The 72089-nt window shown below is 40.3% G+C and overlaps 1 long non-coding RNA gene across 1 annotated transcript; it reads right to left on the bottom strand.

Annotated features, from left to right (window-relative positions):
- Positions 1 to 41680: 41680 nt before the first annotated feature.
- LOC140704136 (uncharacterized) lies at positions 41681 to 54372 on the bottom strand. Its single transcript, XR_012083260.2, has 2 exons — positions 54285 to 54372; positions 41681 to 52454 (listed from the first exon to the last, which is right to left on the bottom strand). It is a non-coding gene; the product is annotated as an uncharacterized LOC140704136 (long non-coding RNA).
- Between the last annotated feature and the right edge of the window lie 17717 nt (positions 54373 to 72089).

Below are 72089 nucleotides of genomic sequence, written 5' to 3'. Positions count from 1 at the left end.
GGCACTTCCCTTACGATATTTCACTGTGAAGGTAAATGGTTGTAAACTTAGGTACCACCTGGTCAACCTGGGATTCACATCCTTCATCCTGTTTAACCATTGTAATGGGGCATGGTCTGTGATGAGCGTAAAGGGTGCTCCTAACAAGTAATACCTTAAAGCCTGTATAGCCCATTTAACCGCAAAAGCCTCCTTCTCAATAGTTGAATACTTCTGCTCTCTAGGGGTAAGTTTCTTACTTAAATACATTACTGGAAATTCTACCTCGTCCTTCTCTTGTGATAACACTGCTCCCACTCCTCGGTCTGAAGCATCAGTCTGAACTATGAAAGGCCTGGAAAAATCTGGAGCATATCTACTGGGCAATTCAGCTAGTATCTGTTTCAATTCCTCAAAAGCTTCGGTCTCCTTTTCTCCCCAATGAACTATTTTTGCCTTCTTCTTTCTGGTCAAATCGCTTAGGGGAGCCGCAATATGGGCAAAGTTGGGAACGAACTGCCTGTAATAACCTGCTAGCCCTAAAAATCTCTGTACTTCCCTTTTTGTCCTGGGCACGGGCCAGGCAGTCACTTGGTCGATTTTGTCTGACACCGGTTGTATTCTACCTTGTTTTACTTGAAACCCCAAGAATTTCACCCCTCTACGCGCCACTTTGCACTTGGTCGGATTAACTTTCAGATGAGCCTCCTGCAACACCTGTAGCACCTTCTCCAGATGCTCTAAATGCTCCTCCCAGCTTTTACTATATATGAGTATGTCATCAATATAAGCTCCGGCAAAATCTTTTACGGGGGCTAACACTTTATCCATCAGTCGTTGAAACGTCGCCGCTGCCCCATGCAACCCGAAGGGCATACGCGAGAATTGGTAAAGGCCCTTAGGTGTTACAAACGCTGTCTTTTCTTTATCTTCTGGCCTCAAGGGTATCTGCCAATATCCCTTGGTCAGGTCTAATGAGGTGAGGTACTCCGCCCCTCCCAACCGTTCTAGTAAGTCATCAATTCTTGGCATCGGGTAAGCATCGAATTTGGACACTTCATTTAACCTGCGATAATCGATGCACAACCTGACACTCCCATCTGGTTTTGGTACCACTACCGGGTAACTCCTCCAAGGGCTATAAGATGGCTCAATCACGCCCAGCTGCAGCATCTCTTCTATCTCTTTATTAATAGTCTCCCTCAGGTGTCTAGGCCAGCTCCTACTTCCTGATCTGACTATGACCTGTGGTTGTGTGTTGATTGCATGTTCGACTAACGTGGTGTTACCCGGTTTTCCTGAGAAAACTTCCTTGTATCGGTGTTCTATCTCTCTCATCTGCCTCTCTTGCTCCGCAGTTAACTCTTCTCCCAAATCTAATTCTACTCCTTGACGCAAAAAATCCTTCGTTTCCGGGCCAAATTCTTCGTCCTTTACTTCCCCCCATAATGCTTCTCTCTCCTTCCACTCCTTTAACAAATTTACATGAAAGATGCCTTTCTTTTTAACTTTGTCAGGCATCCAGATCTCATAATCCACTTCTCCTATCTTTCTCAACACCTTATAAGGCCCTTGCCAAGTGGCGAATAGCTTTGATGAGGTTGCTGGCATCAATAACAAAACCTTTTGTCCCGGTTCGAATTGTCTTGCTTTAACTTTGGCGTCATATCTCCGTTTCTGCCCTTCTTGGGCCTTTCCTAAATTTTCCCTCGCCAAGGAGGCTACTAACTTCAAATGTTCTCTCATCTCTATGACATGTTTAACGTTTGTTTGTACCTCATCTCTCCCACTCTCCCATTTCTCTTTGACCAAATCTAGTATACCTCTGGGGTTCCAACCATAAGGGCTGACACCACCAGGGGTTGCCTTGTCCATCGTAGGGCGAAAAGCCATACCCCCTCCCGGTTTCCATCCCTCTTTGGACTCACGGACTCCCGCCTGACTCAACTCTTTAGGCAGAGGCAGCAAGCCGTCTTCTTTCATCAGGTTAGGAAAGTTCTTAACCAGAGTCGCGATTCTTTCCCTCTCTGCTCCTGTCTCTCTCGTTTGGGTGCCCTTTTCCTCCTTTTCTCTGTCTGTCCCCCTTTCTTCCTTCCCCTCCTTTATAACCTCATCCCATCTCCACTCGCTCGACTCCTCCCCCCAGTCTCTCGTCCTCTCCGCTAGGAACACCTCTATGGCTTTATTGACGCCCCCTTCTTCCTCATCTAGTTTTATCAATTCTCCCACAGCGCATCCTCCGCCTCCTCCTTCTGTTGACACTCGTGAGGACGGCTCACTTTAATATTCAAAAACGTTATATATGTATTTTAAGACACACTTTAAAACCTCCCCCCTTGAATTGCCTGCAGACTCCAGTCTAATCTGCAAACACTAGGGACCTGTGTTTTTGATCATCTTGCATTTGCATGCAGGGATAGTGAACTGCAATGTCCTGGCTCTGCCCAGCAAGGATGGTGAGGAATGTAGGATGTACTTTTTCCATTCCTACACATTGTGGGACTCAGTCACATAAGGACAAATACAATATTTTGAAATGACATAACAACTATGAAAACTAAATTTAAAATCTAGACAGTTAGAATCAGCTTTAAAACACAGGCCTAAACCCTACTGTTGTCCAAAGTAGAGTAGACCCACTAAACTGTTTGTCAATACTTCTATACATCTTTTTGCTTCAGTGGGACTATACTAGCTGGGCCTACCAACAGGATTATGGCTATGATCTTCCTTATTTCATCAATTCCACTACTAAATCATAGAATTGTACAGCTGGAAGGAACACAAAGGTCATCAAGTCCAAACCTCCAATGAAGCCAGAGATCCAGAACGAAAGAACTGCTACCATCTGACCTCTGCTTTAAAACCTCAAGTGAAAAAGAGTCCATCTCTTTCCAAAGCAGTGCACTCTGTTGTTGGCTACTTACTGTCAAGAAGTTCTTCCTGGTAATCAAAATTGTCATTCTTTGTAATTTCTCCTCCCCAGATAAGCTCATAAGCAATAAAAACGGTAATTTGTTTTGATTCATGATTAATTAAGGCAAATGAATCAGAAATTACAAATTTACAAAAAAATCTGATCAATTGATGAATCAATTTATGAATTCATTTTTGCCTTTAAGACCCCTAGAGACACCAAATTTGTAGGAAAGCTTTTCCTGACACCACAAGCCCTGCAAGTCATGTGAAATTTGAGTGTCAGATATCTGAGTTATATACCCACAAGGAGAGACCCCTAGGAAAGTTCTCCCCTGGCACCTAGAGACACCAACATTATAGAGAAGCTTCTACTGACTCTCATCTACAATCCCTCCAAGTTTGGTGAAGACTGAGTTTTAGACATCCAAATGGGTCCCCCCAGAGAAGTGCCCAATCTTTACCAAACTTCGTGCACATCATTTTAGAATGTAGCTTACATAGGACTGAACATATTCAATATCTTGGTTCAGTCATGAGCAAACGTACTGCTCTACCTCTCACAGGCTATCTGAAGTTTCTGTTATCCAGAGAGAATCAAATAATAACAGAGTTAGTGGCTAAGTTTTTGCTTTCAGCTATGCGAATTCACAAAACATTATAGCAAGATTTTATATTATACTGTGTATTTATTTTATGTATTTTATCTCTGTACAATTGGATATGTGACAGCACAATAAAACTTTACTTTACCAAACTTGGAGAGACTGTAGAAGAGAATCATAGGAAGTTTCTCTGTCTCTAGGTGCCTGGGGGGGAACATTCCTGAGGGGGCTATTTGTGGGTATATAACTTGAACATCTGAAACCCAATCTTCACCAAACTTGGTGAGGTTGTAGAGGAGAGTCAGAGGAAGCTTACCTGTAACTTTGGTTTCTTTTGGCGCCTGGTGAGGCCATTTTATAGCCAAACAAACTGACAAATCAAAAAATCACAAAAAATTCACTGATTCATATTTGTTGGGGACATTGACTCATATGAATACGAATCAACAAATTAACAATTTTTTGAATAACTTTGGTGATTCTTTTTTTATTATTTGTTCCCCTCTCTAAAAATAACTTTATCAGAAAAGAAGGTTGAAAGGACGAGTGGATGAAATGCCACCACAGGTACGGTCTGAAATGACAGAACCCTTCAAGGGATATTGATGCATGAAGAAAGAGATGGAAGGGTACACTTTTGATAACTGTGAGCTGGGTTACTTTCTACTTTGAAGTTCAAAAGCAGCATTAAGGAATTGAACCCAGAAACTGTATGTTTAAATATGAGCTTTTAGAAACATGATACATGGAGATGATAGCGATTATGATTATGATGTGCCAGTTTCTACCACCACCATCATCATCCAGCTGAATGTAGAAGTTTCCAGTGCAGAGTTTTCTTTTCTGTTCTCTTAAAAATTGAGGCAAGATTTTTTTTTTTAGCCTTTTCATGCCCAAATTGGGATGTCACAAACAATTTCTCTTTCTTTATTTATTACTTGCCTTGGCTGGCCTTCCCACAGCTGACTTAAGGAGAAATCCGCAGATCAATAAATAGATCCCACAATATGTAATCTGTAGAAAGAATGTAATCAAATAACTCACAAAATGACATCAGTTTCAGTAGGGCATCATACCTGCTAAGCTGGACAACAATGTAATTGGTGTTGAAGAAAAATTTGTCATACTGTGTGCACTGCAACTGTGGGAAATATTGAAGACATGCCTGCCCGGAAGCTCCTAAACCAAGTGGCCACACAGTATTTAGACACACTGCATAAGCTGGTGCTTGCTGCAGAACACAAAAATATGGAAAGGTGAGATAGATGAATGCCCTTTTAGTTAGACAACAGCCTAAAGCTATTAGGAAAACAGGTTCCCAGGAAGAAGAAGCAAGCTGGCTTGCTGTAATACTAATTTCCTTCCATGATTACATTAAATATGACAGCAGCAGCTGCATTTGCAAATAAGCAATGTGACTGAAGAGCAAATTAGAGCACAAGGGAGAGTGCAGAAGACTACAGAACAATTGTTTAGGTTCTGGACACATGCTTTTTGATAACTAGAAACTCTATCCAGTAACAGTTTTTGTGGCAAAGAATTTCTTTCTACTCTTAAATTAGAAATATGGAGGGGTGTGATTGATTTATTGATCTTTTTTGTAAGCCTTATTATATTCTCCCAAGCCAACTACACCAGAGTACAGGTTGCTGTCCTCTGAAGATGCCGGCCATAGAGACTGGTGAAACGTCAGGAAGAACAACCTTCAGAACATGGCCTAAGAGTCCGAAAAACCCAGAACAACCTTATTATATTCGCATTTTGATTTCAACGTGCATCTCTCATTTAAGAGTTTAGGCTCCAATCCATCCACACTTAGCTGGGAAAAAGCTTCGCTGAAAACAATGAGATTTACTGCTGTGCAGACATATATAGAACTGTATTGTAAACACGGGTGGCCCTTGACATAATCATGAAGATTTAGGATGTGGTGAGTCCCAAATCAGTCCCGAAGCTACTCCTGATTATAAGTGAACACCTAAAAGTAAATCTCACAGTTTTCGTTGTATCTTACTTGAAATGTATGGATATAGGGCTGCATTTTCAGCTTCAGCAACATGCACACATATTTATGAGTGAATCCTATTCCCCCTTGTTTCCCCTCACAGGATAATTTTACAGAAACAAAACATGAAATGTGCCCTTTTCCCTACTCCCTCATTTGCATAAGCAAATAGCCACCCCTTACGTGATCCCAGATATCACATCTTTTCTTCTAAGAGGAATTACACCAGACCCTTTTGGCTTCCCTTTTCTGCACTTTCATTAGTTCTACATTATGCAGTGAAGGGAACTGTGCACAGTATTCCCAGTATGTTTGCTCTAGTGTCTACCAGAAGCATCTTTCCTTGGTCTGAGTTAAGACAAAGTCTCTTAACATGTCCTGTTGGCAGTCTGATGAAAAGCTCTCTACATAATTGACAAAGTTAAGACACAGAATTCTACTCACCAACACATTTCATCCAAAAAGATATTTAAAGAAGACCTTCAAAGTTCCTCCATCCAAGCAATTTTCAAGGACAAAAGTAATGCACTTTCCAAGGGGGTCTGCAGATTTCTACATTTGGACCACAGAGGGTGGGAGGGAGACATTTTTTGAGTAATTTTAACTTTTTTCCAATAATTTCCAAGTGCCTTCTCTACTATGCTTTTGCACCACGTTAGTTTTTTGTTTCCTCCCATAAAGATGATCAAGCTCACCTCATCCTGCTACAAGTTGTTAGAGAAGATCTCAGTCTGGAGACTTTGTATAGATGTGTAGTTTGTGCCATGGTTTTATCAGTTTATTTGTTTCCTTATTTGTCCATTTCTTTTTTATTGGCATCACCCTGGCCTGTTGGTAAAATGATCCATTTTGTTTCAGAACAGCAACTAGAACAGAGGCTTGGAGATGGGCTGGGATGAGAAGAGAATCCAGAATGACTGCAGGGGAAACAAAATCTCATTGTCCCTGAGCATCCTCTAGGAAAGCAATTCTACTTATTAAAGGGATTTACTCTCAAAGAAGTGTAAATATCTGCCTAACCTCAAATTCACCACTCTGTTAGGCAATCCATGAAGGTATAGATGGATAAATACACTTTATTACATTCAAAGATCAATATTCAATAAAAATAAACCATAAATTATTTCAACAAAACGGCCAATATTGCATTGTTATCTCCCCCCAAAACATGAAGTTGCTAAAAGCTCATTTCTGCCTTTTTGTTGTTTAGTCATTAAATCATGTCTGACTCTTCGTGACCCCCATGGACCACAGCATGCTAGGCCTTGCTGTCTTCCACTGCCTCCCAGAGTTTGGTTAAATTCATGTTGGCAGCTTCGCTGACACTGTTCAACCATCTCATCCTCTGTTGTCCCCTTCTCCTCTTGCCTTCACACTTTCCCAACATCAGGGTCTTTTCCAGGGAGTCTTCTCTTCTCATGAGATGGCCAAAGTATTGGAGCCTCAGCTTCAGGATCCGTCCTTCCAGTGAGCACTCAGGGCTGATTTCCTTCAGGATGGATAGGTTTGTTCTCCTTGCAGTCCAGAGGACTCTCAAGAGTCTCCTCCAGCACCACAATTCAAAAGCATCAATTCTTCGGCAGTTAGCCTTCTTTATGGGCCAGCTTTCACTTCCATGCATTGCTACTGGAAAAACCATAGCTTTGACTATGCGGACCTTTGTTGGCAAGATGATGTCTCTGCTTTTTAATATGTTGTCGAGGTTTGTCATCGCTTTCCTCCCAAGAAGCACTCGGGGCTGCTGTCTCCATCTGCAGTGATCATGGAGCCCAAGAAAGTAAAATCTGTCACTGCCTCCATATCTTCCCCTTCAATTTCCCAGGAGATGATGGGGTCAGTGGCCATGACAGGTTTTTTGATGTTGAGCTTCAGACCATTTTTTATGCTCTCGTCTTTCACCCTCATTAAGATGTTCTTTAATTCCTCCTCACTTTCTGCCATCAGATTGGGATGATCTGCATATTGGAGGTTGTTGATATTTCTTCCGGCAATCTTAATTCTGGCTTCGGATTCCTCCAGTCCAGCCTTTCACTGTATTCTGCATATAAGCTAAATAAGCAGGGAGACAATATACATATTTCTGTCTTTAAATACATACAAATTAAAAGTTTACTAAAATCCTTCCTTCCTGAACTTTGACTGCATAAACACAACATTTTGCTACTTTAAACAGTGTACTTCAGTTCTGACTTGGAATTATTAAAAGAGTGTAAACTGCTTCTGATTGTCCAGGACATTTCCTTAAACAGAGTCCCAAAACAGATTTCCATATATGAAGCTAAAAAGGGCAAAAAAAAAAAAAAAAAAAAACAACCCAATAATATTATTCTTTCCCTCCAGAATTACAAGGACATTTGTTTTGTTGGTATGGGATTTTTAAACTTCTCTGCCTGGACTGCTGATTAAAGAGCATTTAGCCAGGCAAGAGTAAAAGGTCTATGGAGTTTTTGTGCTGAAAGTAAATAAAAAATAAATTCCTAACTTAAGCGCCAGCAATGCTCTATTGTGCCTAGACCATATTGACTCTTGACCTCTGTGAGAAGCTGTCTAAAAGCTGACATGGTTTTATCACATCCCATACAGCTAAGGCATTCCACAGAAAAAGCCATCCCCTCCAAGTTTAGCAGACAGAGCTTTCTTCCAAATTGATTGATAGTTGTCCTGAAATATTTAAGGGGTTAAGCTTATTGGGAAAGGAAATAGTTTCAGCCAAAAATTGAAGGTAATTAACCAAACCCTAATATCAACTTTCAGACATCCCACCTCCAACCACAGAGCTAAATTTGAGTCAGTGGATCCCACAGAGGATGCCCTTCAGAAATCTAGAGACTGGAGTAAAGAAATGGCAATCCACCTTACCCTAGCCATCATCTTCCATGGTTTAAAATAAAATGGGACAGGCAAAAAGGAACAGGGCCTAACAACAATCAGCACTAAATTAACTGTCATTTTAATAGTGAATCCTTCCCAGAAAAAGGCAGGACAGGACACCAAAAGCACAACTGATCTGTTTCTGAAGTGGCAATTTTCCTTCATCGTGAGAAAAAGCTGAGCACACTTGGTGCCTGTCCAATTTTGACTGAACTGCATAAACGAAGAGCTCAAAGAAAAGGAATCAATAACCCTGCATTTCATTTCTTAGATAGCGATGGCAGTTCAGAAGAGGATACAAAAAGACAAAGAAGGCATATGGGAGGAGGCAGCTAATTCCCAGTCAATCGGAAGCCAAATTAACTGTGGGGAGAAGAGTAAACAGAATGGCCTTGCAAGAGAGAGGGAAAAAAACAGACAGCAGTCTAACAATGCTCAGCATAAATCCTACTGGCAGTTTCTAGGCCCATCAGAGAAAATGGCTATATTTTGCAGCTGAGGCCTATAAGCCCATAATGCCAACAAGAGCTCAAAATCTTAAATAGATGGGTCATTTTTGTATTCACAGTAGGCAGGACAACAGTTTTCCTTTGACTTCCCAATTTCTTGTTCCTTGTCAGAATAAAATTATATACTTATCATGTGTTACCCATGATGTTTTTACCTATCAAGAATTTCAAAACTGAATGGTCTCTTAAAGTTTTCATAGAAGAAAGAGGAAGTCTGGAAAACAGTGCTCACTGAATATCTTGTAGGTAAAAGAGGTCAAACATGATGGCAGCCATCGCTGTCTGTCTTTAGACAATAGAAACGGTTTTTAAAACTGTTATGAAGATCATAGATATAAACTGAAATGCCCTACAAATGTATAGAGATCTGAATTGAGCTCTCAATGTGATGACAAAATGAGAGATTTGGAAGGGGGAAAATTCCTGTAAAGCAAGGTAGTTTAGTGGATAGAGTTTTGGACTAAGACTTGGAAAACCTGGGTTCAAATTCCAGGCTAGACAAGGAAACTCAGTGAGTTATGTAAATGGTAAACCATTCCTTGAACATCTAATATGTCTCAAAACACTTATTAGGGTTGACATAAATTGGAAATAACATGATGGCACATAAATAATGAAGTCATGATCTCTAACAAAGTTAGAAACATGGAGGGGAAATCCTACTGTAAACTTCATGTGAGTGTGATGAAGTACGTTTCCATATTTTCTCCCCCAACTTCCAATAATAGTAATAACAGCAGCAGTGACAGCATGAACATAATTGTAATTGAAATAAAATATCAAAATAAAAACATATTCAACTACAGTGGGGTCTTGACTTAAGAACGGCCTGAGTTAAGAACATTTTGACTTAAGAACCACTCTCATAGGAAAATATTGACTTGACTTACATACTTAGATTTGAGTTAAGAACTGAAAAAAACCCACATGGGAGGCAGGGAAAGTGCAAAATTTGAACTTTCAGTTAACTGTTGGCCCGTGAAAAGGGTGCCTGTCTGCTTCCTCACTCCTCCCAGCGTTTAAGAGAGTGGATTGGGAGACAGTCTTCAGACTGCCTGGTACTGTAATGCCTGGACTGTATTTTCCCTGCCTTCCCTGAACCTTTCTTGACCTAAGAAAAAAAGAAACAAAATATCCCCCTCTAGTGGTCGAAGGCGGAATAGCAGCTTCCCATTAGTTTCTATGGACGGAAAAGAGCAGATACGGATCAAATGGTTTTCAATGCATTCCTATGGGAAATGCAGATTTGACCTGAGAACTTTTTGACTTGAGAACTGCCTTCCAATACGGATTAAGTTCTCAAGTCAAGACCCCACTGTAGATCATAAAAACCTACTAAAATATGTGTTATGAGTTCACAAGGAAGAACAAGATGAGTTTTGCCTTCCACCAGATGAGTATGTCTAGACAGACAGTTGTGTCAATTGATGCTTTTTTTAAAAAGAAAAAGATACATTTTGCCATTATTACAAACCTGACTTCCCAAGGCAAACTAAGGCAAAGGGGCCTATGAGGAAAACATTAATTTTCTGGTTGGTTTATGTGAAAGAAAAGAGTGGAAGCAGTTCCATGTTTTGTTTTGTTTGTTTTTGCAAATCAGCTATTTATATCTATTTTCTATTCACCAATGGCATAACTGGTGATGCAACTGGATAAGTGTCATGTGGCTTCAAAAAAAGGCAATGCTATTCTAGGATGTATCAACAGAAGTATAATTTCCAGATCCCACGTGATACTAGTCCCCCTCTATTCAGTACTAGTTCTGGACATCACATTTTAAGTGCGAACAAATTGGAGCAAATTCAGAGGAGAGCAACAAGGATTATCAGGAGATTGGAAATCAAGTCATATGAGGAAAGACTGAAAGAACTGGCCATATTTAGCCTTGAGAAAAGAAGACTGGGGGGGGGGGAATGTGATAGCACGTTTCAAATACTAGAAAGGTCATACAGGAAGCCAGATTCAGGCTGAATATCAGGAATAATGTCTTAAGTATTAGAGCATTATGACAGTGGGACCAATTACCTTGGGAAGTGGTGAACACTCCAATGCTGGAGGCATTCAAGGGAAAATTGGACAGGCATCTGTCAGATCTGCTTCAATTTGGATTCCTGCATTGAGCAGGGGGTTGGAGTTGATGGTCTTCTAGGCCCCTTCCAACTTAGTGATTCTATGATTCTAAATAATATAGTAAATTTAGAGGTGAATAAACAGTTCATTCTGATCCAGCACCATGGATATTTTTATTTGTTTGTTTGTTTTCAGGCTTTTACCCAGCCCATTTAGATTCAACAAATCTACTCTGGGCAGCTTACAGTCCGAATATCATTTCTTAGTTGAAATATTATCTTAGAACTGCAGCAGAAATGGGCATTCATTAAAATATAGCAAGATTATATAATTATATTTTCTCCCCAGAACCGAGTGGGATTATTCCAGTTATTACTGCATACCAATAATGGGCCCTTCCTGATTCAGACTCCTCTATGGCTGATATGCTTTGCATGGACCTGGTAGAGGCTCTTTGCAGGATTCTAATCCTGAAATGAGATCCATTTCTCATTAACCCCAAAGAGTTCAGGCCTTAGGGAAAACAGGTGAAATGAGGTAAGTTAATGGTTAAACTGAGTAAGGTAGATTCATTGTCAATAGTTAGGCAAGTTGGGGAATACACTGAGGAGAAAAAGGTGCAGTTGGATTCTTGGGGACATAGAGAGGTTAAGAACTGATTGGAAAAGATAAGCATACAGAAAAAATAATCAGTGCACAGGAGGAATTTTCTTCACAGACAAAGCTTGTAGAAATAGAAGAAGTCAATTTGTAGAGGAACTAAAAACACAATTCCTGAAGTCGAGTTTGGAGGCCAGTAGAGGTACCTCACAGTTTGCAGTGGTGAGATGGTAGTCTAGCAGGCAAAGCTTTCATCCAGCTTTTAGAAAGAATCTGGCTTGAGTCCCCCTGAAGCTGGGAGGCCTGTTGATGGCAAATGTAAACCTGTTGATTATTGTGGAAAGATAACATATAACTCACGAAGGCTAATCTATTTTCTGACCCTTTACCTTTTTTCCTCTCCTGTTTTCCCTCTAACCTTGAAGCACTTTCATTATTGATACTCGAACATGAGCTTCTTCCATCTCTCTTTATGATTCCCAACTGCATATTTCATGAGTTTAAATTGAAACATGCACAACACGTCCAAACCATTTTAATGACCTTCTATACTGGATTGACTCATCATAGCAAACACGGACATTTTGTTATATTTTTGGCAGCGCACTATCTGTTTGGAAGTATAAACAGCAGGGGTGATTCTGTCTCAGGGCAAGAAACTCATGGAAGGGTCAGATTTTCCATTTAATTTCTTCGATGTTGAAGCTTGCACTGATTATGCATGCGGATTTGTTCTGCAGATGTGGGGGTCAAAGCAAGTGCAAATCCGGAGACAGTACAAGCAAAATCTGATTATAAAGGGATATGATGAAGCAGCCTGCCTTCCCTGGTCTCTAACTTTACATATTCTGAGTTGCATTTGTACAAGAAATGTCATCATAGACAACTCATCCAAGTAACCAGATGACCTGATTGGGTTTTAACATTTGCCCTACTTTGTCTGAAGTATCCTGAGCTACTGGGTATCCAATTTCTGATCTATATATTCTCTAGCCCAGTGGTTCTTAACCTTGGGTTACTCAGGTGTTTTTGAACTGCAACTCCCAGAAACCCCAGCCAGCACAGCTGGTGGTGAAGGCTTCTGGGAGTTGCAGTCCAAAAACGCCTGAGTAACCCAAGGTTAAGAACCACTGCTCTAGCCCACTGGTTCTTAACCTTGGGTTACTCAGGAGTTTTGGACTGCAGCTCCCAGAAGCCTTCACCACCAGCTGTCCTGACTGGGGTTTCTGGGAGTTGCAGTTCAAAAGCATCCGAGTAACAAAGGTTAAAAACCACTGCTCTAGCCAAGCAACTCCTACAAGTATTTTTGAGGATGGGGATCTTAGAAGCCTCTTGTTCTTTGGGAAGGGCTGCAGCTCAGTGATGTTCTAGCAGTGCTGCCTTTGAAGAGTGTCTAACAAGTTCACTTGGTGCAAAATGCTGTGAATAGGTCACTTTGCCTCACATGGAATCTGATCCATATCACCTCCAGTACTGAAAGATCAGCACTGATCATCAATAGCTCTCACAGACAAATTGCTGTCAGATCAGAAAGTACAACATTTCAACTTCTCACCTGCAGAATTTTATATATCTCAAGGAAAAATCAGAAGCCAGTGTTTGTCACAGCTGGCATTTATCCCAGAAAAGATTAAATCCAGTAAAAAGCAGATAAGCATTTCCAAATGTATCAAAATTCATCTGGATATCAAAGTAAAATAAGTAGTTTCAGAAAGTAGTTGAAAAGCTTCTAGGTAACGTGAACTTGTCTATTTCTACAAGCTTTACAAGCTTCTACAAGTTTTAGATCTACATTGCTTCTATGTTCCATATGCATAAGATGAAATCCAAAATATGCAAAACATATAGCTTTCTGAGAGGCTAACAGGCCCCTTTCAGTTAGACAGAAATTAATCTTACAGCTATGGGAAAATCATAGGCACAAATGTTTAAAAATATATGTATATTAAACTTAAGCTGCTGGCAAAAACTTTCATCAGAAAAATATCAAAAATAAGGGAACATAAGAAATACAATTTAAAAAATCAAAAGGTTTTAATTATATTCTAAAAAATGCAGGAGCTTATATCCTAAAAAGGTGTATTGAAACAGCAAAGAATACAACTCTAAAATATATCATTAAAAAGTAAGAGCATTATAGCTTTAAGCAATCTTTAGTCTTTAAGGTATATTATTGGACATGCATGAAAAACATTGTAATTGCTCGCTCAGCCAAGCCAGGTTGAATATATGGAAGAAAGTTGATGATTCCTTTACCGCTGATTCAAGATGCCTGGCATTCCTTGGTATCTGTGTTGTTAGTAACTGGTGTGTGTGGCATATGTGTTGGGTGTCTCTTGCCTCTCTATATTTATATTTCTCTCAGTAGTTTTCAATTCTCTTCAACTGTAAACAACTGAAGTTTGCCAGTGTAGTAAATTAAAAATCTCTGTAAAGAAGCAGAATATTTTATATTATATTATATTTTATATCAGATAGTTTTATCTGATATAAATATTTTATATCAGTTAATAGCCTTTATTTTGATTAAATGAGTCACTGCACCTCCAGGAATAGTAAGTTACTTGGGTACAATTTTACTGCATAGGTCTTTGCCAGATGATAGAATACACTCCCCTCAAAGTTTTAAATAGTTCTCCACTGTCTCTGTTTTCAGAAAACACACTATTATAAATAATGTCAACTTTGTTATGTTTGACAACTTACTGTTTTTAGTTTTTAGAATCATTTGTTCTTTTTATTTGTTGTATGCTGCCTTGGTAGTTCTAGCAGAGAAGTAGTATACAAGTAATGAAGCAAGCAAGTGGCACTGGATTTATATCGAAGAGTCCTAGGTCCCACTGCTGAAAAATCTGCAATCATTACCGTTCAATACAGATGACACTGAGCTATGTGCATTAATGGTTTCCCCTTTGTTCCTATCTAGTCTTAAATTAGTTAGATTGTGTGAAACAATAGATTACAGAGCAGAAGAAACAGAATACAGGAAGCAGCAGATAGCTGACACACTTGGGAATTGGGTGGAACCAAACTGCAGGTGACAAGACCAGCCGAACAAGGAATGTAATATAACAATGAAACAGAATGGTAACTCACTACCACCACCACTGCTTTCTGTCAAATTGATTTCAACTTACAGTAACCCTTTCCAGGGTTTCCTGAGTACAGAATACTGAAAAATGGTTTACCCTTCCTTTCTTCACCAAGTGTCATTAAAACAAAATGGCCACAGAAGAAGAATAGAGAATGTATACCAGTTTTTCAGGACAGAGTAAAAAAAAAAAAAAAAGTAAAGTTAAAAAAAGTATATGTGCATAAAATTTGTTTGGGCTCCACAGAGCTGAGAAATGGGCAGGCTCTTCAGCGGGGGAGAAGGCTCCACACCAGTAAATTTAAGCCATTTATTAAAATGATGTTGGATTCAGGCCAATTATTCTAGGGAGTGCTTGCTGTGGGTTTTTCGGGCTCTTTGGCCGTGTTCTGAAGGTTGTTCTTCCTAACGTTTCGCCAGTCTCTGTGGCCGGCATCTTCAGAGGACAGCACTATTCTAGGGAGATGCTTATTTGTTATTTAAATAGCACTTAATATTTCTGTGTTAATGTGTTAAATTGTTGTTTAGGGGGGTCTAAATCTAATTACTGGGCACAGCCAAAGGCGACCCATTGAATCAGCAGCTGAGTGCTAAGTTTACACGTATGCATTTCATCATTAAAAATAATCACATTTGGGTCTTTCTTTTTTCATTGGCTGTGTTTATATTTTCTTTTATAAATTGCATTTGTTTACAGAGTTGATGCATTATTGAGTGTTTTGAAGGTGAAAAGCGGGATAAGAATGACTGAAAACACAAATAAATGAAACAAGAGGTGCACCTACTCTCATGTACCATTGTCAAGACTCATCAGCACAAAGCAGCTTGCTTTGTTCTACGTAATAAGGTGAGGTGGTTTTGCTTCAGGATTGGAAAAGCTACTTTGACAAGGGATGACAGTTGAGCAAGTTGTGATCTCTTTATGAATCCCCCGAGGCGGTACAGTATAATTCTTTGAAACTATTTATTTTGAGGACATTTAACTCCAAGCAAGCAATTTAACCTCAAGTCACATCTAATGACTGTCTAACATGGATAATGTTTCAAGCACAGCTGTGGGAGTATGTTGAATGTAAATCTCTTTGGTGAATCTCCACGTTTGAGGATAAACCACTACCCAGTTAACCAGACAAAGGGATTTTTTTTTTATTATGTAGAGAGTTTAGTATAGAGGAATATGAAGTACCATGCCATTAAAAATGCAAGTGTCTCAACACCAATCCTGTTTTAGTAGTCTGGAGTTTGAGTTTATTGAGATTGTCTAATTTATGCCTCAGAGTTTATTCTGTCCTTGTTCTATACGGGATTTTGTGTGTATTTTTAAGATATATATATTTTTGTATGTGTGTATGTGTGTGTGTGTGTGTGTGTGTGCGTGTGTTCTGTGCCATTATATCAGAACTGACTTATAGCGACCCTAATAGAGTTTTCAAGCGAGATATTTAAAGAGTGGCTTTACCAGCTCCACTGCCCCAGTGAGTTTTTATAGCCAAATGGGGGTTCAAATCACGTTCTTTAGAGTCCTTGTCCATCACACTATCCACTACATCACACTGGGAATCCCATTTTTGTATGCAGCCACACCTTAACTACACTGGTACTTAAGTGCACAACATAGAAAACCAGGTCCAGGGATGGAAATGCTACTTATCCGAAAAGGGGTTTCAGGATTCTTTGATACTTCACTGCACTGCACTGTCTCCAGGAAGGAGTGCCATTTCACAACTCCACTTAGTGCACTGGACACAAATTTCCTCGGGGTCAATCTTACTTGGCAATGGTCTTCCCTGCCTTCATTAAAGCACATCTTAACTACTGCAAAGAGGTTCATGTTGTCAAATAATATTTGACAAGGAGGCAATATGGATAGTTAGTATAATACATGGCGGCTATCAAAAACTACTCATGTTAGTCTGTGCAAGCAAATCAAACCAACAAGGAGAGGGAGGGAGGGAGAGAGAGATAATGGCACCTTAAAGACTACTTGCTATATTTTAAGGTGAGCTTTTGGGGATCAAATCCTGAAGATGGGGACTTTTCCCAGAGCTTTAACCATGAAAGTTTACATTAAAATACAGCAGTTAGAGTTTTGCAGGAGGTGTACGGCATGCTGCAGCTAGACTCTGCTGCAGGGTACCAGTAGGCATCCTTCAGTCTTGAGAGACTATGGTAACGTGCTCTGTTTGGAGGTCTTGGAACAGTGTCTTGTGTGGCTGAAAAGGCCAATTCGAGAGTGACAATCTCTTCCACATTGAAGACAAGTACAATCTGTCCCCTGTCCACCTCCCTGGTTTTGCTTGTTTTGGGACTGCCTCTTTGCCTCGGCCTGCTGTACAAGTGTCTCTTCAAATTGGGAGAGGCCATGATGCACCGCCTGCCTCCAGGCTGAACGCTCAGACGTCAAGGTTTCCCATCTGTTGAGGTCCATTCCTAAGGCCTTCAGATCCCGCTTGCAGATGTCCCTGTAACGCAACTGTGGTCTCCCTCGGGGGCAGCTTCCCTGCAGTAATTCTCCATACAGGAGATCTTTTGGAATCCGACCATCAGCCATTCTCATAACGTGCCCAAGCCAACGTAGAGGGTGCTGTTTCAATAATGTATACATGCTGAAGATTCCAGCTCGTTCTACGACTATTCTATTTGGAACTTTGTCCTGCCAGGTGATACCAAAAATGCGTCGGAGGCAACGCATATGAAAGGTGTTCAGCTTCCTCTCCTGTCGTGCGCAAAGGGTCCAGGACTCGCTGCAGTATAGGAGTGTGCTCAGGACACAGGCTCTATAGACCTGGATTTTGGTGTATGCCGTCAACTTCTTATTAAGCCATACTCTCTTTGTGAGTCTAGAGAACATGGTAGCTGCTTTGCCAATGCATTTATCCAGCTCGATATCTGCAGGGTACCAAGATCATACAATCTGTTGACACAAAAAGACTTGCAGTAGTTCCAGTTGTTTTCCTGACCTGATTCAAGACATTAGATTTTTTTTTAACCTGTCAAGTCCTAAAAAGCTGGAGGCCTGGCTGTGCAAAGCACTGCTTGCCTTCTTGCGAGCCTGTCTAAGGGTTAAGAAGATCTTAGGAGTGGCCCTCCTGAGAATGGCAACATCTGTGGAAGCCTAGCCGAGGAGGGTTTCTCTGGCATTGCTCCCAGACTGTGGGGTGGATTCTCTTTAAGAGTTGTGTTTCATTTCTACTTTTTCTGTTTCTTTTACGGAATAGCACAAATATATATGTATCTTCTAACCCTGACTTAAAAGTATTTTTTTTAATTTGTTATGCCAATTTTAACCCTCCAGGGACTTAAAATGATGTTCATAATTCTGTGGTTTGATCTACTTTTAAAACCTGATGTTGGTGATTTTAAAGTTGAAGTTGTTGTTGTTGTTTTGGTTTTTTTTGTTTTTTTGTTTTATGTGTACTGCCATCTTGGGCGCTGTAGAAATGAAATACTGTAATAATAAAAACAAATGAAATAGATTTAAGAGTCGTACCGTTGTCTTTAAACATTTATCAAATGTGTATAATATATTTGAATGCATTTTCAAAGGTTAGAAAAATGACTTTAAAAAGCAATATATTACTTCTCATTAATTTTTACAACCACCACATCATTTATAGATAATGAGTAATAAGTAGTGTGTTCTGCACTTGCTAGTAGAGATGAGCACAAACCAAAAAAATGAACCAAGAAGTTCGTTAAAAATTGCTGGTTTGTTGGTTCAGGACGGTTTGGGTTCATCCAAACTGGAGAACCTAAACTGACGTGAAGTATAAACTTTTTTAGTGCTTACCCAAAACTTCCTGACTTGATCCTTTCCACTCACCCCAACCTGCCCCCTTCCCACTGCCCCGTCACCTCCCTATCTCTGACTCCTGCCACGGCTGCCACCGCCATCTTGAGAGGCAGCCCAGCAAGCCCCCACAGGCCAGGCTGCCTCTCAGCATAAAATAAAATAAAATAAATTTTAAAAAATTTAAAATATATATTTTAAAAAAATATTAAAAAGTTAGGTTTTTTAGTGGCAGCCCTGCCTGCCTCTACTCATGTGTCTGACTCCCAGCTGAAAGGCAGGGAATGAGCAGAGGTAGCTCAGCCTGTGGAAGCCAGCTAGACTGCCTCTCAGATTTTTATTTTATTTTATTTTATTTTGAGAGGCAGCCCAGAGCTACCTCTGAACATTTGACTGAATGTCAGGAAATACTTGCTAGCAGTAAGACAGTGGAATCAATTACATTGAGAAAGTGGTGAGTGCTCCAACACTGGAGGCATTGAAGAAAAACATAGGCAATCACATGGCTGATATCCTTTGATTTGTGTTCCTGCATCGAGCACAGGGTTGGACTTGATGGCCTTATAGGTCCCTTCCAACTTCACTGCTGCATTCTATGATTCTATGATTTTATGTGCCCACCTCTCTGGAGCTGACTGGAGCATTTCCACATTATTAGCATTCTAATTCTCTTTCATTTTCACTATGAAAGCTAGATTTTCCAGTATAACAAAATCCATCTGTACATTATATCATCACAGTTTATGTTGTGCCTCTGAGGAAATAGACTGTTGCTTTTAATAAACATCATGAGTGACCCATCTAGCTTATTAATGTGTGAACTATTTCTCACTATATCTTTCTTGACTCAACTTCACCTCACCCAAATCAGCTCTGTTTTGCTCACCTTGCTGGAACTGAAAGTTTTGCCTCAAAATACAATTCCCTGTTTCATGTGGCTAAGGCCATAATCTTGGACAGCAGACATACAAAGGGAAAAAAAGATTTTGCCTGCAGAAGCAAATATAGGAGGGAGGTGACAATATAGAAGCTTCCTTCAGACGTCTGAAGTGGAACCTTCCACAAAGAGCTATATCACATGATGGTTTTATTGGGAGAGTGACATGTCAACTCACAACTAATGTAGTCACATGCAGTGGTTAGGGAAAAGAAAGAAAAAGTTAATGTTTCAGAAAGCCAGAAAACTAGGAGCGAAGGCTATTGCCTTCTCAAATGGGTCCTTGATCAAGAGTGATGACTAGAACTGCATTTGTGACATGCAGTGTCACAAATAGTGCTTGTTTACGACTTGTCCACCAAGCACCCAGAATTTGCTTTCATGTCCAAGCCCAGAAAGGCAGGATGGACTGTCTCAGACCAGCAAACGTCTCTAATATTGCCCTGGTCTGGATTGTTTTATGGAGCATCTTAGCCATGTTGTACTGCTAGAGGAAAACTGGGTTCATCAATGTTTTTCTATTGCTTATACAAGTAGCTAATATGATGGGCTCATCACTGGGAGCAGAGGTCTCTTCTGATGCCGTAGAGGTCAGAATGATATTGCTACCAGTGACGTGGAGTGTTGTGCTCATAGCTGCATTCCCTACAAATATATTGCAATCGATGATGGTGCCAGCAATGAGAAGAGCTAAAGCAAGTTTTGGAAAGAATCCCCCTATTTCCCAGATGTTTAAGCAGCACCATTAAAATCTGCATCTTGGTAGGCTGGAAATTTAAACTGAAAAAAAAAAGAAATCAAACGTTTGACTGATGAGCCATGTGCATCAGTTATAAGAGAGATAGGCAATGTCCTGCCCCCATGACATTTTAGAGAGCTGTCTTTACCCTGCTTGGCTCTATAATCCTCACAAAATGAAAATGGTGGATTTTTTTTTTAAAAAAAAAAGCTATTTCCAGGTTTTACATTTCCTATTTTTTCCCCTTTTTTTCCTTTTCCTTTTTAAGGGCTGGTATAGCAGCAATGAGTCCTTAGTGAGAAACGTTGCACCTCCCAGATCCCCAAAGTTGCCCATTTCTGCTTTATAACTTTACTGGACAAAAATAACAAGCCAGATAGACTCAAATTTACAATGCAATTCTATGTATATGTTCTGAGACGTAACTTCTCCAGGACATATCCTAGGGAAGAGTGCCTAAAATAGCAGCAATGTAATTTTTCAGAGTGTGTCGCTTTTGCAGCCCTTTATAGTAGGTTTTTAATAAAGATAAATAGGTCTATGTTAACAAGTTGGTAATGATTGATTGATTAGCCCTTATCCAATAAAATAATCAGTTGATGCATTAAAAGAAAGGATTACAATTGTTAATAGCAAGTGTAGAGGCATTCAAAACCAATTATTCTAAAACGTGTTTTTTTCCTGGTTTGTTTCCTAGAACTAGAAAAAAAAGAGTGAACAGATGATCAAGCCCACCTCAGCCAGGAGAATCTGGAATTCTAACCTGTGGTTTGGTCCCTGCTGCATCAGGGTGCACTGTTGATTTGAACAAGTCTTGAATGCTAAACGAAATCAGGTTGGGTCAGATTGGGATCAAGCAAATCAGCTCACTTTGGATCTAGAGTAGATTAGACTAGGCAGTTCCACACAAGAATAGTTCTAGTCATACATCCAATACTAGGTCTTCTCTGTGAGCATAGGAAACAGACTTGCCCTACTCACGCTGCCCTATATCTCACATATGGAATGATAATCAGAAAAGGAGAGCAGCCTCACTCTCCATGGAGGGTTTCCATATGACCAAGAACTCTGGGGAGAAAAAGTCAGAGTTCCAATTGGATGCCTATGTTCCACACCTAGGGACTGCTCTTCTCTTTAAGGCTGAGCTCTCCACCTAAAGCAGCTAGGTCAGATGCAGGTAATGAGGCTGCTACCCTAGAGATGCAGTGTTCTGCTGCTCACTGGCTTAACCTTTTTATTGAACGCTTGAATAAGACTCCGATTTCCAACCTCCACTGCCTTGTGGCTATATCCACTGATGGAAAAGGCTTCAGAAGATAACCACGAGGCAAAATCCGGAACTGGAGTCCCATAGGCAGTTCGTGTTGTTTTGGCAACTCCTGCGATGTTGCTGGAACCAGTTGTATTGGCTCTTGCCTTTCCATTGGACTATTTCAGTGACGTGGAGAGGGGGGATTTGCTGCTTGGGTAACAGCCTATCCTCCATATTATTTTACCCAGGCTTCGTGCTCTGGAGAGGACACTCGCATACAGTGTCGAAATAACACAGGAAGTAGCAGTTACTGGTTACAAGTCTTTGATCGATTGGCATAGAGCATGACGCTAGGGGCTACTTCTGATGCTGGGAGAGGTCACTGCACCTCACTAGGTAGGGTGAAAGCTGACAAGCAGATCGATAACCCTGCACCATGCAATAATCAGAAGAAAACTTCTGCCCTAAAGTTGAGCACCTGGAATGTTCAAACAATGACCCCTGGGTTTGCTGACAACCTGCAGGAAATAGATGACATGCGCAAGACAGCTGTTATCAACATGGAACTGAGTAGACTGTGGATGGACATTGTTGCCCTGCAAGAGACGAGATTGCCAGACATGGTATCTGTCAAAGAAAAAAACTTCTCATTCTTCTGGCAGGGAAAACCATTGAATGAGACCAGGGAATATGGTGTTGGCTTTGCGGTCAGAAAGACTCTGCTGACATCCATTGTTCCACCTACTGTGGGGAGTGAAAGAATCCTGTCTCTGCAGCTCCATTCATCAGCAGGACTGGTCATCCTCATCAGTGCATATGCACCAACACTGTCATCCACAATATAAGTCAAAGACAAATTCTATGACGATTTGGCAGCTACTATCAAAAAAGTCCCCCAGAGTCCCCGCTGTTCATTCCCGGAGACTTTAACGCTAGAGTTGGTGTTGATCACAACTCTTGGCCCACTTGTCTAGGCCGTTTTCGCATTGGGAAGATGAATGAAAATGGCCTACGCTTGCTGGATTTTTGCTGTTATTATGGTCTTTGTGTCACCAACACATTCTTTAATACAAAGCCTCAACATAGAGTTTCCTGGAGACATCCAAGTTCAAAGCATTGGCATCAGCTCAATTTGATCCTCACTAGACATTCTAGCCTTCCTAGTATTACAATCACATGCAGTTACCAGAGTGCTGATTGTGATACTGGTGTGTAGTAGAGTAAAACTGCAAACAAAGAGATTGTATCACAAGAGAAAGGAAGGAAGACCACATATTGACATCAACATGGAGAGGAGGGCCTGCCCCCCCCAGCAAAGGGATTTAAGATCAGGGTGATTACGGGTAGAGGGAGATATGGCACTGGCACAGTGCCTACGCATGTTGGAAGAACAGTGAACAGATGTTTGAGGGCTGTTCACTGTTCTAGCACTGTGACCAACTGCCAGCCTCGAGGTAGGCAGATCAGCTGGCCCTCCACTCTACACCTAGTGTTGTTAAACGCCCGGTCTGTGTCCAATAAATCCCAGCTTATTCAAGACCTTATTCTGGAGGAGGACGCAGACCTGGCATGCATAACCGAGACTTGGATGGGTGGGGAAGGAGGTATTCCTCTAACCCAGTGGTGTCCAACCTTGGTCCTCCAGATGTTCTTGGACTTCAACTCCCAGAAATCCTGGCCAGCAGAGGTGGTGGTGAAGGCTTCTGGGAGCTGTAGTCTAAGAATATCTGGAGGGCCAAGGTTGGACACCACTGCTCTAACCCTTTCCTGCCCTCTGGGTTATGCAGTTCAGCACCAGGGTAGACTGGAGGGGTGGGGGGGAGTAGCCATGGTTCTTAACCTTGGGTTACTCAGGTGTTTTTGAACTGCAACTCCCAGAAACCCCAGCCAGCACAACTGGTGGTGAAGGCTTCTGGGAGTTGCAGTCAAAAAACACCTGGGTAACCAAGGTTAAGAATCACTGGTCTATAGAAATACCTTGGATGTTACAAGGTGCTCCTCGGTGGTGAGACTGGGTCTGGAGGACCTACATGTGCAGATTGGGGCCAGGGATGGTATTGGGATCTTGCTGGGTTACCGCGCTCTCTGCGACCCAGCCACCTCCCTACCGGAGCTCACACAACTTGTCTTGCAGCTGCCACCAGTTGATTACATCAGCATTATCTATTATTAATGATAATGGGCATGTGTCATTTTAAAAAAACCAATTGGAAATTATTTATCGTTACATGTGTTGATAGAACAAGCTATGTTGTTAACTCTTAAACAAACATTCTCCTTTATCCACTCTCAACCACCACTCTCCCGCCCAAACTCCAAAATGCTCTTCAACTCTCTAACCTCTCTGACTCTTCAACTAACTCCCCCTCCTCCTGCTGAGTCTCCTCTATCTCCTGACTCCACCCCTCCATCACTTCCATTGTTCTATGCAGATAGCATATGAATATTCATGACCTGGGCGGGTGCCACACAATCCTTGTAATTTCTTGACATATTCTACATGGAAGGAGCAAGCTTTAAAGGGTAAACCCCCCAAAAGTGCCCACAGGCTACCTGTCTGCAGTAGATTGTCTAAGTCTCTGATGGGGGTGGGATCTAAGATTTTTGCAAAAGCTGAACAGGAAGGTCACTAATTCATAGAGCCACCATAAATTGGAAGCACTTTGATGGAGCATAACAGAAACATACATGCAAGACAGAAAGGAACATGCACGCACATAGACACACGCACACACACACACACACACAGCCACGTCTGCGCACACACAAACTGTAATCTTGGATGTGACCAGTCATGATATTATTGATGGGCATTCATAATAACTTAAAAATAAAAGCAAGTAGGCCAAACAATGAAGCCCTGGCTGTTCAATGCATGTTTGTGAAAAGATAAACAGATAATATATAAACCTTAATACTGCATGTAGTCATTCCATCCTGCAAATTCATTACAAACATCTTTCATATTTTCACATTTTATGGCTTGGTATTGCGGCTGAAGATAGTTTCATTTTATTTCAAAAAACAAGCATTGTTATTCCGTCTGTAAGAGCCTCGGCACAGTGGTTAAACCGCTGTCCTGCAGCCAAAACTGTGCTCACGATCTGGGGTTCAATCCCAGGTAGCCGGCTCAAGGTTGACTCAGCCTTCTATCCTTCCAAGGTCAGTAAAGGGAGTACCCAGCTTGCTGTGGGGGGGGTAGCAATGTGTAACCTGCATAATTAACTTGTAAACCACCCAGAGAGTGCTTGATGCACTATGGGGCAGTATATAAGCAGCAGGCTTTGTTTTGGTTGATTGATTGGTTGGTTGGTTGGTTGGCTGGCTGAAAAACAAGCATCTTTTATTTTGTACATCCACATTCCATGAATTTCCCAAAGCTCCTGCTAATCTCTCAAATATTCTGGGCTAATTCCTTAGTTGTCCTGTAGTTATTTTAGGTATTCTGATGTTTGGGACATCATAGGACACTTGACTTTTCTCTGCTGAATTAAAGAACAAGAGCATTTCCTTTCAGTTCTCAAACCATCTGCTCTACCTCTGTTAGACTGGGACTACCATGCAAAACTCTTTGTTTCAAATAACTTTTTTTTAAAAAATGTATAGCTTTGGGAATACTGCTAAATGCAAACTGACACAAAGGGGAAACATGATTGTCTTCATGTCTAAACCTTCAGATTTTTTTTTCTTTACAAATCTTTTGAAGTGGAGGTAGACCAATTCAACCACCCTTCCCGGGGCTGTCACATAACTTGTCTGTTTTGATGTCAAATGGTAAATATTATGGCAGATGTTTTCACTAGGGCCTTACAAACAATTTGACTGCATCTCAGTTGTATGACTTCAAGTCCCACATCATCCATGATGAGTCAAATTGGTCCAAATTAAGTATGAAGCTGACCTGTCTTGGTCCAAGGAGATTTGGACTGATTCAGCAATTCTGATGGTAACAGAAACTAGACAATGTATGTGAGGATGGTGTAATGGGCAGGCAGGAGGAGGAGTAGATTTGAAATCTTAGATAAGAATTTCACCTGTATTTTCCTATCACTGTGTTTATAGGGAGGGAATACATGATGTCACTGAAGTTATGCATTCAGTTGTTTTTTTTAATGTAGCTTTTTGTTCATTTCATAAGAACATAAGAAGAGTCCTGCTGGATCACGCCAAGGACCCATCTAGTCCAGCTTCCTATAGCTCACAGTGGCTCCACTAGATGCCTCTGGGAACACACAAGACAACTAGAAACCTGTCTCCTGATAGCCCTCCCCTGCATCTGGCATTTTGAAATACCTTCCTTTTCTTTAGCTGTTCATAGCAGATCATTGAAAAAGATGCAGTGGGTGTTTTGGAGATTGTTAATTGTCTCCATGGTCTTTGTCACTTCATTTTCAACTCTTTTTAATTTGCAATCTAATAATGTTTTTTATCTTGCTAATTTATTTGAATATCAATCTTTTTCTTGTGCATGAATTGTAAAAGAGCTAGGTAGTAACCCATATCCTTCACACATACACTACCTGATTATGTGCCCTGGGCTGGGCAAACCCCCATAATTTGACAAATCATAATCTTCTGCTTTTTTCCTAATAATTTGTTGTAATAACTTTGAACATCAAAAAGATAGAGGGACAGTTCAGAAGGGTATGACTGGTTTCTGTAGAGCAGAAACCCAAACAAATTTAATATCCCATGACTTGATGGCAGCATTCTGAAACCAGAAAACCCCAACATGTTATATTAAACCATACAGTATTTTGATTTCTTCTGAGAGTGAATTTCAGAACCACAAGCAAATTGAAGATGTTGAAAAGTAAATCTCTTCTTTCATGATCAAGATAAATTCTCAGTATTGAAACTATTTTAGTAGCTCATGTATTTTCCAGATGAATTAAACTGTTGGTTGTGGTTAGCACAAGCAAAAGTAGGTAATGGCAGAATAAACAGAGATAGCCAAGGATGGAGCAACTTAAATTTATGTAAACCATTTCTTTTTCTCTTAAAAATCTATGGAATATGGCAATTTTGGATGATCAGCATTATCATATAAAATTATACTACTTTCTGCATTATTTCTGAAATGAAATTATTGTCAAGACCTGTCTACAGTTATGCCCTGAACATAACTTGATATATCATGATACTGTCTTCCAAGAGCCAAATAGGTTGCAACTGGCCATATGCATGTTTAAACACATTCCTAAACCCTTCAGATGTTCTTACTCATAACAGGTCTTGCTCATCATCTGTGGTAGTTCTTCTACTGAATGGGGAGAAATAGCTACAGGTCTCATTCTACAGACAGACAGATGAGCAGCGTCATATTCTTCACAGGATGTGCATTTGGAATATAAATTTGTGAATGTGAGCACTAAGCATTTCCTCCCCATAGCTCCTTGTTGCTGTTGAGGGGCAGCATATGTTGAATGGCATTGTCAGCACAACACTTTTCTCAGATCAAATATGTAGCACTCGCTGCTTTGGTAGAGTCAAATTACTGTCATTATAGCCTTTTATGCTAGATGCGTGGCTACATAAAGAGAAAAAAAGCTGTAGTGCATGTTGTCAAATTCATCTATTTACCACAGTAAGCACAAACAATTACTAGGAAGGCCTTGGTGTAATATGAAATAAAAAGGACACAATGTCCATATTCAGCAGTTGAAATCATAAAAAAGTAGCTCATGTGGACGGGGGAAATAGACAGGTACTGTGCGCCCAACAGCTCATGTTTACACATGGTCTTTGCAAATTTAAAAAGAAACCATTCCATATCTTCAACTAATAGGAATTCTGGGTAACAGAAATTTGAACCATGGGACAATGGAAAATCATGGTCTGGCCTTTGAGGTCTGGAGACTGATTAAACCAGCCCTACCATTAGGTAGAGCAAGACTATGTAATGAAATAAACAATAGTTATTTCTAAAATTTATTTACATACATTTTTATTAGGTTAATCTTACCATGTCTGGAAGGGCAATTGAGGTGCTATAGGCAATTGATGTGGTGTTACAGTCGTTGCTCCAGCTAGAGAGGGAGTCTGAACAGGATGTTGAGTCCACTGCTGGAGGTTGCTTCACTCCCAGTTTGGCAGCGAAATTCTCTGTCATCACTGCTGTCCTACTCCTGTGTTATGCCAATGGGAAATACCGTGGGAGACGGCAGATCTGCAAGGTCCTGAACCTTCTATCCAGATGATTCTTACATTTTTCCTCCAAAATACCTTAGTCCTGAAACTGGTCAATGCAGGGTGAGAGCACTGAATGGGGGGGGGGGGGAATCAAATACATTTTAGACAGAGTAAAAATAAAATTAATCTATATCCAATAAAATTGATATTTCTTTTGTTGGCGGATCCCACTACCCACACACCGCAAAAGAGATATCAATTTCTTTCCTCTCAAAATGAACCAACAAACTAACAACCAGAGAATATCAGTTGGGCTTCACTATATTATGGTTTATCTGAAAATGTCATGAGATTATTATTTTTTTGCTGCTTGTTTGTTTCGTTGGGTAAATTCTGTCTGCATTTGAGATTGTTGTAATGTCATCGGATACCCATATTGTATGTCTAGTTCTGGGTGGACTAAAAGCATGACTCTGAACTATCCTAGCCTACCATATTAGCATTAAATATTACAGTTTAAACACAATTTCCATTCTACATAGGTCAACATATTTTACCATTTGCACAGTGACTGCCGAGTATTAAAAAGTACATTCTACTACCTGATCTTTACTTTCAAAAGTGTAAAAAAAATGCTAAGTAATTTCATAGAGCTGCTTTCAAATACCAAGAGGGTGATATTGCCACAGATATTAATAACATTTGCAGAATGTACTGCCTTGTGTTTTGGCACAGCAACGTTAAAAAAAAAACCACCTTTCTTGCTTGGTTGGATGTTCTTACCTTTCTTTTTCAGCCACTCCCTTTTGACATTTCCACTTTTGGAAACAGTCTTTCAGTAAATCTTCATGCCCTTTCTTTATGGTGTGTAGCATTATAACATTTCTTCCCAGTAAATCTGGCAATAAATTTTGGAAATACTAAGAACCACTAGGAAGTGCTTGCTGATTGTATGATGATCAAACTTATTTATTTATTTATTTATTTATTTATTTATTTATTTATTTATTTATTTATTTATTTATTTATTTATTTATTTTCATCTTGCCTTTCTCTTTAAAAAGGACCCAAACAACGGCTGTTTGGAATGCAAAAGCCAATCCCAGCCTGCTATCTAAGCCTAAATTAGTAAATGCTTCCCAGATATGCAAATTAAATATATTAATTGTGTTTTGGAACTTCCAGCCATACTCCTTCACAACATGACTATGGATTTAACTGAATCAACTTGATTTTATGTATCCACCATACCTCACTGACATTGTAAATGTTACTTTCTGGAATTAAGGTTCCTTCTGACATTGTCTCCATGACAAGGAGAAATCTTCCATCTGCTCTTTCATAGTGCTCCAGTAATACTGTATCACCTGGAGCACATTCAACAATCTCATTGTCCTCTTACTTCCCAGTGTGAAACTGTGGTTCCCTTCTCTTTGGAAGAACTTACATAGGAAGAACCATAGATCTGTCAGTGCACATGGAGTGACATAAAGACAGATGCTGCAGTTGCTCCCTTACTACTAAGATAACACGAGAAATATTATCTCCTTACTTATACAGTATTGAGTCACATCTTCAGAACTGATTTTTACTAAGGGAGGGTGGAATATAAAAAATAAACAGAAAAGAAGCAAAGTCTGGTCTGGATAATTTGGAATGATAAATAAATGAAATTAAACTGCATGTGAATCTGAAAATGTGTCATGGTATTTATCCTTACTGTTTACTAAATGCAAAATTGCACGGCACATTTTTATCGTCTCTTGAGGTACCCTCTGCTAAAATTATTTCCAGGCAAACAAGTGAATCTGCAGTGTAGACTGTTCATTTTAAAGGCAGGCTACTTTTGTGAGAACAGGCTTGTCCTCATCTCTCCTCCATGGCACCCCACACTCCATCAGAGCTGGTTATGGACAGTGCCCTAGTCCCCTAGAGCTGATTGCACAAGAAGGTGTGGTGGGTTTTAGAATGGAAGACAATATGTCATTGTGAGGTGAGCAGAGCCATTCCATCAGTAGAAGACCACTGTTGGCTACAACTGACATGCTAAAGATTTATTATTGCCTTAAAAAAGAAAAATGGAGGGCAGCTCAAAACAAGGAAAACAGAGGGGGGGGAGAAAGAGGATCCCAACTACTGCCAAGAAACTGTTGAGTAAGAGAAGATTTACTCTCTGTAGGATCCATAAGCAGAATGCTGTTCCTAAAGAGAAGGCATCCCGGTCCAGATAAATTTAGAATGAATTTTCCTCAGTCCTGGCCGACAGCCCCTCTCTATTTATACATCTCAAAGCTTAACAAAAGAAATGTTAATAAAATGGTTTCCACAGTCTGATGTTTAAGCACTCTAAAGATTGGTTGTTGTGGGTTTTTTGGGCTGTTTGGTGATGTTCCTGAGGTTTTTCTTCCTCATGTTTAGTTCTAGCTTTTGTCCTCTGGAGATGCCGGCCACAGAGACTGGCAAAATGTCAGGAAGAAAAACCTCCAGAACACGGCCAAAGAGCCCGAAAAACCTGGGACAACCATCGGATCCCAGCTGTGAAAGCCTTTGAGAACACTCTAAAGATTATGTAAGCCCTGTTTTGTCTTCCTCACCACTGCTAATCTACATACCATGACATTATATTAGCATAATAGGCAGGTATGTCGCCATAAGGCTGGAAAGGCAAGTCCACAAATATTATGTCCTTTACATCATTTGAGCCCATCATTTCTTTCTGGAGTTTATATTTTTTTAAGAACAGGGTGTGTATTCTAAATGTGAGTGAAAATATCAGGAGTCAGGACCCCAAAATGACCAAAAAAAAAAAAAAAAACTTATGAACAGGTGTTTTTTTTACTGTTGATCTCTTAAGTATTCCTCTCAAAGTGCTTTATAAAGACTGCAGATAACATATTTTCAGTTCCATTTTGTACAGTCTTTATACTGTATATAAATCTGAGAAAAGATTATGTTTTTATATAATAATATTTTTATATCTCACTTTTTTTGGCTGAACTCCAAGCAGCCTGAAGAATATACATGTAAACAGTGAACATATTAAAAAGTGTCGTCATACCCACAGTCAGTTAATATGGAAACGCGCTCGCGCACACACACACCAGCCTGCTGATAGAGCTACCCTATTGTCATATGAAAATGTGTCAATGAATTAGTACTGAAGTTTGAGTTACATTTGAAACGTTTCTTTAAGAACTTTCAACAAGGTAGAACTCTGAGATATAGGTCTACCTATCCAATATATTGAGAGATGACCCATAAATGCCATTCCCAGTCTAGTGCAGTGCACAGAGTGATGGATTAGTACTCTGGAGACTGGGGTTTCAGTTCCCAGCCATGGAAACTCACGGGGGGAGTGGAACTGGTAAAACTACTCTTTAAATATCTCACTTACTTTGAAAACCCCACTAGGGTTGCTATAATTGGTTCCTACTTGAGGGCACAGAACACACACACATAAATGTCAGCAGAATATTGTTTGAGAGAACTATCATGTCGTTTTATAAACAATTTCTCATTCTGAAATACTGCAGAGACAAATGACAAATTGTTACTTCTTCTGTTCTTTTCTGCACTTTCAATTAACCTCTGCCTTTGACTGGCCCTCAGATTATTTAACCAGTCAGCAACAATCCAGATGTGGTTGTATACAAAACCTGCATTATCAGACCCCTGTATGCAATAAAGGGCTGTAAAAATCAATGGGAATTCATTTGAGGCAAATATGAGTGGAGCCAAGGGATCAGTCATTTAAAAGGCAATCCCACCACCACTAGTGAAATCCACTAGCATGTTATCAGCTGACATGAATGGAATTAGACAAGAAGAGGCCTTCAAGATCATACTACAGAACATTTGGTTTAAGTGTACAAATGGCCATCCTGCAAGCACTGCATGAGAACAAAATCAGTTCCCTATTATTCTCCCTCTCCTGCCCACCTAGCCATACACAACTAACATCAGCTGGCCTCCCAATTTTTTACAGACAGTTATTATGAGACAGGAGGACAACTGGCCCACACTGTGAGGACAAAGGTCTTATCAGCTCTTACATAGACCGATGATATCGCTTGTGCACACAAGGGGTGCTGCACAGAAGCAACAAGAGGATAGGAACCTACCTTATATGGAGTCAGACCATTGGTCCATTTAGCCAATGTTGTTGATTCCAACCGGTAGCAGCTCTTTGAGGTTAAGGCCACAATCTCTTTCTGGTCCTATGTTGGGGAGGTCAAAGATTGAAGCCAGGACCTTCTGGATCTAAATCCAGAACTCTGCCTCTGACTTATGGCCACTCCCCAGTCAGCTTTGCTTGGTGCGGGAGCAGTCACCTCACATCTGTTGCTCCTCTATGATTTCTTCATTGGAAAAGGAGGGGGGAGCTCCTTTCTTGCTTTGTTGTACCTCCCTGGCAAGTAGGGATGGGACAAACTCTGAGTCTCCATATCATTTGAGTTTTCCAAATCCCACCTGCATTTTCTTCTGATCCTTCATTTCCCTGTAAAATTATAATGTAGTTTCTCCAGAGGTACGTTGATTGCCTGTTTTATCCATTGACTAAACCATGATTACAACGTTTTTAAAAATTGTGTGCATGTTGAGTGGTTCATATTTTAAAACACTGACTTTTAGTGTGTGTACGTACTTCATTCCTCCACATTGGCCCATAAGCTTTTTAAAAAAAGGATTCCTCACACAAGGTGTCTTTCTTCTCACAAGTCTTGAAAAGTGTGAAAACATTAACTTTCCTGAAGACTGTCAAATACAACTATATTCTTCTCCACCCCTATTGGCGCTTGATAACCTCTTGATGAAAGATCGCACGTTGCCATATCACCATTTCCAAACAATCTTGGATGTATTTTTTCACACTAACTTCCTTCCTTCCTTCCTTCCTTCCTTCCTTCCTTCCTTCCTTCCTTCCTTCCTTCCTTCCTTCCTTCCTTCCTTCCTTCCTTCCTTCCTTCCTTCCTTCCTTCCTTCCTTCCTTCCTTCCTTCCTTCCTTCCTTCCTTCCTTCCTTCCTTCCTTCCTTCGCATTCCCATCTTCCCCTTTCTTTTTTTCCTTTTTGACACATGGGTTAATATTTTCATTGGGCTAAAATATTTTTCCAAGTAAAGCAGAGATTGAGAGAGCTCCCACAAACACAACTGAAGTGCAATGTCAAATTAATACTCCAGAATAACAGGACATTTCCTTCTCAGGTATCCTCCCACTTCCCTTCCCATGAAATTAACTGCCCTTAAATCAGAAAAAGAAGAAGAGAGTGGAACAAAAGCAAGTGCTGGGCAGAGCGCCATACATCTTGACAAATTATAACGACCTTTCCTCATTTGTCAGACGCAGCTGTTCAGGCACCTGGGAACCCTTTGCACTATTCCACTGAATTGGCTTTTTTCAGATAATTAAGTCAAGCTCCTTCGAAAAGGAGGAGCCAAGAGAACACAGTACAGTGTTAAAACTCCTGCTTCACAAATGCAATTGGGCTTTACAGCCTAGTAACCCTCAGCCATTACCAGAGGCATGGAAGCTTGTGGGATCAGGATAACACTCTCAGGATCAAGCCATAATAGCACAACTGTACCTTTAGGTCGAAGCGAGGAAGATAGTCTTTATCTCTGCTGTTCCGGAGGGTTTCAGCAGAAAGGGGCAGAAAGAATGCTGATTCTTTTGAGAGACTGGCCACTGTTTGGCTTATCTCTTTCCACTGTCACCTGTTAACAGTCACTCCGGTTGTCTGTAGAAATAGAGAAGAACAGAGTCTGCTCCACTAGCTATCCTGAGCAGACAGAGTGAGGCGATTCCCTGAAGCCGCATGCCAAGAGTGTGGAGAAGGACAGACAACTATTGTTACTGAATCATATTCAGGTATATACGGGAATCTTTGGTCACTCAACCATGACTAAAACTGCAATCAAAACATTAATAGAAATAGAAATGCATACACCTGCAGCGTGCATGTAAACATATAAACTAATAAACATTGTGCTAACAAGTTGAAAAATATAAATGCAAACACATACATTCACAAAATACTGGATTAAAAATGAAGTGCAATCAATTTTTAAAAATAGAAAAAAGTTCAGAAAAAAAGAAGTTTCAATTAAGATATGAATCATTGCAAAATTTGGGCAGCTATTGCAAACCTTGCTACTCTGTTCAATTATAATCCCTGCTCCTACTGCCGCCATTTGGTGTGGCTACTGCTGCATTTTCACTAGATAGTATGGGAAGAGTTGCTGGAGGGGGCTTAATTTTTCAAAAATTAATTATATTTATTTAATCTTATTTTTTAATTTACACTTGGTAAACATAAAAGAAGATGTATGTACATGTATTTCTATATAATGATATGCTCAAGCTACAGGGTTTAGGCTGAATATCAGGAACAACTTCTTAACTGGTATAGCAGTATGACAATTGAACCAATTATTATCTCAAGAGGTGGTGAGTGCTCCAATGCTGGAGGCATTCAAGAGAAAATGGACAACCGTCTGTCAGATCTGTTTGAATTTGTATTCTTGCATTGAGCAGAGGATTGGACTTGATGACTTTATAGGCCCTTTTCAAATCATCCAACTATGATTCTATGATTCCAATATAGTAATTTTAGAGGTCAGTAAAACAGTTCTTCCTAATCCGGCACCATGGACCATTTCTTAATTGTATGAATATGTGCCCCTGTCATTGGCCCAAAATAGGATATGGTTCACATTTGATGTAGAGATTTGCTGATTACACTAGGTTTTTATCTTCATTTCACTGACTTTGTAACAGATCTTCCTCATGCATTTTAGTAATAACAAGTGTATTCTTTCTTTTCCTCAAAGAAATCACATTACTCCAAGGGAATAAATTAATTGAAGCAAAACATACTTGCCAATGCCTTTGATTGTTTATATTGTTTGGATTGTAGAGTGTTAGGCTCACAACTGACAACTTTTTATATTTAACATTGCAGTAATTGCAAAGGATTTCATTCTGTTTAAATTTGGCCTAGCCCTAAAACGTCTGGTAAACTGCCAAGACACCTCTTAGTTGGGCTACATTTTGATGCTTCAGCAAAAGCAAAAGACTATTAAGGAACAAACGAACACTTTCTCAGACTAAATCTCACAGCATAGCTTTGCCAGCACTGGGATCCCTTAGACGCAAAGCTGATGCCAACAGGGCCATCTACAGGAACGGCCTACCATATATTCTCACTGTTAATGTGGGATGAGCCATTTTCCTGTTGGTAGGCAGTAGAGATCAGCTTGGCTAGATTTGTCAGTCAACTCATGCCATTGGAAGACTTCCCAGCATTGCAGAAGAGTGAAGGAATGATTTCACTCAATATTTATTTATTTATTTATTTATTTATTTATTTATTTATTTATTTATTTATTTATTTATTTATTTATACCCCTCCTATCTAGTCATTTCGACCACTCTAGGCGGCTATTTGTTTGTATCCCACCAAATTACTGCTAAAGTGTCCATGGACCACAGCCCACTTCATCAGATGCAGTAGATGAGTGGTCCCCAACCTTTTCCCAACCATGGACCGGTTGAGGGGTGGGGTCCATGCGCAGGGGGCAGGGCACCCCCTGTGCTCATGGGAGGGGCAAAGCATGCTTGTGGGTGGGCAGGGCACAGGCTCATGCATGTGTGGGGAGGCAGGACACACTCATAAGTGGGTGGGGTGTGCTCACATGCATAGGTGGGCAGGGCATGTAGCGGGTGTGCAGGATGTGCGGGTGTGTGGATGGGTGGGACACCCGTGTGCACATGCACAGGTGGGCATGTGCATGTGTGGGTGTGGGGGAGTGGAGATCTGTCTCCATGGCCTGGTCCTTCCAAGGCCATGGCCCAGTACGGACCATGGACTGGGGGTTGGAGACCCTTGCAGTAGATGATTCTTTGCACAAAGATTCCGTACAGAAGGACTGCAGTGTCTGTGAGAGATCAGTTCCAAGTCCCCACTCCCATAGATGCCAAAAACGTGGAAATATTGAATGTTATACATTGCATGGTCTCTTGCTCCCTGTAGTGGCCAGTTCTGGTAAATACTGGAAATACTTATAAATATGTAATGCTGGAATTTTTTATTTAATATTTTCAGGCAGAGGACAAATGAATTGGTGGATACTGATCCCATATATAGGGGGTCTTATGGCATTTTTCATTTTGTGAGTTGATTCTTTTAATCCCAGAATTGTCATGGTGTATTAGAAAATTATACCCATGAATACACTGGAAAAGTTTGTTTCAAGTGTGTCTGGGGAAGCAGAGATGCAAAGAGAGAGAGAGAAGGAGGGTGGGAGAGAGAGGGAGAATGGGAGAGATTGTAATTTAGTATAGTGTGATGTAGTATAATTTTAACCTGTGGCAAACAGAGTGATTTAAAAGTATTTTTCTTCTTTTAATTAAACACGTATTTCAATAAAACTATAACTTTTATTGAAATATGTTGTGGAACTTTAGCACATTAATATCTGAGCTGCCAAATATTTTTTTTACACAGCGTGAATGAGCATCCAGGCTTCAATATTTCGGCTTTCAGAATTTCATCTGAGGTGTCACAAGGCTTTCTTGCATTTTTGCTGCAACCAACTAATATGACTCCTTACCCCTCCAGGAAATTTTTGGTGAGTGGCAATCTAAGAGGAATAAGTTAATTAAAGTCTGACATAAAATCAGCTTTCCTCCCTGTACACCTTGAGAACCTTGACCTTTTGGGTTTTGCTTTTGAGGGAAATTACTATATTTAACAATTTTCTGAGAGAAGGGCTGCATTTTCTGACAGAACTGTAAGTGTGCCAATATTTTGGGCCATGACTGTATATCACAATCCAGTAGGCTTCCTGAAGCAAAATTATGTGAGTTGAAAGCATGGTTGCAATGTTTACTGATGCAGGAAAAAAAAGTCACACTGAGGCAACAGAAGGAAGTGGTAAGGTAAAGGTTCCCCCTGACAAATTGTCGAGTCATGTCTGATTCTAGCGGGCAGTGCTTATCCCCATTTTCAAGCCATAGAGTCAGCGTTTTATCTGTAAGCAGTTTCCGTGGTCACGTAGCCAGTGCGACTAGACACAGAATGTCGTTAACTTCCCACCAAGGCGGTACCTATTTATCTACTTGCCTTTTTACATGCTTTCGAACTGCTAGGTTGGCAGGAGCTGGGACAAGCAATGGGAGCTCACTCCATCATGTGGATTCGATCTTATGGCTGCTGGTCTTCCGACCTTGCAGCACACAAAGGCTTCTGCGGTTTAGCCCACAGCACCTTAACTTTGCATTCAAGGTGGTGGCCCCAGTTAGGCCCTTCCTGCATAGATTATGTGATGCTATGAAGGGTCCAACAAGAATTTGTTGAATTTTATTTGTTGTAAGCCACCCAGAGACCTTTGGGTAGAGTGGGCGGCATATAAATTAAAAAAAAAAAAAGACCCCACCACAGGAGGTGAATGTCGTTCGGAATGAAGAAAGACTTGCAAGTCTGATTATGGTTTTTTGGAAAGGTTTAACAGAACCTCCTTCTGGAGGGAGGAACTGCGATTGGGGTCTGACCTTCAAGTTCAGACTGATGCAGCAGGGTTGCAAGGCTATGGTATATTCTTTGAGGGGAGGCGGTGTGCCTGGGCTTGACCTTTAGAGTGGCACAAAGCAGGCCATTATTTTTGCAAATAATTAAAATACAAGCGATCTCTCCTTTGTTTGAAAGAGAAAGTAGACTGAAGTTCAACGGGTGCATTTTGAATATTCATTTTCAACATTTCTTTCTTTCTTTCAATATTGTTCGCATTCCTTATAGACTGAGCACTGCTGGTTGCATGCATAAAATAGTTGTGACCAGTTACATCAAATTAGTATTGGCAGGCTTGAAAGCCTCCGTTGCAGAAATCAAAGGGAGAACTCTACAGATAACCTCTAGTGCTAGATTTAATTTTTCTGAAAAGGAGACCAACATCACACTATGTTCAATCTACATTTCCTTTATTTCACAGTTGGGAAGATAAGATTTAAGAGGGGAAACAGTCAGATTAGTGGGATTTAAGACAAAAATCTGGTTTTGGCTGTTGAGTTGCAGCTTGTCATTTTGATTTATTTGACAGCAAGTTGAATTAATTATTACAGGTAGAGGACGCACGACAGGAAATCCATGAAAGGACCATTCTGGAGATAGTTAATTGCAGATTAGGGTCTGAAATATGAACTTTGATCATGGGATGAAGGGCTTTACCCCAAGAATATAAGTAGGCACTGGGTGTAAAAGAACACTACCAGAGGAGTCGGAGGAAAGCTGCTAAGGCAGATAAACTTATGCTACACTCAGGTTCAACACACTATGCAATTTTTGCTTTACATCCATTTTCATAGCACTGGTTGCAAGCAGTGATTTACAGTAGTTGATATGGGACACAATTTAGTTAGCCATTGAGTGTAATAAGGAAAAGAACTTCAGCACACATAACCATGTACCGGAAGGTGATGATAGGATCTGAAGTTGAAAACATCTGAAGGGCAAAGTTACCCAATGTAGGGAGTAGTCTGCAAGATGGTCTTGTCAATTTTGAAACCTCCAGTAGCTTAGTATATCTGAGGTATTTTGAAACCTCCTGTAGCTTAGTATATATCTGAGGTATTTTGAAACCTCCTGTAGCTTAGTATATATCTGAGGTATTTTGAAACCTCCTGTAGCTTAGTATATATCTGAGGTATTTTGCTTTTTAAAAATTCCATTAAAATTTGGTAATGAAGCTGCAGCCATCATAGTATGAATAAGGTCAATAGGCAACAGAAAGAATGGCACTAGAAATGATTAAACTGAGGCTCACATACAGTACCGTTGGATGTTGTCATACAAAGATAATAAAGCTAAGAAAATTGAAGGCAGTAGGAGAAAAGAAGGACAGAACATAAGATAGTGGACTGAACAAAGTAAACTGCATCCTCTAATTTGCAAAAAAACACGAATGTTTGGAGTTCATTGTTGTAAATCAGAAATCAGTTGATAGCACATAACAACTGGCAACATTCTGGTGTATTCCCAAATGACAACTTCACATATGGACTTTAAAAGCACCTATCTACCTAGCTAGGAAGGACTGCTGGCCCTCCATCTCCAGGAATATTTTAGTGTCTTTGAGCTGAGATTTTGCTGAATCTAACCTCTTCACAAGGTCCTGCCAACAAAATTCACATAGCAGGAATCCTTTGTCAAAAGGACTTCAGACTCCAGAAGGCTCTTCTTCACAGACTCCACAGGGTGCTGAGTACTTTGACATTTCAATTAATTTAACAGCTTGACTTTGTCTGGATCTGCTTAGAGCTTTTACCATGTTGGTAACTAAATTATACATGTGAATTTTAAACATTTTATTTTGTCATTTCCTCCCACTGACAGTTAGTGCCTAGTTTCTGAAGCACACTGATTAAAGTAGTCATAATGATATTATGGATAATAAAGAATTTTACAAGTAAGCTAAATTAATTTCAAATGGGCTTTTCTTACAGAGTACATCAGGGACAACAACACCATATCTGTTAATTGTAGTTTTCAAAGTGATAGTCATATTAGTCTGCCAAGAAAAGAAACAAAACAAAAACGAAAGACAAAAATGTAGCATCTTAAAGACTAACTGCTATATTAATGTGAGTTTTCATGGAACAAGTCCACTTCTTCACATGTAAGACTGAAACAATATGATAGTGTTTTGCAGCCTTGGATCCCTGGATGTGCTTTGACTACAATGCACAGAAATACTTGCCAGAACAGCTAGTAGTGAAGGCTTCTGGGAGTTGTAGTCCAAGAACACCTGGGGACCTAAGTCTGGGGACCACTGCTATATGATAATCATTTATACATGGTCCCATGACCAGGTGGAGATTCAGAAGGACAAAGTGACAATGGTTGGGTTCGTATAGTAGACACAAGTTACAAATTGCGTAGTCAATGCAGCTTTTCAGATTTGGTAGTCCCCTGATTAATATTCAGTCCTCATAAGTGGGTTTCTTTTTTGAAGCCCTGTTCTGTCTGAAATTGGTAAAGGAACACCAGGGTATGGATAACAACAACAGAGTTGACACAATCTCTGAAGCATTTTGCACTTGATAATGATTGATTAATCCTTGACTGATATTTAACCCTTTCAAATGATTTCCAAGCATCTGTATATATTTCATCTGAACTGTTTCCCTTTGGAGTATTGTTCTGGAATGTTTCTTTTCCATGATCATTACTTACAAATCCTTTTAAGTGTTTGGGTAGATGGAAATATTCTGAAACAGGTTTCTGTGTATTGCCATTTTTGATGCCTGGTTTATGTCAATTAATTCTTTTGTGCAAAGATTGTCCTGTTTGTCCTGTGTAGAGTACAGAGGGGTATTGTTGGCAAGGGATGTCATCGATCACAGTGGCAGAGGAACAAGTTAATGTGTCCTTTATGTTGTGTGTGGAATTGCTGGAGCCTGTAATCGTATTGCCAGAATAGATCTGGGGACAGAGCTGGCATCTGGGTTTGTAACAAGGTTTAGTCCCTATCTCTCTATCAGTGTTGTGTAGGGCATTGTGCGTCAATAATTGCTTGAAATGTGGCAGGGGTGTCTGTAAGCAAGTATAGGCCTACCACCAAGGGCTTGGTGAAATGAAGAATGAGGTATTCTTGTGAAGGATGAGTTGAAGATCATAAATGGTATGTGTGGTGGCTCTGTTGTGGACTGAAAGTGACAACTAGTATTGTTCACTTGTTTTCTCCTCTGGATCTGTCTTGCAGGAGCTTGCTTCTGGGTATTCAATATTGTCTGGTTAATTTGTTCCTCAGCTATATTCAATGAGTATCTGAGAAATACAGCTATAGATCTTTGAGTCTGAAGTATCTGTCTTGTGGGTCTGAGCAGGTGCAATTATACCTAAGGGCTTATCTACTAAGTGTTTCCAATTTTAATTTAACCCTGACTTCATTTTCTCTATAATGACTTTCTTAATAAACATTTGGGCTGAGCCAGGGCCATCCCAAACTATTTTGCTATCTGAGGCGGGGCAACAAATGCCCCCCCGCCCCTTCAAATCACTGTGCATAGAGCAAGGCCAAGTTATTCTGGTATCTGGGGGGAAAAACATCCCTCTAGCACTTCCCCCCCTTCCTGACACTGAAAATACATCAAGGTGAGTAATTAACAATTTGCTGGCCTTTCCTGACAGCCAAGACCAGCTGCCTGAAATGTCTATCTAATTCCAGAGCCCTGAGGTAATCTCCTCCTTCCCATGTTTCCAGTTTTGATTGGTTATCCATGCTAAGAAGCAGAGAAATATATTGATACGAATTGCCATATATATCTATTTTCAACACAGATAACCGAGCACTCCTCTATTTAGAAAGCAGGGGAGTTCCCCAGTAATTCTTTCCTTGGAAAAAAACAACAACACCTGGCATATCACCAAAGAGGCTCCTCCAGTCCTGTGGCATTCCAGAACTTTTTTATTAGTATTGAAGAGGAAGGGCTTTCCGGAATGTAGGAGCCAGTTACCTTTCTCCCAATTCTCTTTTCCTGAAACATCCGTGGTTAAAAGCAGGGAAGGAATATACCTTACACTGTCCATCACCCTGGCCTAAATTCCCATCGTAAGGCAAGTACTATACACGTACAGAAGGCTAGAAGGGCAATTTGTTCTTCTTTTCACCTCCATATTCAGAGTCAAGATAAATCAGCCAGAAGGGGTGAGTAGTCAGGATGGTCTCAAGAAGCTAAGGATCCATTTGTGAATGATAACTCAGACAAATAAAATGGTGAAAATCTCTCAGTCTTCATTTTGCTGCAGTTTTCCAAATCTTTCTTGCATTTTCTTCCCATTCTTGTACATCAGGTTATGAGACTTTACGGGTTTTTCATATGAACACGTGTGCACATTTGATATATGCATTTTTCCTGGCGTGTGTATTCCTTTAGGCATTTCCTCTAGCACAGGCATTTTGCTATTGACTAAAGCACATTTGTGTGCATTTTTCAATGCACATTATTGAATGTATGCTGTTTTCTGTGGACTTTATTTTCCCCATAAGTCCCTGTTAGCCTCACATATGTATGAATTTTCAAAGTGATATTTCTTGTCCTGGGTCTCAAGAGATGTGGTTAGGTGACTTGCATTGAGTCTTGCATTGAGTCTGGTGAACCCAACAACAGCAAATTCCATCCCTAGAGACAATGGGGAACAATTCTGATATCCTTTCCAGGAGTCCTGGACCAGAAAGAGAGTTTCTGGTCTCTGCATCCTTATAGGACAGCCAAATGAAACAAAGAATAATTAGCATATTTTAGGAAATGCTTTTTGTTAAAGATATAATAACTTATTAACAAAGAACACAAGTTATTGATAAGAAAGTTTGATGGGATAGAAACTATTGATAGGTAGCATTTCGTGATCATTGCAGTGGGGTTTAATAAACCTAATCACAAACTTTTCCCCATTTGGTGGTAACAACAAGATATGTAAAGATATTTATTAGAGTTCAAAACAACAACAACAACAGCAACAACAACCTAATGAACCCATTTGGCAGGAGCTAAACAAAAGCTGACAAGCGATAATCCAAATTAATTTCCTCATAAGAATCACTCACTAGTTTTAGTGTAAACTATTCAGAATCACTGTAGTCGTGACATATCTTTTCATTAACAGAGACTGGTGTTAAATGCCATTCATTAGTTTTGGTTATTAAATTAAGGCTGGCATGTATTGAAAACTGGAATTCATCTATCCAATTTACTTCGATATAAAGTTTTTTCTCTACCCAGCTATTTTTCATCTGGCTGTAATATAAAAAGCCTTTTCTAAGTCATTTATTATCATTAAAATAAATATATAGGAAACAGGCATGGTTTATTTAGTTACTGTATCACAAAGTCTTTATAATAAACTTAATTCAATAAAGTAAATCAAAAGGAAAATCCTAAGGGTATCTCCTTCTATTGAGCAACAGGTATTTCATCTTCAGACAGAGGAAACCTAATTTGTTCACTCAGAAGGCTATGTGTCCTTCATGTAGGAGAATAGAAAATAGTCTTTCGTTTCTGCAGTTTGGTTAAGGTTCCTGTGTCCAAGCAGAAACCCAGGCACTCATCTACTTTGGGGATCACATCCCAGCAACTACCAGTTCAGAGCAGTTTGATAGGATATGCTCATACCAACAATTATCCCAAGGGACCAACCAGGACTCTGACTGGCATTATGATCCACACCTCTGACAGCTCCTACCAAAAGTTCATCCACATCCAGAATTTACAGATTGACAAACCAATTCTAGAAACAGGACCTGTAACCAGGGTAAGAAGGCAGATAATACGAAAGGCTCCAGGATTCTGGACTTGTTAGCCTGTGAGTCACTGAACACAAAGATTACAATGCCCATCACAAGATAAAATTCCAAAATCCATATTAAGCCTGTTCTGATGTCAACAAAAATGTGCATTGCTTCACGGTCTCAAAAATTTTATGGGGCATGATGCTACACAAAGCAAGTAGGAAGAAGGGGAAGGGGGGAACCAGTTTCCATGATATTTGGGAAAGGAATGTATGAGAAAGAATTTACATGCCGGGCAAAAGGAGAACAAAACATAGAAATTAAAGAGAAAAACATTGTGGCACTTTTAAAACTGTGTTACTTTAATGTCAGCTTTCGTGGACAAGTCCACTTCTTCAGATATGATAGTAGGACTGCACGGCAAATATTATCAGATGAAAGGCTGTCTAGAAATATGACAAACAAACAAACAAATACTTATGCAGTTAAACATAGCCCCAAAATAGAGACTGATTATTTCCTGGGTATATTTATGCATTTATGTACTTACTTACTTAAAATATTTTTACCCCACTCAATATAAGCCGAGGATTTTTAGGCCACTACCAAACTATAAATGTTGCATCTGCTGTACTTCCCAGCTATATTTCCTTACTAACTACCCAGTGCCACCTCACAAGTCCCATCGGATATTATCATACTTATTACCATGTTGTTCCCTTTTGTTATTTATAGCCTGGAATTAATTAAGCCACCAATCATTGTCATTGTTTACTGAACAATGCTTCCTGGAAGGAGAAATGAATACCAGTATCTTAATGGTCGTTGCCAGGTGTGAAATGCCACATCATCAGCTACTTGTGCCTAAGAAACAATCAGTCTCTTTGTTTTGGTGGTGTGTTTAACTGCATAAACATTTGCCATGCAGTCTCCACTCTCATGTCTGAAGAAGTGGACTTTTCCACGAAAGCTCACATTAAAATTTAGCAGGTAGTCTTTAAGGTGCCACCACAGTTTTGTCTTTTTATTTTATTTTATATATTTTTCTTTTGTTTTGGCTCAACATGCTAGCAGAGACTAACATGGCTACCTCTTCCGAAACATTTACAGACATTCAAATCAGGTCCTTGCAAGCTTCTTTGTTCATATTGGAAGCATGCAGTGGTACTTTCAGAGTGGCAGGATGAGCCAGCAAGGTGATGTGATTGCCCAGGGGATGCCTGAATGTGCTCACAGTTCTCACATTTTTTTGAGGGGCGGGGTGTTTCCTTCTACCCTAGCAAGTACAGTGATGGGTTTCATGCCCACCTGGAATAACCCCTGGAATCCTGGGAGCAAGAAAAGCAAAAAAAAAGTTTGTGTTTCCATTTTTGAAAGTAGAGAATATAGCTGAAAACATGGAAGCATTTCTTTGGTGAAATACATCATCACAACCATCTTGATGGGAAGCAAAGAGAAATCAGGGAGCCTGGAGATCGTTTTAGATGCTGAAGTTAGTAAACAAGTCAATAGAAACTAAATTGTGTACACGCTTTCAAGATTTCTCAATCTATTCATCTGGTCAGATGTTACAAAAAGTGGGGGGAGTGGAGACAGAAATTACCATAATGTCTTGACTGAGATGGAAGAAAGGAGCCAAGGGGGATATAACTTTGATGGGACTGTGGTAAAACAAAAGAAGGGAGGAACTGATTTCTTCAAGGTGGAAGCATCCCCCCCAGAACACGTATTCATTTGATCTGAAATATCTATAAGAAGAAAGGAAGAGGAAGAGAGTAGGAAGAAAGGCAAGGCAGAAAGAAGGAAGAAGGCTGGGTGTGCTGAGGGTAGCATTTCATCTCTCCTGTTCTAAGCAGTAGCCATTTCCTGCAGACAGTTTTCAAATATGAGTAAGGGGTGCTGGTGTTAAGAGGTCATATTCTGTTAAAATGTCATATACTCTGTCTCATTCCCTCAGTTCATTCATTATTGTTTGATGTTATGCATGATGGCTCTGTAATGCTTCACTCTGCCCTTGCAACCACATGTTGAAATGGTAAACATTTTGCAGTTTTGTTTCCACAAGCTGTTGATTCAGAATACAAGGCAGCCTTAAGTAAGATAATCAATGTTCAGTACAGTACTGTGGCATGGAGTTGCTTGAGAATAATGAGCAGAAGAGGGGAAAGGATTAATGCAGAGGTTCTCAAACTTGAGACCCCGGATGTTCTTGGACTGCAACTCCCAGAAATCCTGATCAGCACAGCAAGTGGTGAAGGATCCTGGGAAGTGAAGTCCAAAAACATTTGGAGAGCCCAGTTTGAGAACCACTGGATTAATACTTTTATAGAAGAAAGGATATTATGTGGGTGGTTGATGAATGGGATAGTTATTAATGAGAGCTGTCCAAAGAAAAGTTAGCTTAGTTAAATTCAGTGTATTGAATTCTCTCAATCAAATTATATCCAAAGCAATTTATTAAAAGATTAAAAAGAGAAAAGTTCAATTTTTAAGAATATGTTCATTTTTCAAAAATACAAGTCATTAGTATCTATTTTTGTCAATGATGCCTATAATTGGTAGCTGGTCAGCTTTCAGAAATGAGGGCCAACCAAAGAAAAGTGTGAGGGTAAAAGTATAATATTCAAACATTGACCTCAGAGCACTATAAAACTTTATAACATCCCTTGGTAGTTGAAATCTGCAGTGGCCTATTATTGCCGACATTCCTCTCAGTATTATGGTACGACTAGTTTCATTATTGAAATGATTTCAGGCAACATCAGTTTGCCTAATTTTACAGGCTTTATTAGTCTACATTGCTTCTATGCACAAAAATCCAAGTGCGACTGAAAACATGTAACTTTAAAAAAAGTTATAGGCACATACAGACAATTTATATTGCTGTTGCTAACTCAGAAAACTGCAATCCTAGTAAATGACTAACATGCCAGCAAAACTTTGATAATTTGACATAATTCCTTTCACCTGCGACACTAGGGAAATACCAGGAGAGCAAATCACTGGTGACCAAATTTAATCAAACACCAATCTGCTGCATTTGTACTTCACTTAACTAGGAGTTTCATGGTTTTGGAATTTCCTTTTTCCTCTCTGTTTTATGCATTCATTTTCCTTATCATTTGTTTACATGTCCATTTTCAAGTGTTAGTTTGCTAGGAAAGAGATTCCTTTGCAAGGCAATTTCATTTTACATTGACACTGCTTCCCTTTGGTTTGCCTGGAGAGCTAACTGGTTGTTCTGCAGCACCTTTTGGCACACAGCTGTTCAAACCTCATTTTGTTAAGCACAATATACATTTTCAGGGTTGCATTTTTCATTCCTCTTAATTATTTTAACTATGTACATACATAATTTCAAACCTTGAAAAAAAGACCTGCTGTCTCGTCACCACCTTTCATGCATCTCTTGGTTTGGGAATGAAAGAAAGGAACCTAATGTTAATCTCAGTGGCTAGACATGTTTAAAACAGGATGGGTTGTCCTTGAGACACTGGGATGTCAAGCCACTGAAAAGGAAGCAATAAGAAACAGGTAATATATTAAAATTGTAAATAGTATACACAGAAGATAAAGCAGCAGCATAGGATAAAGAGAAGATGACAAACTGCAACACGAGGAGAAAGAGAGAAAGAGGAGTGAGCAATCCATGTAGGGGAAAAATGACAGACCTTAGCAGAATATCAAAGATCTCCAACCCAAAGAAAGAAATATCCAGGAGTCAAAGGAGCATTCAGTAAAGAGCTTCTCTGATTAAATATTGGAGGTCTAGAGAGTTAGCTGATGACTCACGTAAAGGTCTTAATAATTTTATTTATTTCTCTAAAAACAAGAAAGTGAAATGGTAGAATATAATCCATTGCAAATCCACATGAAAAAAATTACAATCTCCCTTTATAGCCTTTTAAAATCTAGCCAATAATAGATTTGGTTGCAGTAGATTCTGGGCATTAATTATCTTTTGTTCAAATAAGCTGGGTTTTTTTTTCTGTTATCCTGAAATCAGTGCCAATTTGTTTTAAATAAGGGTGAGAAATTAATTCCAATGAGGTTTTGTGTTGTGTTGTGCTGTGCTGTATTTTTTAAATGCATTGACATGATTTCCCCATCTCTCATGCACAACACAGGATTGGACACAGCTGGTAGCTGGAAATCCATAAATAACCAGATTTGCAAGGTATTTCATGAAAGGAAAAAATGCGTTCAACAAATTAACATACAGACATTTGGAAAATGTGCAAAAATACCCCACCAAATTTATGAAAAGCTGATAAACATACATTAGTTTGTAATGCCATTTGTCCATCCCATGAATCTGAAACTTAGTATTAGGAAAATGCCTACATTTATGAATTTATACCATGTCCCTGCCTAACCCCTGTTTTTCTTTCCCTGCATGAAAAAGTCTCAAATGTCTTCCACCTGTTGCCATACCATAAACATTTAAACATCTTCTGATACCGAAGATGAATATTCACTAAAAAATAAAAGGCATGTGAATGCCACGTTTCATCCCAGAATGAAAGGAAGATAAGAAAGCAATTAACTTGAAGAGGAGGAGAATGTTTGTTCCATTTCCCTCAGGTCACAGCATCAATTAGAAATAAAGCACCCTGCTGACATAATTTTATGCCATTTGAAGATATGATCCCTATCTTTTGAAACTCATCTGAGCAAACTGGTGTTAAAACACTGTCTCCAAATGCATCACTTTGTGCTTCGAAGAAATAATACATGTTTCTAAGATATAATAAAATATTAATGTTAGCAAATGAGCACTATTAAGACTGACGGTTCGTCCATATGAGGTGTTTTGAGGCAAATTGGAAAAGTGGTTCCATTTCTCCAAAGATCCAGAATCAGTCCCTCCAAGCTACTATTCTAGTTTTGCTTTTTCCTTGAATATAATCTGGATTCTTCTAATTTGAATATCCATATCAAAAGATATCTCCTCTCTTTCTCCTAAATAGTGGGAGGTAGACATGAGTCATTGCCACAAATAACATTACAGCTGACACCAGGGGTATTTGAATGATGCATGCCCCACAGGAACCAGACTTATTTGGAAGACACATCTGGGACCCACATATCTTGAAACAACTGGACTGCAAAAAAAGTTCCCAAGTGAAGGAAAATCCTAAATTAGAAGAAGTAGAAGAGAAGTAAAAGGAACCAAGTGAAGTTTCCCCAGACACCAGGCAGATCTTTTACACTAATCTGAATTGATGGGAAACAGAACCACCTCTCTCATGGGAGAAAATAGGTTATGTGGACAGGCCCTGAGAAGACTCACTTCAGCTCTGTTAAATGGTCATCAAATGTTTTGATTTCTCAGACTGAATGTGCAACTCTCACAATGTTGGAGACATAAAATTATTTCCTGAAAGGAGAACTAGGTAAAAGCTGGACTGGAATAGGATGGAGTGGAGATTTCTTAATAAAAACTAATGCCAAAAACAGTGGACTGCAATGGACAAACATCAGAACCTTAAAAAAAAAACCATTACTTTTTCATTCACCCTTTATTGTACAAAAACCCACTGGAAGGGAGCACAATGGCCCAAAACAGCATCTTCGAAATAGGATAATTAAACCAAATTGATGACACATGTCTGACTAGATAAGAGAGATGCAACAAGCCATAAATTATCCTCAGAAGCTGCTTTAAAGTACCTGTTCTGGAGGAGAATTGATATTCCAAAAACAGCTTGAAAATGTGACTTCAGATTATGGGAGCCCAACCAAATTAACCTTTCCTATCTGACTACAGGCAACTAATGCTACCAGCTTTCTCCAGGAACAACTTTCCAGTACCCATTTCAGGCAGAAAATCAATATTGCAAAACAAAAAAAAACCCCACTTATTACAATGACTTCCAAGTAGTCCAAATAGTAGGTGAATTTTGTTGGCACCCTAACAAAATTCACCTGTCCTGTCTGGCTGGGGCGGGGGGGCTTATGGAACCAGCCTACAAGCACTGTATTAACAATATTCTAGTATCCACTCCAGGCAGAAAAATCAATATTGGGGTTTGGGAGCCTAGAACAACAGCTTTGGGGGAGGATAGCCCAATGAAATTTACCTCTCCCACCTAATGAGAGGGGATTTAAGCAACAAACCATAAAACAAACCCAGTCATGACATTCTGGTTCCCATTCCACTCAGAAAATCCATATTGCACAAAATAGCCCTGAACAGTCACATATCAAATCAGATGAGAAGGTAAGGCTGTAACAATGAACAAAACTGAATCAGGAAGAACATCTCACTACCCATTACAGACAGAAAACCAAAATTATGCAAGACAGTGTGAGCTGGCAGTTTCGAAGCAGGACAAGCATACCAAACTTCACCAGGCCCATTGCAATAGAGGAGACAAATGCAAACAACCATGATATATCTTGAGGAACCAACATTCCAAGGGCCTGTTCTGGGTCTATGTTTCATAGTTTCAAAAAGGCTCATGAACAGTTTCCGAGCTGGGGACTGTAACCTGATCGGAGTAATGCATCAAACCACTGACCTTCCAGAAGAACCAGAACCCACACATCAAAAAAGAGATTATGGCTCAATGCTTTCTGCCAGCCTTCCTAAGCCTATCACTTTAGCTTCACCTGGAGAAGAGAAGACTGAAAGGGAGGAAGCCATTATTCTGTGCCTTCAAAGAGTGAGTTCGTTCGTTCATTCGTTCTTTCGTTCTTTCTTTCTTTGGGTAATTTTCATTGAGCTGTCCTGCCCAGAAATCATTCTGGACTGATTCTTGCGATATGGATTTTTTGCCTAGAAGAGGTATAGTAATGTGGCTCATGAGGGGTCTTTGAGTCTGCTTGCAACAGCCTCTTCTAGCCAGATAGGATAGTTGAATTTCGTTGTGTTGCCCAACTCAAAAGTCCCCGTTGTGGGCTGTTTTTTGTAATATCAGTTTTCTGTCCAGAGTGGGTATTGTTCCTCCTGGGGGCACTTGGAGCTGGTTGAATCAGTTCTCCAGTTGGAATGGAAGGGTGAATTCAGTTGAGTTGCCCAACTTGGTAATCGTTATTCCAAGCTGTTTTTTGCAATATCTTTTTTTTGGGGGGGGGCTGGAATGCATACTGTAATCTTGAGAACAATTTATGGCTTGCTGCATCTGTCTCATCTAGTTACACATGTGTCATGAATGTGGTTTGATTATCCTACTCATAAGTTCCTCTTCCAGGCCATTATGTTTCTTTCCAGCAGGTTTTTGTGTAATACAGCATTAATGAAAGAGTACAAAAAATAGTTTTGAGGTCTAAAATATTGTTCTGATGTTTATCTATTGCATCCCACTGTTTTCGGGATCAAATTTTATCAAGAAGTCCCCACTATGTTCAGTTTCAACTTTTACGTCCCCTGAAAAGTCTTTTAAATGTACAGGTGTTCACCTTATTCGTTTAATGTCATTGTTTGCTCCTATGTCTGATGATGTTCCAATACTTCTTTCTTTTCCCCTTGGCTTAGAGATTGTTTCTCCCTTCTGGACCAAGCCCACACAAGCAGAAGCTGTGTACTGAATGTGATGATAGTACAGTGCTACATAGCTAATATTATGGAGGTATAAAAAGCTCACTCGCAGAGAAAATAGGGAGAATGTCATAAAGTGATTCCTTCCACAGGGCTTTTTCAGCTCAGGAAGGGCAGGCAGCTAGGGAAGCTGCCTACAAAATATGCAACAGAATTAAGAGAAAAAAATGGAGGAAACAAAATGATGGCCTGTTTGCCATCCCAGTTTCCTTTAGGGCTACTTGCAGGGACAGTGTCAAAAACAAAGGTCCTTAGGGGAAAGAGGAACAAAGCCATGTTACAACTACTCATAACAGTGAGCCCCACCTTTGAGAAACTGTTGGACTGTTTTTCGTCCCTTTAGAGAATGTAATTGAAATTGTCCCTGCAATTTCTCTGCCCACAAATTTCAAGAGGTTGTTTGCAGACAGTGTTAAATCTTAGCATAGATTAAAATGCTGGTTTTGCTGTTAAAGTCCTGAAGATCTTTGGAAAGGATAGTGAAGACCTTCTGCTCCCATAAGAATATTATTTTCTGGATATTATTTTTATATTTTTATATTTCTGACTTTGGTTGACTCTCAGCCAGGGAAGTCCCTCTGCTTTGGAGTTCACACTACATTTGATAACCGTTAAGTACCAAGTCATTGAAGCTTCCAACATGAATTTGACCAAACTCCGGGAGGCAGTGGAAGACAGGAGGGCCTGATTTGCTCTGGTCCATGGGGTCACGAAGAGTCAGACACAATTTAACAACTAAACAACAACAAAGTACCAAGTAAAATTTACCGTGTTTTCCTGGGGCGTTGATTGTTTTTAAATTGGCTGCAGGAACTCTCAGTGATCTGACAGCTTTTAAATGGGACTTCTCAACACATCTGCTGCTACTGAAAAGTGTTGTTATCTGTTTAATAACCATCCTTTCACCAGAGAAAAACAACTTGAATTGTGGGTGAAAGTGTGATTCTGCAATGTCTCTGTTATCTCATGCTCGCCACCATTTCTGTCCCTGTTTGCAAATGTAAAGCCATAGAAACAAGGACACAACTCGTGACGTTTTGAGAGCACATGCAAGGAGAACCTAGTGTTCAAACCTGGTGTGCCATGACTATTTGCATACTGCATGGATTCATAATGTTTTATTGTAATTCCTGGGATGTTAAAGAGCAAGATAGGGTTATGTCCTTGGTGTCTTTGTGTCAGCATGCTTACCCTGTAAGAGTACGACTGTATTCACCACAACTTGGTATTAAACTTTAGAGCACAAGGGTCACATGGTTGGACAAAGAGAAAGTTACTGGGGAGTGCAGGGAGAAGACCTATTTTCTTTTCTATGGTGTTAGGAACAGTGGCGATGGAGCTAAAATAAAGAACTGAAATGCTGCTGGTTGAAATCACCCTGTAGAGATCACTTTGCTCTGAAACCATACCTTGCTGGGCAATCCTCAGAGCTGAGTCACTTGTTGTAAATTCTTTTCTGAGGCACACCCTGGTAGCTGCATGTTTCCTATAACCCTCTGCTGTGACACACTTGGAGGCTGCTAAGACTTCCACATATACTTGGTCTACAGATATTGAACTTCACTCTAGTTGGACAAAGTGTTCTCTAGTGCAGTGGTTCTTAACCTTTGTTACTCAGATGCTTTTGAACTGCAACTCCCAGAAACCCTAGTCAGCACAGCTGGTAGTGAAGGCTTCTGGGAGTTGCAGTCCAAAACTCCTGAGTAACCCAAGGTTAAGAACCAGTGGTCTAGTGCATTGTTGTTGCATGCGTTAAAGGAAGAAGAGTACTCATACATCAGAACTAGTGAGCTCAAGTAAAAACTGAATAATAGCAAACCATTAGATGTTCAACCCAATTCTGTGTACCGACCCAAGGGTTATGCGGGTATGAGAATAAACCCTTAATAATGAGAATCATCTCTCTCTCTCTCTCTCTCTCTCTCTCTCTCTCTCTCTCTCTTTTCCAGGTTAGCCACGAATGACAAAACACCATGAACCAAATGGAAAATCAAACCTGTTTGTGGTTTGGTTTGCAGTTCATACTGCTCTCATTGCTACATTATGTCACTGTCGCCACCCCACTGCCATTTTCAGAGACAGTGGCCCAGCTTCCCTTGATAGGCTGGCACAGAGACAGGAAGCCTGGCTCCTGGAAGAAAAAAAAATTGTTTCATTTTATTTCAGCAAAACAGGTTGCACAAACCAAACCATGAACTTAAGCACAAATCAGCTCATTTCATGCCTTTCCACCCAGTCTGTAGTTAGGTTCATGCCCATCTCTATTCCTCTTCTTTGTGTTAAATTTGGAATTATTAAGCCATCTTCTTATGAACAATTCTCTCTCTTTCACCTCTCCTTTTGCACTGGTGGAAAGCGTTTACAGAGCTCATTTCAGCTGACATGAGGCTGAAGGATAGCTTCTGATGGTAAAACTCAATTTTGAGTCAGATAGAGAGGACTAATTGGGTAGAACCAATTAGGATAAAAAATACACCTCATGTTCCAGTCCATTGACTGTGAGAGGACTTTCAAATATGGAGCTGAAAGAAGCTTATTTTTGCACTGGCTTTCTTTAAGATAAAGGCAGCTTGAACTAGATAAAAACCCCTTCCAGTTTTGTGGCATTGACTGATGACTGAGAACTTGATTTATTTAAAAGTTTGCAGCACCCTTAGGATTCATGCTCACTTGAATGTTCATGATGGCTTAGATGCTTCTTCTAAGTAGGTTAAAAGTCATGACTCAGAAGACTGCTCCAATGTGGAAGTTTGACAGAGAAATTCACCTCGGGAGCTAGTTGCCATTGTACTCAGCAGAAATTCACAATTACACAGTATTGAGAGTTTCTTCCTGGCTAAGGGTACAGCAGATTGGGGTTGGCAGGTGATATTTAAAATGAAGCACATGCTCACACTCTTCTGAGGATGCCTTCAGCACTTACCTGCTACGGCACAGCTCAGCCTCTTCCTAGCAGCTACAAAGTATAGCTTGATAAATGGAAACCCTAACAGAAATTATGAGTTGAATTTTCTTGGAATGGGACACATAAGAATCTAACACACACATTAGAAGTCCAGGTAAGATATTTAAAGAAGCAGCAATTAACTGTTGGCCCATGCGCTTTATTCCTATAGACATTCTCCATAGCTTACAAAGTTTGTTTTCTCTGAATTGTGCCAATTAGAAAAGAAGAGAGGTGAAGGAATGGAAATAATTGAATGATTTATACACAAACATAGTTTTCCAGTGAAAACTGTTATATCACAGACAAAGCCAGGATGCCTCTTATATTTAGGACCACCCTTGCGATTAGCCCCAGAGAGGCAGTCGCTTTTAGTGGATGAGCTCCTCGGCATCATCATCATCCATTGTCTACCTTCCACCAGAGTGAAGTGGGGGCAACACTTCTCAGCTCAGGAAAAGAAAAGAAAGAGGTGGGTGGTGGCTGTTTTGGATATGATGAGGAGAACAGTAGCAGTGCCAGTGGCACATCCCACACAGCACGGCAGAAGAAGGCGAGCATCTGTTGCCCCAAGAGGTCTCAGCCACTTTTGGTAAGCTATTTTAAAAATAAATTTGACTCTGGGGAAGGTTCCTCAAACTAAAGCATGGGGAGGTGCCACAGGGGCAACCGTGTAATACTATTGGGCCTCACTAGACCTCAGAGCCAGGCATATTTTAAATAACTGAAAAGTGGCCTAGCCAGGTAGGCCTCACAGAGAAGTGAAGGTGCTTGAGGGAGGGGAATCATATGGTAGCCAGTACTACTGCTGCTATCTTCTCTTCCTTCTATGAGTGAGTATCTGAGGAGTATTGGGTCAGCGACAGGTGCCGTTCCCCCACATACACTGTGGGCCTTATTTACTCTGCCTGGGTTGGTACGAGAGCTATGCCACCGCTATTGAGCTTTAGTTAACATACGCAGAAAAATGTTTGGTATGAAGGAAAATCTAGCCTTAAGATACCTTTCTGAACCAACCTTCAACCTGAAATGCAATCACAAGGACTGTTTTCTGCTGCTTCTGTGAACACCTCCTAGGTAGGATGCAGTGGTAGACTAAGGCAGTGGTGAAGGGATAAGTATTAAATTAGCATGTTGGTGTAAAGAGAATGGCTCTCCTAAACTGTTCTATCTGATATGCTGGAAGTATTCTAAACAGGTAAGAATCTGGAAAAACAACATACACAGATTATCTGAAGGGATACAGTTCAAATTTCTACCAGATCTGCTGATCTATACAGCAATAAGAACGGTTGTCCAAATGCTGTTTGAAACCCATTCCTTTTAAACTTGGTGTGCACTGTTGTTGTCCATAGGAGGTAGACATTAACAACCTCAGGCGTCCCATTTTTTTTCACATTTTGCCAACTGATTTCTATTAACAAAGATAAACTCAAGGTTTCGGCTCACAAGTTGTCACCTGTATATTTTCATGCATACTCAGCGCAAGAGTGAATTAGGGAGGCCAATGACTAAATCCAATCTTATCTATCCCACTTTAAAGCAAACTGCTAAAATCAATGGGACTTAAGTTGCTTGTGATTAACAGTACCATTTATTTCAAAGGATGCTCAAAGACTAGTATTGGACTTAGTGCCAAAATTGTCCTACCCGCTCAAAAAGCTTCAGATCTGTTTAAACTTGCACAGCCCAAGCCAAACAACAATGTAACTCCTCTTCTAACAGTGCCAGTTGTCTCCAGTGAATGAGATACAGGTATTGGAGTAAAGGACAAAGAAGGATGAAGGACAAAGAAGGAATAATAATAATTAAAAAGGATCAGCTGATCACATTTTTTGTGTCCTTGTGTCTCTGCATCCATGATAGCTACAGATATAGCAACTCTAGGACAACTGTCACTTATAAGGATGCCAAATCACCTGTCTGGCTAAAGCAAGGACTATATCCTGCATCCCTCTCCAAGCAAAGAACAGTGCTATCATCAGACAGGTGTATATAGACAGATTCCCACCCTCTGCTGGGTGTGGTGGTCCTTAGATAGGTCAAAGTTCTAATGTTGTCAGCTGGATTTACATAGCCCTTAGTACATCTAGACATACAAACTGTGTGGGTGGGGGTAGGTGGGTGCGTCTGTGTGGGTGCATGCACGTTTCTGTCTTGTTCATTTGGACATCTGAATCACACAGAATACAGAAATTCCTCTGATAGTCTTTCCAAACTGAGCATTTCATTGCCAATGACTTGGCACATTTTACCAGTGATGTACTAAATACAATTCCTGAGCAAGCTGCTCATTTAAACAAATGGCACTTGTCCAGAAAGAGCACTCATTTAATTGCACACTTCAGATAAAGTCTGTAAAAAGGAAAGAATTCCATTCAGGGTTGTCCAGAATTGGTTGTCTCTCCATTTTCAACATAACTGCCTTCACTTATTTGCATAGTTCCCATCATTGATAAATAAAAACTCACATATTACATTTTTAAATGAAAGCAACCCAAGATCTCAACTTTAATTTAAGTGGCAAAGACAAAGGAAACATTGTTTTATGAAATGAATTGTGCATGACCCCATACATCAAAGGGGTCACGGACCGCATGGGGAAACTTTTGAAAAAACACAACCTACAAACAGTAGGTGTCACGAAGAGTTGGACATGACTAAACGACTAAACACACACACAAACAGTATTCAAGCCCACCACAAAAATACAACAAATGTTATGGTCAGCAAAGGACAGAAGGGACCCCTCACCACTGCAGGAGTATACCAGATACCTTGCAGTTGTGGCCAGGTATATATTGGAACCACAAAATGAAGCATCCACACCAGAATCAAAGAATATGAGAGACACTGCAGACTAAAACAATCAGAAAAAAATGGCAGTAGCTGAACATGCCCTAAAACAAGCTGGACATGAAATTCTATTTCAAAATACTGAAATACTGGACAACACCAGCAATCATTACGTCAGACTGCACAGGGAAGCCATTGAAATCCACAAGCACCAGCAAAACTTCAAGAGAAAAGAGGAAAGTGTGAAGCTCAACAAAACCTGGCTCCCAGCTCTCAAAATGCAGCATGCAAAAGGTCAATGAACTCTACCCAGTCACAAGGACAGGGGATCACTACACACAAAAGACCAGCTAATGACACCCATCAAGCACAGGAACAGATAATCTCTTCTCCTTAGCACAACAATACACCCACAACAATACACACTGATCATCCATCTACAGAAAAAGACAAAGGCCTATCTCACAGCCATAAATACTGCACTCCCAAGCCAACTACACCAGAGCACAGAGTGTTGTCCTCTAAGATGCTGGCCACAGAGACTGGCGAAAAGTTAGGATGAAAAACCTTCAGAACACGGCCAAAGAGCCCGAAAAACCCACAACAACCGAATTGTACATGATTTATAAATACATATCTAAGAGACATTTACTGATAAAATTGGCACCTGTCCTTGTACAATTCACACAGCTTATTGTGTTGTGTACAGACTTAAGGTACAAACAAAAACAAAAGAAAATAAACTGCATTATTTCTTTCTAAGTATTGTCCTGAATGATATGAGATCACATTGTATCATGCAGCTTTTATTACAGACTTCCATCATGGAGCTTCAAATCAAGCCATTTCTTTTGAAGCACCTACACCAGCTAGCTTTCTAAATGTGTCTCTAGTATAAATTTAGGATTGTTAAAGCAGTTGTTCACTTGTGCTATTACCTCACCTGAAAACATTGGGCAGAGTAACTAATATTGGTTGGTGTTCAGTGACGTCAAATCAGATCCAACTCTACTCTAAGAAGGCTTTCCATATTTATTTATTTATTTATTTTATTTATTTATTCAATTTCTACCCCGCCCCTCTAGACAACGTCTACTCGGGGCGGCTTACAAACATTAAAACACATTAAAACAATGTAGAAAAATAACTAACATAATTATTATAATTAATATTATCCAAGATGGCAACATTAAGAACCAGAAAAAAGGGAAGGAACTTAGGTGACTGGGGGGAAGGCCTGTCTGAATAACCATGTTTTTAGTTGGTTTTTGAACACACCCAGCGAGGGTGCCAGCCGAATTTCAGTGGGAAGTGTGTTCCACAGCCGAGGGGCAACTGCCGAGAAGGCCCGGTTTCTTGTTTTCTCCTTCCGGGCCTCCCTCGGCGTCAGTCCCCTCAGCCGTCCCTGCTGGCTTTGTCGGGTGACTCGGGTAGATCTGGGTGGGAAGAGGCGATCTGCCAAATATTGAGGTCCCAAACCGTTTAGGGCTTTATATGTAATCATTAATACTTTGAAGTCAATGCGGAAACGAATAGGTAACCAGTGCAGCGCAGCCAGAGTGGGGGAGATGTGCTGATATTTTCTCACCCCACTAATAAGCCTGGCTGCTGCATTCTGGACCATCTGGAGTTTCCGCAAGAGCCTCAAAGGCAGCCCCACGTAGAGTGCGTTACAATGGTCTAGTCTCGAGATTACGAGCGCGTGGACTAGAGTAGTGAGGGCCCCCCGATCAAGATATGGCCGCAGCTGGGCAATCCGCCATAGATGAAAATAGGCAGAGCGGACCACGGACGCCACCTGGGTTTCCATGGTTAGCGCCGGGTCCATATGAGTGAGATATTTAAGAAGTGATTTTAATTGTGAGTTTCCATGGCTGAGCAGGTATTTGAACCCAGGTCTCCTAGTCTGTTACTCTATCCACTATACTGGGTAGCCAGTATTAGACTTGTACAAATACCATTACCTTTTCCTATGTTGTTTGCATAATATTTGGACTATCGGGTGTCAACGTACGCAGAGGAGATCCACTCCACCAGACACAAGTACTTGTCCTCTGCCCCTGCAACAAGCAAAGGGGCATCAAGGTACGAGAAGAAGCTTTTGCTCAGTGATGGAGCTCAGACTTTGCAGGTCAGAAGGTCCTGCAAGTATCACACAGCACAAGGTCAATGTGGTTAAGCAGTCCTAAACGTGAGATCATCTGAGATACTACCTCCTCTCCAAATTGGGCCCAATTGCAAAGGGCCTTTCCCCTTGATCTCACTACCACACAGCCCTGTGTGCTCACTCCCAGCTTTCCACAAACAAAATGTCCTTATTGGAGGAAAAGGGAATGTGTCAAAGAGCTATGAAACCGACATGTTTGAATTGGTGTAAGACAAATAATGATGAACTATGGGCTGCTTCCTTAGATGCCTGCAGTGGGCTGCCCTCTTCAAATAAAACATGCTAGTCTTAAAGTGTCACAAGTCTTTTGGTTTTGCAGCAATGAACTACAGACGAACATGGCTTGGTCAGTACAGTATATGTTGAGAAGTACTTCCCACTTTATGGCAACTACATTGAATGAATAAATATGGCCAGCCTGCTGGAAATGTGCCAAACAAGCCTCACGGCCACAGCACACAGCCCCACAAGGCTTTTTCTTCGGCAGAAATAGCAGTTTCAGTCAGGAATAATGGGACCTGAAGTTTTCAAGCTGTGTGATAATGAGCATTCACAAACTGACAGCTTCTCCTTCATTTCTGATCTTTTGTTTTTATCAGGGGAAAGTGGGGAAGAGAGACAGAGAAGGAAGCACAAGCTCTTTTTCAGCTGCCTTTACAGTGTGATCAGACCGCCCCCCCCCCAACAACCTGTCTAGTCAGTGTTTCTGAGACTTTCACCAAATAGGTTTTTTTGAGAGTAGTAAGTGAGGGAAGGCAGACAGTTCATAGATACATGCACGTTGAAGTGTGTAAGAATTTTAAGTAATGTGATGGCAGTGGTGTAGGAAAAGGCAGATGGTGCTTTTTGAGGACGTATTAATTTCCGTCAAAAAGCGACATACTGGGGATGTGACAAGCAGTTGTAAAATTTTCCCTTCTTTATGATTTTCAAGCTTTGCCAAGCAGAGACTGCCTGCTGAGACTGCATCACTGAAATTTACTGGCTTCCCACAGTTGTTGTTTGTTGTCTTAGTGCTGAGCAAGCCCCAGGCTGCCTAGGCCTACATTACAATGAATACCAAACATGCAACTTCAGTGGGGAAAAGGCACAACTTTATTGGGTACAACAGGACTTCTTGTCCAAGGCAGGGAGTTCAGCTCAGTCACAGGGGCTTTGTGAGTAACTTTTGCCTTAGGTGACATTTTCCGCCTAAGGTGAACATACCAACAGAGTAAGTCTAGGTCCCCATTTTTGTTGTTGGTGTTGTTGTTTAGTTGTGTCTTACTGTTTGTGACCCCATGGACCAGAACACGCCAGGCCCTCCTGTCTTCCACTCCAATTCTCTGGCCACTGCTGAGTTTTCCAAAATTGCTGGCTTATTGAGGGTAGCACCTTAACAGCCCCATATTTTAATATTTTAAATAGTTCAACTGGAATGTCATTACCTCCACTGGCCTTGTTAGCCATGCTTTCTAAGGCCCACTTGACTTCATTCTCCAGGATGTCTGGCTCAAGGTCAGCAACCACACTGTTTGGGTTGTCCGAGACATCCAAATCTTTCTGGTATAATTCTGTGTCTTCTTGTCACCTCTTCTTGATGTCTTCTGCTTCTGTTAGATCCCTACCATTTTTTTCCTTTATCATGTCCATCTTTGCACAAAAGGTTCATTTAATATCTCTAATTTTCTTGAATAGCTCTCTGGTTTTTCCCTTTCTATTATTTTTCTCTATTTCTTTGCATTGTTCATTTAAGAAGGCCCTCTTGTCTCTCCTTGCTATTCTTTGGAAGTCTGCATACAATTTTCCGTAACTTTCCCTATCTCCCTTGCATTTTGTTTCCCTTCTCTTCTCTGTTATTTGTAAGGCCTTGTTGGACAGCCACTTTGCTTTCTTGCATTTCCGTTTCTTTGGGATGGTTTTTGTGGCTACCTCCTGTACAATGTTATGAGCCTCCATCCATAGTTTTTCCAGCACTCTGTCCACCAAATCTAGTTCCTTAAATCTGTTCTTCACTTCCACTGTGTATTCATAAGAGATTTGGTTTAGATTATACCTGACCAGCCCAGTGGTTTTTCCTACTCTCTTCAGTTTAAACTCGAGTTTTGCTATAAGAAACTGATAATCAGAGCCGCAATCAGCTCCAGGTTTTTGTTTTTGCTGACTGAATAAAGCTTCTCCATCTTTGGCTGCAGAGAAGATAATCAATCTGCTTTTGGTATTGCCCATCTGGTGATTTCCATGTGTAGAGTCGCCTCTTATGTTGTTGGAAAAGAATGGTTGTGATGACCAGCTTGTTCTCTTGACAAAACTCTATTAGCCTTTGCCCTGCTTCGTTTTGATCTCCAAGGCCAAACATTCCTGTTGTTCCTTTTATCTCTTGACTCCCTACTTTAACATTCCAATCCCTATAATGAGAAGAACATCTTTCTTTGGTGTTAGTTCTAGAAGGTGTTGTAAATCTTCATAGAATTGGTCAGTTTCAGCCTCTTCAGCATTGGTGGTTGGTGCATAAACCTGGATTACTGTGAAGTTGAAAGATCTGCTTTGGATTCATATTGAAATAATTCTATCATTTTTGAAATTGTATCCCAGTACAGCTTTTCCCATTCTTTTGTTGGAGAACAAACAGTTGAGTCTTTGGTACACACCATTTTAGAATGTAGCTGATATAGGTCTGAATATATCCGTTACCTCTACTCAATAATGTATAAATGTACTAGTATACCTCCCACAGACTACCTGAAGTTTTTGCTGTCCGGAGAGAACCAATTAATAACACACTTGGTGGCTAAGTTTTTATTCACAGTTTTAAGAATTCGTAAAATGTTATATTAAGACAACTACATGACTCAAGTTTTATACTGCTGATATGTTCTAACAACTTATTCTGTATATCTTATATAATGTGTTTATTTTTGTATTTTCGGGTCTATGACCGTATAATAATAAAACAAACAAACAAACACCCTTTTGTTGACTATGAGGACTACTCCATTTCTTCTACGGGATTCTTGCTCACAATAGTAGATATTATAATCATCTGAATTACGACTTTCCATTTTAGGCAGGTGGAGTATCCACCCTTGGGCTTCCCATTCTATTTGGGATGAGGTATCCTTTAAAAACCCCTTCATGGCTTGCTGCCTTGTTGTGGCAAAGGGGCTTGAGTAATTCAGAGAAGCTATGGGCTATGTCGTGCAGGGATACCCAAGACGTTCAGGTCATAGTGGAGAGTTCTGACTAAATGTGATCCACTTGGAGCAGGAATTGGCAAGCCACTCCAGTGTCTTTGCCAAGAAAATTCCATGGACAGAACCAAAAGGCTAAAAGAGATGACTCTGGAAGATGAGCCCCTCAGGTCAGAAGGTGTCCAACATGCTACCGAGGAAGAGCGGAGGACAAGTACAAGTAGCTCCAGAGCTAATGAAGTGGTTGGGCCAAAGCCGAAAGGACGCTCAGTTGTCGCCCTTGGATAAAAACTGTTTTTAAATCTTTTTGTCCTTTTTTAAATAGATCTATATCGTATTACTGATGGCAGTAGTTCAAGCAAAGAGTATCCAGGGTGGGAGATGTCCTTTATAGTATTTTGTGCTTTTTTAAGACAGTGGGACCTGTACAGTCCTTCCAAGACGGGGAGGGGACACCCAACTATCTTCTGTGCTGTATTAATCATCCTCTGAAGAGATTTTCTCTGGGCCACTGTACAACCCGTGTACCACAGGAATATACAGTATGACAATGCACTTTCTATTGAGCATTGATAAAAGTACACCAACAGTCTCTGAGTGATATTATTCTTCCCAAGCATCCTTAGAAAGTACAATATCTGTTGAGTCTTTTTCAGTACCTCTGATGTACTTACACTTTGAGTCATGTTCTCTTCAATATGGACACCCAAAAAACCAAAAACTCTCACCCTTTCTACCCAGTCCCCACTGGTGAATAATGGTGGAATATCCATCCCCTTCTTCCTATAATCTATTACAAGCTCCTTAGTTTTTGAAGTATTTAGAAGCAAGTTATTCTCGCTACACCATTTTGTCAATCGTTCCACCTTGTCCCTATAAGCAGACTCATTCTCATCTGAGATGAGCCCCACTACTGTGGTATCACCTGTGAACTTAACGATGGTATTGCTGTTATAAGTATAAATACTGTACAATCGTATGTATAGAGGGTATAGAGCAGGGGACTCAGCGCACAGCCTTGTGGTGAACCAATACTAAGACTGAGAACCGTAGATATATACAGTATTAACCCACTCTAACCCTCTGACTGCATTCAGACAAAAAACTGTCTATCCACATACAAGTGAAATATGGAAGTCCCATGTCCCAAGAAAGATACTGTTCTGTGCAGGAATTGTAATAGTCCAGCATTTGCATTTCTTTATATGTAAAGGAATTTGCATTCTGAAATGGAAGTATATTGTGATATTTCCAAGAAATGCAATAACTTTTTCTGCCAGAAGGAGGGGAATCTCATGCAAAGAAATCTTGCTAGGGAGAGAAGAATGATTTCGATCATGCTTCTCAGTTTCTTTATGAGAGCAAGAGTTAATCATGGCATGACTGTCCCTAATTTTGACAGAGGCATACACCTTTTCCTCAGTATTTGCCCCCAAAATTGGAGAGTTACTCTCTCTCTCTCTCTCTCTCTCTCTCTCTGTGTGTGTGTGTGTGTGTGTGTGAGCGTGCGTGCGTGCGTGTGTGCATGCATGCATGCATGCATGAATGCGTATGTGTGTGTGTGTGTGTGTGTGTGTGTGTGTGTGTGTGTGTGTGTGAGAGAGAGAGTGAGAGAGAGAACAATGTTAGTCTCTGTTGTTTGGCTGTGCCATATTGAACATGCCTCTTTTCTGGTTTCAGTTATCTAATAAGCTAGGCAGCTTGAGTGTTCAGTAGCAACCAAAATGAGTATTTACTTAAGTAGTAAAGTACTTGCTGCCCCAAGAGGAGACCAGTAATGTCACCTCCTGAGCCATTCTGTTCCAAGCTCCTGGTCCTCGTGCTGCTTGCCTAAAGATGACTGGGCCCTGAAAACGGGGATGTTCTTATGGCAGAGCCAAGCAACAGAACTTAAAATTGGGTATCTGTAGATATTTTGTTTAGTTTGTTTCTGCTGTATGAGTTTACTCATCACCAACTAGCTGCTTCCTAATAGGTCTGGGAAAGAATTTTAACTTTTGTTCTTAACGCATCAGTTGAAGCTGGCATTTTTATCTTCCTCAGAGCAGAGAATGCTTCTTTCTGCATTGCTCCTTCTTTCTTCTTTGAACTCTGATAAAGGTCAACTAGGTATTGCTGCCATTGGTAAGGGCCATGCAGTGGTGTATAAATCGGAGTAGGTGGTATGCACGTGGAGCCAGGCTGTCGGCATGCCCCACAGGGGCCTCATTAGGGGACTTCAGGGGGAAATCCATCACCATGACTGGCATGTCAGCCACAACCTTGCGCTTGTTGCAGCATCTGGGAGTCTATACTGCTGACTAGGTCGCCTCTAGATCATTGCTGATGGCTTGCATTAGCACTCTCAGAAGACAGGTTACTATAGACACTTTTGTTCCTGTCCATTCTATTCCAAAATCGCCTTCAAGCTGCATTTCATTTAGCATTGGCTTGTTCCAACTCTGTCACATATTGGTTCTCATTGTTCCCTTTCAGATCTTCTGCCCCCGATGCTTGCAATCATGTCACATCACCTATTTAGTAGATGCCTGTGCCACTCGTTGAAGAAAAGTGCACACATTTGAAGCATGAGCCTTAAGAGCTAGCAGGAAGGAGAACAGCAGTTACGATTTGTCATGTGTTGTGTCTGAAACTGCCTTATTTAGCAGCGAAGGTACAATGAAGTTTCAGGAAAAAAGACACCCACAGATCCTCCAGCTAGTACACACTTACAAAAATAAACTACTTATGCACAGCCAAAGAAGAGTTATGAAGTTGAGGAGAAAATGCACAACACCCCTATTTCTCCCACATACTGGGACTGCAAAAAATGAGGGACAGATCTGCTTGAAATCCTGTTTGGATTAGAAAAGGTATGTTATCCATTCTAGCCGGGTATCATAAAAATAGCAAGTGTTGTTATTCAGCGCTGGATAATAAGAGCACTGTCAAGTGGTCTAAGTTTTGTTCATTATGTCCTTCCAGTCTCAGCACCTTCGGTCAAGTAGTGGACCATCCTTTGTTGCCATATGACAACTCATAGCTATTTTTTATTTGCCATTCCCCTTATCTGAGATGAATGACAAACTCACCCACCCCAGTGCTTTCTCTTTCAACAGCTGGGTGTTTTTTCTATCCCTTTACCCATCAAACCAGGAAGCTTTAAACCAGGCTTGTCCAACCTGCGGCCCGAGGGCCGCATGCGGCCCAGGTCAGCTCGTAATGCGGCCCAGTGCAATTTTTTATTTTTAAAGAAATTCCAAAGTTTCAAGTTATACTGCCGGTGCTTGCAGCTGGAATGTGGCCAAGGCACGTCACAACAGTAGAGGGGGAGAGAGGGAAGGAAGAAGTGGGAGGGGAGGGGACGGGGGGCTGCATGACTGTATTGCGCCATCCCCATCAATAGGTGGACCCCCTCCCACCGGAGTCGAAGCTGGCAGCCTCTGCTCTCTGAGATCGCAGCTGCCGGTAAGCGCGCTTGGAGCCGGGCTGCGGAGGACGGCTAGGGATGCCCCCCCATGCGGCCCAAACCAAATGTATGTGCGGCCCAAACCAGATTTTCATCTTCTAATGTGGCCCAGGGAAGGTGAAAGGTTGGACACCCCTGCTTTAAACCCTTCACCCACCCACCTGGTGCCCTTTCCACTGGCCTCACTATAGATTCCTTGGGATGGTTATGGAAGTCTGTCACCTAGTGGCTTTGTATGGTACTACAGAGAGAGAGAGAGAGAGAGAGAGAGAGATGATTCTCATTAATAAGGGTTTATTCTCATACCCGCATAACCCTTGGGTTGGTACACAGAATTGGGTTGAACATCTAATGGTTTGCTATTATTCAGTTTTTACTTGAGCTCACCAGAGAGAAGATAATTTAAAAATTACAGATAATCACTGGTAGCATAAGGGACCACAGGAACATCCCTGCTATGCCTGTCATTAGCAATTTAACCCAGATTTTTCCAGGGAATTGAAATACCTCTAAGTAGAGTAGAATAGAGACATGGTAATTTGGCACTTGCTCATTCTGGCTGTGTTCAGGAGCAGCACAGAGCTACAATGCACATACCCCCAAGGAATGCTGACACTCTGGGCTGGAGTCCATTTAGATGCCAAATGTATTTGTTGTTCTATTTGGCTTTCTTTTCTATTCCAAGTACAGTTGGCAAAGCGTCCACAGAATCGAAATTCACAGTTGTTTGTTTTTAAAATGGAATTTGTTTTAATTTTAAGGTATGTTGCGGAGATCTTCATAAAGAAAAGTCACACACATTTACTATTTCAAACATTTAATTGCCTCTCAAATATTGTTATAGTATAATAGAACTGCTGGATAGCTGAGTGGTTTAGGTATCTGGCTGTGGAGCCAGAAATGGGGAGTTCAGTTCCCAGCGTGCCTCCTTCAGAAGGGCTGGACTCAGTCCATAAGGTCCCTTCCAGTCTGCAGTTCTAAGATTATTATTATTATAGAAGCCGTTTCCTAAGGCCATTTGGTGAGGCAGCTGGTAAATAATTAAGAGCCCTAGAAAAGGATTACATGCCAACTGTCAAATATTGTGTTTCATAACAACACGTTCATATCTTGCCATAAGCTTATGTTCCTCAGTAGTGTCACAAAGGAGATAGTACAGATCACTTGTACATAGACTAAAATTATTCCTATGCTTGATAAAGCATTTAAACTGTAAAATGGCCTTGCCGAATTGATAAATATAATAGAGTTTCTATCATAAACTTTCAGAATTGAGGAAAGAATAGATATTGTCTTTCAGTGTGCTCTAACTTCAGATGTTTCCATTGTCACTTGTCTTTTTCAGCATGTAGATCTGAGCTAGAAAGATTTCTAATATGAAACGTATGATACTAGAAACCTAAGCTGTGCGATAGAATGTTACATTGCCTTCACTCTAATTAGCAGCACAATCCAAACTCAAAGATGCCCTGACTTCAGTAAATTTTAAATGGTCAGATATCTCAGGTCTTCTGGCACAACTAGCAGAAGCAGTACTAGATGAACAGAGATGCCTAGAAGCTGAGTTATGCCAGATCCAAACCTTTCTCATTTGAGACTCATAACTAGTATGACAGCATAAATATAGGCTAAAGTTAGGGCAATCCTAAATAACCTCAAACCTCTTGAGACTGAGGAGATTTGACTTCACAACAGCCTCAGCTGGTTTAGCGTCAGCCAACCTCAGCCACCTTGGCTGCTTAGGATTGTGGCCTAGGTCAACTGCTGTAGTCAGAAGGTAATTCGTGGGATTTCTTTCACGAGGACGCCTCAGATATGTTTTGTGTGCTACAGACCTGTTCTCACAAAGAAGGTGCCTTCATTTCATGCCCAGAAATTTACTAAAATATTTTACTTTGAGCAAATCCATTCATTCATTCATTTTATCATTCATTTGATTACACTTCTATGCCATCTTTCTGTCAATGAAGGGAATCAGTACATGTGATTAAGAAATTGCCCTAGAAAATTCCTCAGACACCACAGCTGGGAGTGCAATCACCACATGGAGGAGAAGACTGGAATCACACTCACTGGCCCAAGTCCTATGTGTTTCTGCAAAGACTTCATCTGTGATACGAGAACGCTATGTTGCATCCCAGGACTGAAACAACTCACATATTTCCTTTCAGTGCAGGTCTCACTAACCAAAGATGGACAAGGACCAGCTTAACCAACTCTAGGGCAGCTAAAGTAGTGCTAACCCCAAACGCACCACTCAAGCCTAGGCACGCTGGAAATAGTAGACATGGTCTAGAGGGGCGGGGTAAAAATCAAATCAATCAATCAATCAATCAATCAATCAATCAATCAATCAATCAATCAATCAATCAATCAATCAATCAATCAATCAATCAATCAATCAATCATTTAGTATTAACCTTACCTGGACCATTGTGTTGGCATTTGGATCTGGTGCCACTCTGCTCTTCATTCCCTCCACTCCCTTTTGGAGCTCCTCTGCCCTTGGGTCTCTGTCCGCAGGTCTCTAATATTACAGGAGAAAAAAACTTGTATCAACTGAGAAGGATTTTTGCCAGCAGAAGAGGCTTGTGTAAAGCTTAATCCCCTGGAGCTGGTAGATCATCCTATTAGATTTGTCTTGTTACTCTGTAGACTGAGACTATGGTGTCCCATAGGCATTCAGTAGTGAAGAAATCACATTGTTACAACCTCTCCCATCTATGGTAAAGTCAAACAAATAAGGAAAGCAATGCTTGTTTTGCTGTTTGTACATTTTTTCCAATTAAGCATATCATTAGGGACAATTCTTTTGTGTTTATACTTCCTCTAGCATCCATATTTCGCTTACACTTTGAACACTGGAACTCCCTCTAGGACCTTGAAAGATGAATCAGGTCACAGACAAAGCAAAATGTGCTGGATGCCTGGGGCTAGTCCCTGGTATTGGCAGCCTCTTCTTGGCACAGAATGAGCACTTTGTCTCATTCATTTATCTTTCATCCAAAAAAGAGAGAGGCAGAGATCCCTGTGGGCCTCGAGTCTGCAATAGGAAGCAACCACCGATTTTTGTTTCCCTAAAGGAAATGCAAAGCAAAGACTTAGAACAGTCGAGTGGCACAACTTTCCAGTTCAATAACCGCATTCAAACAAGGTGTAACCCCAAGATCTTGCATTAAAAATAATTGCTCAGAGCATATTGACAGTTTCAAAACGTTTGAGTGATAATGATATTAAAGATGATGGCGCTTATCCTTCTTCTCATAGCTATGTGTCATGAAAGTGATCAATGAAAAGTGATTAAGCCAAAGCCCTGACAAGTTACTTTTTGAGACTGGGTGATCGTGCTGTTTGGGGGAATCAGGTTGTAGTAAAAAAACAAAAACCCTGACATTTCTGAAGTCTGGGTCAAATCTTTACATAGGCCCTCTCTTCCTTTTTCAAAATCCTGCTGCCATCAACACTCATTCCAGAAAGCCCCTTGCCTCATTGAGGGGCATATTGAGCTCCCAGGCCTCCAGAGCATCTTGACTCTGATACATCTATTGTAAGGCTAAATATCTAAGTGACAATGATCCAATTTTCTATGCTTTTTTGTGAGCTACTTGTGCAGCTGAGGAACTCTTATTTGTGACAGACTCCATCCTTTGGTTTGAGATGGTGAACAGGAGACATGAATCCCAAGACTTTGGGCTTCCTGGGATTCATGAGACATGAATCCCAAGACCTAATAATTCCACTCTCAAGAAAGCTGTGCAAGTCAATGCAGTTTAACATCAAACTTTTCACCTATGTTATTAAGCACGCCAGTGACCCAGATATGTGCTTTTCAGCAGAGGAACAGAACTTCTTGATGATGACATGGACACAGCAGGCAGCACATGGGAGAATAAGGTTCTTCGCATAGCTTGGATCTGAGTCACATAGGACTCTAGATGTTTAGCACAATGAAGAAACAGTTCCCTGACAGATCTCTGAGGAAGGCAACAGGCTAGCAGCCACTTAGGCTGCAACTACATGGTCAAATACTGCAGGATTTGCTTCACTTATAAAATTGATTAATTTTAATTATTCTTTACTGATCACATGAGGCAAAGGCCAAATTGAATTTGTTCCCCTCCCCTCCCTGTTTTTTTTCCCTCTCTCTGCTGCTGGGGGCTTCTACTGTTTTCAAGCCAAAACAATTTAAATAGACATTTCTTATCAGATCAGTTGTTTCATTCTTGTAAAGACAGGAGGATATTTCTGCAGTGATGTTTGTCTTTCTTTTAATATACAAACAACACAGAAACAACCGAGATGAAATAAAAGATGTCCCCAAGGTGTGCACCATTTCTGTACGTGTTAAGAAGAGGTTTGGAATGCTGCCACCTCTTCTGGAACACCATACAACCCTTTCAAAACCAAGTGGCTTGAAAGTGAACCACGAAAAAATCAGCAGAGGCGAGGCCAGAGGAAGGAAAGGAAGAAGGGGGTCTGTGGGGCTAAAATGTGAATTGCATCACATCAAGTGTGGACACTGCGCTCACGAATCAATCTGCAGCTCCTGTGTGATTACTAATAGCAAATTCAAGCTTAAGTAGAGGCTGTAAATCAAATTACAACAAATTGCTGCTATAGCCTCAGCTTACGTCAAGCAGGAAACCTCCAGCATCTCCCTCTGAACCCATATTTCTGAAAAGATTAGAGCCACTATTAACAGAGGATTAATGCTCCATCCCATGGAAGTGTCCAGAAGGATAATGTGGTCAACAGCATCAAACTTCGATAAGTGACAAAAATAAAGGAGGAAAGAACAAAGGACAAAATATTGTGGCTTGAAAATGAACAAATTTGTTTCTGGGAGAGCTTTCACAGACCAAAAGCTACCTCCTTATGTTTGATTTAGTATTTGGTCAGGATGTAACTGCAAAATCCAACTCAAAACAAATTTGAATGATTTTTTCTGCAAAGCATCATGTAAATTGGTCTATCAAGTGATCTAGATACTTTCTTTTCTCACGGACCATAGAAAAGGCCTCTGACCACTAAAACATGCTAAAAAACCAACATATTATTTTGCTATATATCAGTTCTCTCAGTTATAGTAAATGGTTCTGAAAAATCAAATGCTTTGCACAAATATAACTTGAACATATAACACATGTAGAGAAATTTTTTTGCAATGAGAAAAGCATTGAAGGCAATGTTCTCTGAAGTTTCATTTACACATTATTTCTTACTGGAACAATTTTGAAAATAATTTGGCCTTTGTACTACATGTGTCTGCCCACAGATGAAGCATTACAATAGGCGAAGCATGAGCATCTAATTAAATGATGCTTATGCTCTAAGCTTCTCTGATTTCAGTGTATGAACAGATATTTGAAGATGAAGCAAATAAAATCAAAACACAGGTAATGGTAGTCCCAAGTAACTTTCAAAAGCACTACGCTGGGAAGGGTTTGGATTCAACACATCTCCAGCTGGACTAGCACAGCTCATCTTTCACCATTGGACCAGTTTGGATTACACTGTGAGACAAAAACAGCTGTGGAGTACTAGGAAATGCAGTGAAGAGAAGATGTCTGCATACCTACATATAGATGAGTAATACAATATGGATTTATGTGCACATTGTAAAGTTTAGAATTCCTTGTGCTAACACTAGAAGTAAAAAAATCCACAGAGAAGAACAGCTATAAGTTCCCCAGATAGTCGACTCTTTTTCTCACACTCAAAGTCTCAATACCACACTCTGAGACATTTGTAGAAGAAATAATAATAATGTTTCATTACTTACAATTGTGAACAGATTAACAGCAAACAAACAGACTTCCAGCAGATTAAAGAGAGGGAAAGGAATCACTCAGCAGAGAGGAAGGGCTTTCTTTGAATTCAGAGGCAGGAGAGAATGGTTAGTTTGTGCTGGACATATTGACAGTCATCCCAGCACAGAAAAGTCTTTCCCAGTCAGAAAGAGAAAGAAAAAAAACCCTCTTAACTGAGTGAGTTGACTGAAAAACACATGCCATGTGGTTTGGATGTACAGTTGGAAAAATCAAGTTACATACTGTATTATCTAGCACCATGTCATGAATAAAAATATTTGACCACTTAAATGTATTTGAACCTGGGGTGTTCAGAATGTGCCCTTAAATTAACACTGTACAAAACTTTTGTAGCCTTCATTTAGCTCTGATAAATTTATCATCATGTATAGTTCTTCTGTCATCGAAGTGACCAACATGAATTTGACCAAACTCCAGGAGGCAGTGGAAGACAGGAGGGCCTGGTGTGCTCTAGGTCCGTGGGGTCACGAAGAGTCGGACACGACTTAATGACTAAACAAGAAATAAGTCTTCTGAGATATAAAATATATTTAAAATATATTAAATATATATTTAATATTCATGAGAGTAGCTTAAATTTTTTAAAAGACTGAAAATAAAATGTTACTTTATTTGTATTACTATATGCTGTATCACTTTTGAAGACAAAAAGTTTATTTTTCAGAATGTGAAACAGCATAGTCCCAATTATAAGTCAGTCAATAAAATAAGAAATTATAAAGGGAAGAAAACATAAATTAAAATGGAAAGATATTAAATCATTAAGCACAGAGGTAAAGATAGATGAAGCCTTATGGACAAGAAGAGGAATGGACCAAACAGTTATAATGAGGGTCAATAATAACATTAACATTCATAATTATATTCATAAAAATGTACAAAGCAAAGCAGGTGACAAATCACACAATTTCCAGTGTCTATATACAAACTGCAGGAGTATGGGAAACAAACAAGAAGAACTGGAAATCTTTGATCAGGATGGTAAATATGACTTTGAATAACAAAAACTTGGTGGGATGACTCCCATGATAGGAATACAGCAATTGAAGTATATAAATTGTTCAAAAAGAATAGAAAGAGAGGTGGAATTGCAGTATATGTCCAAAATATACATCCCTGCACAGAAATACAGGAGAAGATTGGCTGTCCCATTGAGGTGGGAGGCAGCAAAAAAGGCCAGTGTGGTTTCACAAAAAAGCTCAGAGAGAACGTGAAAATATAAAAGGGGCACATATAGGAAAGAAGGCCAGGCAAAAAAGGAAAGGTATAGACAAGTCGCAAGGAACTGCAGGGATGGCATTAAGAAGGCAAAGGCTGAGAATCAGCTGAGGCTAGCTAGAGACACTAAAAGCAACAAAAAGGCATTCTTCAGGCATGTGCATAGCAAAAGACAAAGGGAAAAATGGCTCA

The sequence above is a fragment of the Pogona vitticeps genome, chromosome 2 (assembly GCF_051106095.1).
Source record: "Pogona vitticeps strain Pit_001003342236 chromosome 2, PviZW2.1, whole genome shotgun sequence".
Classification (NCBI taxonomy): domain Eukaryota; kingdom Metazoa; phylum Chordata; class Lepidosauria; order Squamata; family Agamidae; genus Pogona; species Pogona vitticeps.
The sequence above is the reverse complement of the archived record's forward strand: the minus strand, read 5'-3'. Positions and strand labels throughout refer to the sequence as shown.